A 72,089-nucleotide genomic window follows, 5' to 3' on the forward strand; every position below is an offset into this window, starting at 1 on the left:
CAGTTGTTTGAATATGATAAAGGAGAAAGACGGAAATGAATTAGGGGATCATTTGGGAATATTAAGCCTAAGGTTTCCTCAAGAATTAAAGGCAGATAGCTTAGTCCAATTGACATTGTCTAGCTCTGTACTGATAGTTCTCGAAACGTGTTAGCCAGATGACTAGCTTCAGCACAACTGAGAACCTGGTAGAACCTGATGGAGAAATTCCCAGAACCCACCCCAAAACTAACTACTGAATAACAAATTCTGCAGGTAGAGCCCAGAAATCTGCCCTCTAGAGATCCTGATGGATATTAAAGACTGAGAACCTATAAACAAGCAGGATCTATTTCATTTGGGGCAAAGAGTAGCTAAATTAAACAGTGATAGGCCACCTCCTCCATGAAGCATTTTTTATTTCCCCAAATGGAAATAACATTTCCTGCCTCTGAATTCCCAGAGCCTTTATATATACACATCTTTTCTTTGCATTTTTAAAACAAGGACAACTTTTGGGGGACAATTTGATAAAATATTCATGACATGTTTGAGTAGTCATTGTGAATCCTAACCTATCAGTTCCCAAAAGGAACCTGGGCAAATAAAGACATCCTTCATAATGGTCACCTGGCAAAGAATAGAAAAACAGGCAAGATCACAGAGTGCTGTTTTAGAAAAAAAGGCAATCTAATTTCTGTAAGGAAAAATATGTCTAAATAATATTGGAAAATTATACAGTGGGACACATGGAGACTAAAGGGTAGGTTTAACTTACTCTGACGTTTAAAATGCCTTAGACAGGGTTCTACATAAAAGGCTATTGATCAGACTGAGTCAATAAGGGATAGAGGGGATGTTTGGTTATAGGTAGGAAACAAACATTAAAACCATCAGCCCTCCATTAGGTATAAGTGGGTTTCCCTGTCTGTTGGTCATGTATATGGAAGTATCAACTCTGGACTACTTATTCTAGTTTTAATTGATGGATCTCCAAGGAATTAAATTAGGTATCAATATTCACTAAACCAAAGGTTTTTAAATCTTTTTAAGCAGGGGAACAACTTTTCCTCTACCTTGATATTTTTCTTAAAATGAAAATTTACCCATAATTGCCCTACATAAAAATTAAAGAATTGTTTTCGCCTCTGCCTTTAATTACCAGCAAAGATCTCTTCTCTTTCAGTAATTTTAGGGTTAGCAGGATGAGAAAACATACCATGCAGCCACTAACTTTAATTCTGGGCAGCCTCTGAGTAGAATTCGAGCAGCCTTTCTTTGAATAATTTTATGAGTATATTAAAACTTGAGCATTATCATTTTGTAAATATCTTAGATATTATCCTTGCATAATTCAAATAACATGTTACAAAATAAAGCAAACGCAACGTTCTCTGGTTTGTGTTGGATAAATAGCCGTTAATACTGTGCTGTGGTTAGTCACACAATGTAGTGGTATAAAACCGGTTTTCAAATTACATATAATATTTTTTCATACAATTTATTGAAATATTTCACCATGTCAGACCTCTTACACTATCAGAGCTAACAGACAGTAGAGTTGGTCCTCTGCATCCGTGGGTTCCACATTCGCAGATTCAGGCAACCAGGAATCAAATTTTGATTCAACCTGCAAAGCAGATCCCCCCGGATACGGAGAGCCGACTCTACTACCCCATTTATATAAAGGACTCGAACATATATGGACTTTAATATCTGATTGGGCTCCTGGAACGAATCCCCCGTGAATAAAAAGGGACGTTGGTATACGAGTTCATTCTTGTGAATTGCATGCCCTCTTAAATGACTCAGAAGCTGTTTCAATTTTCCAGAGCGTAAAAATACTGTTGAGAGATAAGGTATGTGGTTCTTATATAGGTAAATAAGACATACACAAAACTAGGAGTTCTAGATAATGCATCTCAAAAGAAGAAATTAACTGAACTATGAAATACCTGAATATAGAATATGAAGGATTTTAATAGGGAGAGGAACAGACTAAATTGTATATTCTTCCAAATACCTATTCCACGTACCTTTAGAGAAAAAATAGTTAATGTATAATAAGAGCAGTGCAAAGAGATCAACAGCTAGCACTAAAATATTATTGTCTTTATACAAGATAAACGAAAGGTAAAGATACTAAAGTTCAGTGCCACTAAAATCTTTGAATCTCTCAGAATCAATAAGTTCACAAAAATTACACACCTCATTAAATTCTACACAGATTGCAAAGCTAGCTATAATGTAAAAACAGGCAGACAGTCTGTCTCAATATTATTACAGGAAGGGTTGGTTAAATTAATAGCTCCTCATTGATTAAAAAATCTTGCATTTTACATGTTCTTAAGTTGGTTCCCACCATTACCTTTCAATAACAGAATGAGTCTTTGGAGAAATGTGGTTATATTGAACTACTGAAATACAAAGGTAGGCAAAAGAAGATGTTTACAATATCCTATCATTGTTTCCTGTTACGAAATGCTCTCTACGTGAAAAGCATATCTGCATGCTTCCATATAGTCTTAGTGAATTTTTTTATGCTTAAAATTTCCTGCTAAGAGTACAATTAGTAATGATAACTAAGCACACAATATTAGTACTCCATCATAATATTCCTAGGTAAGACGTCATTTTGTCCAGGTAATATAGTATCTGACATTGCAAGTGATAATGCCACTGGGACTTTGTCCATTTGTAATCACTATACGTTAGAAAACCATTTCTTACCACGTTACAAATCAACTGCGTTTTTCAAATATTGATTCAGCTCCTTTCCACTTTTGCTCATTTAACAAAACGTATTAGTTACATGACTTACTTAGAAAGTTTTTATTACAAATGTTAAATTCTTATTCAACTTACATGTTGACTTGTGTCCAGTAGAAACCCAAACTCTTTTTTTAATGCACATAAGCCTTTATTCTTAATGCAATCTGCTTCTTCCCTTGAAGGCTTCAATAGATAATTTACCTTGGGTATTGTCAAGGGAATAGAAACATATATTTATTATGTACAGCTAAGTTCATTTATGTTTCTGAAGGTCTCTTCAATCAAAACTTAGTTGATGACCTTGTTATTAGTGCCTTTGGTCTCATCATTTAATCCCTTTCACTGGTCTCTTCAGTTATGTATGTGGCCATCTCAAAATCCATTAGTTGGCTCTGAAGCAACATCAAATTATGCTTTCATTTACTAGCCCGATGTAATTTTTAAGTATCTTTTAATATGTATCATAAATTATAATACATAATTAATCTAACACTCATATAATTCTATATTTTATATTTGTGTGTGTACATATATTTAAACTCTTAGTAAGAGTAATTGAAAACACAAACACTTAAGTTGAGACACATTTGAAATAAAATAATCTGTTCCTTAGTAAGGAAATTTAGTTGTGAAAGATATATATGTATACATATATATGTGTATGTATATATATTTATGCATAAAGCTATGCAGTGCTACACTACATGATATCCCATTACAAATTTGAGAGATTTAAATGCAGCAAAGTCAGTAAACAGAAAATATTTAGGTGTTTTTGAGGTTAGCTTGCTTATTCTTACATATAATTATGCTGTACATTTTAAAACGTATTTTATAAACTATATTTTTAAGCATTTGAGAAACTTTAGATTTTCAAAATATTTACGTGCACAGTGTCTGCACACTTATCCATAATCAATTATGATGATATTAAGTTTTCACATTTGGTGATTTTTGAAAAAAATCAACATCACTCCCTCTTTTTTCCTTAGCTAAAGAGAAAAAGATGCTTTATGTAACAGGATGACCTATAACCTATGACATCAGTGCTTTACTGAGGTTGTTTATCATCTAATATGCTGTTGTTTTGTTTCATGTTTTGAATAACGTTCACTCAAATTGATATAAGATTTGAGGATTTCTTAAGAATAGTCATACAGCAATCCAATAACATTTGGGTTTAATGACAATTATCACTGCTAACTGGTTAGAGCATATGTCGAATTCTTAATAACAACTAAAGACCATCGAGTTCATGGTGACCATGCTTTTCATAATATAAATAGCTCTATGCATACTTGACATTGTTGTTACGGCAAATAAAAATGAAAATCCGGCAAGGTCACAGTGAGGTGAGGATGATTATTCCATCATGAAATTCAAGCCTATTTTGTGTTTGCTTACTTGGATATATCTGAACCTAAACTTTAAGCTTGTGATCCCAGTGGTATGCTATTAAATGATGACATTTTTCTCTTTTGTTTTTTTGGCGGTACGTGGGCCTCTCACTGTTGTGGCCTCTCCCGTCGCGGAGCACAGGCTCCGGACGCGCAGGCTCAGCGGCCATGGCTCACGGGCCCAGCCGCTCCGCGGCATGTGGGATCTTCCCGGACCGGGGCACAAACCCGTGTCCCCTGCATCGGCAGGCGGACTGTCAACCACTGTGCCACCAGGGAAGCCCTGATGACATTTTTTTTTACCTCTTAGTGGAAATTCAGAAACACTCCTGAAATCTCAAAATATTTGAATCATTAACGAGATTAATTTGGCAGACAATATTTGTAAACTTAGTTCACCTAATAAAGATATAGTTAGACATTTTTGTTTGTTTTAATAGAAATAGAATAAAAAGTGAACCAAAGGTAAAAAGGCACAATTTTTAGGAATTATTTAATTTTTCCGCTTCCACTGAGGTCATCACTGAAAATACCTACAAAAGATAAGAATCCAAGAGCTAAATAGAAAAAAAAAAAACACCAGTGCCAAATACATACATTTGTGTATAGTTTTTTCTCTTCAAAACACTACATATAGTTTATGTTAGAAAGCTTTAGTGAATAGATTTAATTGGCAAATTAATTAGCAAAAACATACAAGATAAAATTATCTAATTGTCACCATTTGGGACAGATTTCTATTTCTTTGTAGTAAATAATCCTGTTTTGTGCTCTAGTGCTCAAGACAACTTGTGTGTATTGCTGTACAAGAAATAATTCCATTAATTTGTAATGAAAATGACAAGTAAGAAAACAGTAAATGAGAAAAATGCTTGTCAAAGATTCTGCTGTGTATGCCATTACTGAGGCATCACAAATATTACTTTGGCATATTGTTTGTGTTGGAATAATTTTTTAAAACTGTCACACATTCAATATTTGCTATGTTCAGACACTGGCTAAACACTTAAATACCGTCAGTGTTAACCCCAACAAAACATATAACATGATATTCTGGTACCCAGTCTATATGGAGAAGGGGGCATTGAGACTCAGAGACTATATAACAATCCCCCACATCACACAGCTAGTAAGTATAGGATCTGGGATTTGAATGCTGTTTTTACTCCAGATCAGTTTTTTAACGTTGGGAGACAAAAATAATTTTGAAATGAGATTCCATGGTTCCACTGACATCACATCCATATTGTGACTAGTCCATTTTACAGTAAGGCTGAGCACAGATTTAGGTGTTATCAATAATAGAACTGATAACATCATAGTGTGAAGAAGAAAATACACAGGGCAAGAATTTAGCTCTGATTTCTCCTATTGATGGGAATTAGTCAAAGCCTACCCAGTGCTGAAGGCTTTGAATTCATTTTTCAAAACAAAGTAGAAGAGATTATTACCATCAATATATGAATAAGAAAGAATGAGAATAATAACTATGATGTGTTAAGCATATATTGTGAGGTTTTATGCTAACTGCTTTACGTAAATTATCACATTAAATTTTGAGAGAACTCTATGGGACATTTCAAGTAATTTATCCATTTTTGGATGAGGAAACTGCAACTTAGAACAGTTAAATATGTTGCCAAAGAATATGCATCTGTTGAAGAGTAAAGTCATAGAAGAAACTCAGGTCAGCTGATTCCAGAATCTGTGCTCTTAACAACAATAGCTTATTTCTTATGTAATAAAGTGTTCTCATTAGAATTTTGGCATTATCACAGTGAATAGAAAGAGAGCCATGGAATGGAAAAAGAGATATCTTCTCAGCCTTTTTAGGCAAGTAGAGCACCAAACTACTTGGAATCAGAGATAGGTTTGCTCAGGAGCTGATGTGTTTATCAGGGTAGTCAGCAGCCCCACCTTTGCCACACCTTTTCTACCACTGATTCCACTTGAACTACAACTCCTATGGCACAGAACAAAACCATTTATCGTATGACTAGAACCACTATTATATAACATTGCTTTAAATTCAAGAGCCCCCAATATGTCTAACACATTGAATTACCTATCCTTTTTTTATGAATGGCAGGAGGGCTACTTTCCAGAGAGGAGATTATATGGATAATGAAGAACATAAAGTGGACAGAGAGAGAGAGAAGGCTGTACTTCACAGCAGGAGAGCTAGAATGAGAATTGGGGAACCCAGGTGTGCCCCAAATAAACTCAATATTGTTTGTAATTGAGCTCAGGGACAATCCAGTAAAGAGCAATTCCATTGTAAGAATCACATTCAAAGGCCAAGTCAGTAAAACTACATGTGCATTTTTTGGAATCATGATTATAAAGACCTTGGGAATAGATGTGTTGAATAGTTATTCAGGCATGAGCAACAAAAGAATACTCTGTGAGCTTTTAGATATGCAGTCACTTGGTCATTTATTTCAAAAGAACTTGCCAGAGAAAATTGTGATATTCTCTGGCTGTTTTTTGCAGTTATACCAGTCAGCAGGCCAAGGATAAAAACCATTTAAGTATTATTTGGAAATGAAGTGCCTATCTAAAAGGATATAGTCTTATGTTAAAGAGATACTAAGCCATTTGGAGTCAACTAAGTTAGCTCTAGGGCCAAGAATAGATGAATATAAATGTGAAACAGTATTCTGATAGATATAGTACTTTCACAGAGTCTTGTATCTGAGAGTATGGAAAGGCCACTGAGGAGATAGTGAGCTGTCAAATCCCTGTGATAAATGTATATCTAAGTAGTATTTAAGTTGCTTGATACTTGAATACATCAAGTGAAAGATACCATCTTAGGGTCAGAAAAAAGCATGTGGAGTCTAATTGCTCAACACAAAGGAGAATGAAAAGAGAAAGAAAACAGTCAAAGCAGCAGGCTTAATCAAAATAGGGTCTTCAATTTTGCAGAGAGATGAAGACAGAGTTCAGAAAAATGAATGGGTTTGCCTATCCAAGTTAGAAAAATAAATTAGAGAAGGTGAAAGAAGGGGAAAAAATAATACAGAAATCTATGACATTGGTACATGAAAAGTGGCATGTACAATGGAAAAAAACAAGGCAATAAAACACAATTGATTACTAAAAATTTTCTTGCAGGAACAGCAATAAAATTTTAAAGAGCTTTTAGTAAATATTCTCTTAAAATTAATTTTCAGTTACTGAAATCACATCTTTGTAATCTGAGGGAACTTATTCTTTGACTCACCATGCAATGGGACATGGTTACCCATCTTATGTCTGCTACATACTGATACCATGAGATTTCCCATTATATAGATAATGTTCCCCGGTTAAATAGGTGTGAAAATAATGCATTCTGCAGACTCACTTTGGAGATTTAACCTAAAAAGAATTAATTAGAAAGGAATTTTAAAAGCTGGCTTAATCCAGGGTTTCCCAAATGTACTTGGTCAGAGTTCCCATTGTGAAACATCTACTAAATCTCAAGAATCATTAGGATATTTCAATAATGCTAGGTTGGAAAAGTTCATTAAAAATTCTAATTGATCTATTCTTTTGAGGAAGCAGTTTTTAAAAAGTCAAAACCTTACTCCCAGGTAATGAGGGATAACAAGTTTCCTGCCATAAACATCTAGAAAGCTATAAAAAGTTTTCAACACTTCAGAGTGTACAAAGGGTAGCATAGTGTATGATCGCTAAGAAAAGGTAAACAAATGATGCAAGCCATATGCTCACCCCGGCTTTATGCATGGTGGCAGTTCCTAAACTCCTGCTTAAAGATTGGAACCCAATCAGAGAAGAACACTCTTGAGTAGTTCAGGAAACATACTGTAATTTGGACAGGGTGGGCTAGATTTTGGGACTAGAATTTTAAGAGTGGAATACCAAAGAGAGCACAACTAAACAGAGAAAAGTTCTAGAAACCTTTATGGGGCCTCATTAAATTTTCAATCAAATACCAAAGTGAACAAGCATAGGGTAAAATTCCATGATGCTAATTGATCAAACAATTTCTGTGGAAAGAACAATTACTGATGAGTCTTAGGCAACCAATTCCCAGAGTTAGTTATGTGTCATTTAAATTTTCATCATCCAATATCAAGGGACTTAGTTGAATACGAGGGACAATTAACACGTGCATTTATGTGGATTAGTATATATATGAATACATATCTCCCTCATCTGTCAGCTGAAAGGACCTAGAAGCAATGACACCCAGTAGCAAGAAGCACACCTAGTGCCCAGATTTTAATTTCTATTGCTATTCTCCAATTTAAAAACATAGAACTTACTAGAAAAATAACTGATTCTAGGATTAGGATAGGAAATATGCAACATAAGCCAGAAAATAAGAAAGTGCTAAAAAATAAAAAAATCAGAACCACAATTATGGGGATGTATCAAAGGGATACAGGAGCCAACTGAAAGAGCTATGAGTGGTCAAAAGTGGAACCATTTATCAACAAAATATATAAAGTAGTATTAGATTATAGCCCAAAGTATGAAATATCTATAAGTCTGTACTGATATAAATTATTGGATAAATAGTAAATGTAGAACAAGTATATGGGTGAGGCAAATTTTCCAGCAGAAGAATTTCATATAATCACCTTCAAGGAGGTGAAGCATAATTCCCCACTGCTGAAGTTTGGGTTGCGCATAGTGTTTTCCTTCTAAAGAGCACAGTATGGAGAGGAAGGAAAAAAGGTAGCTTTACAGTGGAGACACCTGAAAAACACATCTCAAGTGTGGCAATGAAGGTTAACATCAACAGAAGTAAGTTATATTGATGCGATGAACTCTTGATATTATGTAATAAGAATGACACTTTGTCTCTGGGGACTTTTCCCAAAAACATATTACCTCTTTCTAATTATTATAAAAATATTAGAAACATCCCATTTAAAGCACATTGTGACAAAAGTACCATACTAATATATTAATAACAGGGTAATTAGATTTGAGTTATATGGGAACTCTATCATCACAATACTTTTGTAAATCTAAAACTGTTCTAAAATTAAAAGTTTATTTAAAAGTATGACAACGTCTTGTTGGGTTTATAAATACGAAGAAATAAAATGTATGACAGCAATAGCACTAAGTATAGGAAGAAGGAAAAGGAAGTATGCTATAGTAATGTCCCTGTATTAAAAGTGAAGTTGTATATCATTTAAAAAAATAACTCATCCAACAGACAATGACAAACATGAAAAGTAAAACAGACCATATGGTTCCAAAAGTAAATAATAGCAAGATGGTAGTTTTAACCCAGGTATATCAGTAATTACATTAAGTTAAAAGGATCTAAATGATTTAATAAAAGATAAAGATTTTCTTCTTAAAAATTTTTTCCACGTTTATTGAGATATAACTGACATGACATTGTATAAGTTCAAGTTCTATAATGTAGTGATTTGATATCTGTATATACAGTGAATTGATTACCACAGTAAGTTTAGCTAACATCCATCACCTCACACAGTTACAAAAATTTTTTATCTTATGAGAATTTTTCAGATCTACTCTCATAGCACTGCCTTCAAATGTCCAAAAAAAGTATTGTTAGCTATAGTCATCATGCTGTACATTACAAGCTTAGAACTTATTATATTATGTACCTTTTAACCACCTTCACTGAATCCCCCCTCCCGGCCCTCCATCACCCCCACTGCCTCTGGTGGCCACAAATTTGATCTCTGTTTCTGAGTTTGGTTTGTGTAGATTTCACATGTAAATGAGATCATGCCGTATTTGTGTTTCTCTGCTTGACTTAGCATAGCATAATGCCCTTAAGGTCCATCCTTGTCCTTGCAAATGGCAGGATTTCCTTATTTTTTTATGGCTAACTAGTATTTGTGTGTGTCTGTGTGTATGAGATTTTCTTTCTTTATGCGTCCAACGATGGACATTTAGGTTGTTTCCATGTCTTGGCTATTGTAAATAATGCCAGAATGAAAATGAAAGTGCAGATACCTCTTTGGTGTATTGATTTTGTTTCCTTCAGATATATACTCACAAGTGGAACTTCTGGATCATATGGTAGTTCCATTTTTAATTTTTTGAGAAAACTCCATACATCATATTTCCATAGAGGCTGTACCAATATACATACCCACTAACGGTGCACAAGGGTTCCCTTTTCTCCACAACCTCACCAGCATTTGTTATTTCTTATCTTTTTAGTGATAGCAATTCTAAAGGTTGTGAGGCGATATCTCATTGCGCTTTTGGTTTGCTTTTCCCTGATGATTAGTGATGTTGAACATCTTTACATGTATCTGTTGCCCATTTGAATGTTTTCTTTGGAAAAATATCTATTCAGTTCCTCTAAACATTTTTCATTGGATTGTGTGGTTTTCTGATATTGAATTACATGAGTTTGTTTTATATTTTGGATATTAACCCCTTATCTGATATGTGGTTTGCAAATAATTTCTCCTATTTCACTGCTTGTCTTTTCATTTTGTTGACTTTATTCCTGTAAAGAAGCTTTTTAGTTTGACCCAACCCACATTTTTATTTTTGATTTTGTTGCTTTTGCTTTTGGTGTCATATCCAAGAATCATTTCTAAGACCCATATCAAGGAACATTTTCTTCTAGGAGTTTTAAGTCTTTAATCCATTTCAAGCTAGTTTTTGTGAGTGGTGTAAGACAGGGCTGTCCAGTTTTCCCAACACCATTTATTGAAAATACTGTCCTTTCCACATTATATGTTCTTTGCTTTTGGGCATAAATTAATTGTCCATATATGTGTGGGTTTATTTCTGGGCTCTCCATCCTGTTCCATTGATCTGTGTGTCTGTTTTTCTGCCAATAACTTGTTGTTTTGATTACTATAGCTTTGTGGTATAAGTTGAAATCAGGTAGTGTTCTTTTATTTCAGGATTGCTTTGGCTATCCTTCTATTTCAGGATTTTATTTCTGGATTCCTTTTATTTCTGGATTCCTGGTTTTATTTCAGGATTCCTTTGTGGTTCCATAAAAATTTTAGAATTATTTGTTCTATTTCTGTGGAAAATGTCATTGGCATTTTGAGAGGGATTGCATTACATCTGTGGATTGTTTTAGGTAATATGTACTTTTTAACAATGTTAGTTTTTATAATCAATAAGCATGAAACATCTTTCTGTTTCTTTGTGTCTTCTTCAATTTCTTTCAACAATGTCTTATAACTTTCAGTATACAGGCTATTCACCTCTTTCATTAAATGTACTCCTAGGTAGTTTATTCACTTTGTTCCAATTGAAAATGGGATGGTTTTCTTAATTTCTCTTTCTGCTTTTGTTGTTAGTGTATAGAAATGCAAAAGAGTTTTGTATATCAATTTTTTACCCTGAAACTTTACTGTATTCACTTATTATTTCTAAGAGTTTTGAGTAAAGTCTTTAGGATTTTCTATGTATAATATCATGTCATGCACAAATCGTGACAGTTTTATTTCTTCCTTTCCAATTTGGATGCCTTTTATGTTTTTCTTGCCTAATTGCTCTGGCTAGGACTTCCAATACTATGTTGAATAGTCGTGAGAGTGGGCATCCTTGTCTTGCTCCTGATCTTAGAGGGATAGCTTTCTTTTTTTCACTGTTGAGTATAATGTTAGCTGTGGATTTGTCATATATGGCCATGATATTCCCTCTATATACATTTCATTGAAAGTTTTTATCATAAATGTGTATTGACTCTTGTCAAATGCTTTTTCTGCATCTTTTGAAATGATTATATGATTTTTATCTTTTATCTTATTAAGGTGGTGTATTATGTTGATTTTCAGATGAACCATACTTGCATCCCTGGATTAATCCCACTTGATCATGATTTATGGTGCTTATAATATATTGTTATATTTGGTCTGCTAAAATTTTGTTGCAGATTTTTGTATCTATTTTCATCAGAGATATTGGCCTGTAATTTCCTTTTGTGTGTTTTCATTGTCTGGTTTTGGTATCATGGTAATGTTGGCCTTGTAAAATGAGTTAGGAACGATTCCATCCTCTTCAGTTTTTAGAAGGGTCTGAGAAGGGTAGGTAGTAAATCTTATTTGAATGTTTGGTAGAATTCACCTGTGAAGTTTTCTGGTCCTGAACTTCAGTTTTTGGAATATTTTTGATTACTGTTTTTAATTTTCCTTACTAGTGAACAGTCTGTTCAGATTTTCTATTTCTTCACAATTCAGTCTTGAAAGGTTGTATTATTCTAAGAATTTCCCATTTCTTGTAGATTGTCCAGTTTATTGGTACATAGCTGTTCATAGCATTCTCTTATAATTCCTTATAAGAAATTACATTTAAAAAAAAAAAAAAAAAGAAATTACATTTTAATTTCCTTATTTCCTTTCTGATTTTACCTGAGCCTTCTCTCTTTTTTTTCTTAGTGAGTCTAACTAAAGGTTTGTCAATTTTTTTTTTCAAAGAATGAGTTCTTAGTTTCATTGATCTTTTACTTTTTTTTCTTTAGTCTCTATTTCATTTATTTCAACTCTGATTGTTTTTTCTTTCTTACCCTCTACTGACTTTGGGCTTTGTTTGTTCTTCCTTTTCTAGTTCCTTGAGGTGTGAGATTAGATTGTTTATCTGAGATTTTTCTTGTTTTTTGAGGTGGGCCTGTACTGCTATAAACTTCTCTCTTAGTACTGCTTTGCTGCATCCCATAGATTTTGGTATGTCATATTTCATTTTTGTTTTTCTTCAGGTATTTTGGATTTCTCGTTTGATTTCTTTGTTGACCCAGTATTCAGTGACATATGTTTTAGTCTTCAGATATTTCTGATTTTTCTAGCTTTCTTCTTATAGCTGATTTCTATTTTCATACTATTATGATCAGAAAAGATGCTTGATATGATTTCAATTTCCTTAAATTTATTGAGACTTATTTTGTACCCCAACATATGGTCTATCCTTAAAAATGTTCCATGCACATTTGAGAAGAATGTGGATTCTGTGTTCAGATGGAATGTTCTATTTAAGTCTATTACGTCCATTTGATCTAATGTTTCATTTAAGGCCAGTGTTTCCTTGTTGACTTTCTGTCTGGACGACCTATTCATTGATGTAAGTGGGGGTTAAAGTCCCCTACTATTACTGTATTGCTGTCAGCTTCTCCCTTCAGATCTATTAATAATTGTTTTATATGTTTTGGTACTCCTAAGATAGGTGTATATATATTAATAAATGTTATGTCTTCCTGATGGATTTTCCCCTTTATCATTACATACTGTCTATCTTTGCTCCTTACCTTTATTGGCTTGAAGTCTCTTCTGTCTGATATGACTGTAGCTACACCAGATTTCTTTTGGCTTCTATTTGCTTGGAGTATCATTTTCCATCTCTTTACTTTTAGCCTATGTTTCTCTTTGGAGCTGAGTCTCCTGGAGGTAGCATATAAGTAGGTCTTATCTTTTAATCCATCCAACCACTCTGTCCTTTGATTGGTGAATCCACTCCATTTATATTTAGGATGATTACGGATAAATGAAGACTTAGTACTGCCATTGTGGTTGCTCTATATCTCTTTTGTTTCTTTTTCCTTGTGTTTCTGTCTGCCATTTTCGTTTATTGGTTTTCTCTGATGTTTTTCTTAATTTACTCTGTTATGTTTTTAGTCTCTGCTCTAGATTTATGTTTTGTGTATAAAACGTCTCACAGATAAAATTATCCTTTTTCTGCAGATAGCATCTTATCTTCGTTTGCTTATATGGGTTCTTATTCCTCTTCCCCTTTTATGTTTTTGTTGTCTCAAATTATCCCTATTTATGTTGTGAGTTTGTTACCAAATTAAAATATCAATAGCTATAGTTATTTTTACTGCTTTTTCTCCTCTTCAACCTTTATGCTATAACTAAGTGTTTAACAACCTATTCTGACATAGACTTGCAATTTTCTGATTCTTTTTGTCTATTTGTCATCTTAAAGTTTTGTGTGTTTTTGCCTTTTCATTTCAGGTAGAAGAGCTTCTTTTAGTATTTCTTGTAAGGGAGATCTAGTGTTGATGAACTCCCTCAGCTTTTGTTTGTCTGGGAAAGCCTTTATTTCTCCTTCATATCTGCAAGATAACATTGCCGAACAGCGTGTTCTTGGCTGACATTTTTTATCTTTCAATATTTTGAGTATGTCATTTTACTCTCTCCTAACCTATAGAGTTTCTCCTGAGAAACCTGCTGATAGCCTAATGGGAGTTCCTTTGCAGGTTACTGTCTTTTTTTCCTCGGCCTGCCTTTAAAACAAAAATTTTTTTGATAAAATTATTTATTTTTACTTATTCATTTTTGGCTGCATTGGGTGTTCACTGCTGAGCATGGGCTTTCTCTAGCTGCAGTGAGCAGGGACTACTCTTTGCTGGGGTGCTCGGGCTTCTCATTGCGGTGGCTTCTCTTGTTGCGGAGCACAGGCTCTAGGTGAGCAGGCTTCAACAGTTGTGGTGCATGGGCTTAGTTGCTCCGCGGCATGTGGGATCTTCCCGGACCAGGGCTCGAACCCATGTCCCCTGCATTGGCAGGCAAATTCTTAACCACTGCCCCACTAGGGAAGTTCCATTTGTATTACTTCTTAAAATTAGATTCTGCATATGAGTGATATCATATAATATTTTTCTTTCTCCATCTGACTTACTTGACTTAGTATGATAATCTCCAGGTCCATCCATGTTGTTACAGATGGCATTATTTCATTCGTTTTAATGGCCGAGTAATATTCCATTGTATATATGTACCACATCTTCTTTATTCATTCGTCTGTCGATGGACAATTAGGTTGCTTCCATGTCTTGGCCATTGTAAACAACACTTCAGTGAACACTGGGGTGCATGTATCCTTTTGAATCATGTTTTCCTCTAGATATACGCCCAGGAGTGGGATTGCTGGATCATATGGTAGCTCTATTTTTATTTTTTTAAGGAACCTCCATAGTGTCCTCCATAGTGGCTGCACCAATTTACATTCCCACCAACAGTGTAGGAGGGTTTCCTTTTCTCCACACCCTCTCCGGCATTTATTGTTTGAAGATTTTTTGATGTTAGCCATTCTGACCAGTCTGAAGTGATACCTCATTGTCATTTTGATTTGCATTTCTCTAATAATTAGTGATGTTAAGCATGTTTTCATGTGCTTTTTGGCCATCTGTATGTCTTCTTTGGAGAAATGTCTATTCACTTCTATCCATTTTTTAATTGGGTTGTTTGAGCACGGGCTCTAGGTGCCTGGGCTTCAGTAGTTGTGGCTCACGGGCTTAGTTGCTCCGCAGCATGTGGGATCTTCCTGGACCAGGGCTCAAGCCCGTGTCCCCTACATTGGCAGGAGGATTCTTAACCACTGCGCCACCAGGGAAGCCCCTAAAATTTTTTGGACACATAATATATCTTGGAGAAGGTATTTTATGTTGAGATAATTAGCTGTTCTCTTAGCTTTGTTGAATTGTGTATCCAATTCCTTCCCCTGGGAAGTTCTCAGCTATCATTTCTTTAAATAAACTCTCTGCTCCTTTTTCCTTCTCTTCTCCTTCTGGGATACCCATTGTCCCTGTATTGCCTTTCCTAATGGAGTTGAAGAGTTCTTATACATTCATTTTTTAAAAAATTTTAGTTCTCTTTTATCTGAATCATTTCTAGATTTATATCTTAGAGCTCACTAATTCTCTCTTCCATTTGGTCTGCTCTATTTCCAACATTTTCCAGTGTATTCTTCATCTCATTTATTGAGTTCTTCAGCTCCAGAATTTGTTTGTAGTTTTTTAGAGTTTTAATCTCTTTGGTAAAGTATTCTTTCTGCTCATTAATTTTATTCCTGAGCATATTGAACTGCCTTTCTGAGTTTTCTTATAGCTCAGTGAATTCCTTCATGACAGCTATTTTGAATTCTCTATCACTTAGATCATAATCTTCCATGACTTTAAGTTTGGTTTCTGGAGAATTGCCATTTTCTTTTTGTGACACCATGTTATCATTGTTTTTCATGGTTCTTGGTGTGTCATTCCTCTACTGGCTCATTTGAAGTAGTGAACATCTTTCTTATTTAGATTTTTTTTTTTTTTTTTACTTTCTTCTGACAATATAACAAGTTAGTAATTAGAGGCCTTTCTTTTGTTTTGCAGTAGGTGATGCTAGCTCTCATTGTCCCTGCTTGAACCTCTGGGGTCACTGTGATTTGCTGTTGCCAGTGTTGCTGGCATCATTGTCAGGAGCACCAAGATGGCAGCACCTTCCAGTGTTGCCTGAATCACAGGCACAACCACCACGATAGGCAGTGCAGGGTGGAGCTAAGGTCACAGGCATTTCTGTTGCATCCAGGGTTATTAGATTTGCAGGTGTCGCCACAGGCTGGGGTGGCCAGAGTTGCAGGCCCTGCTGCTACTGCTGCCTGGTTTCCTGAGGCTGCAGGCACCACTGTGGTTAAGAGACCAGAGCTGTGTGCACTTCCTCCCCTGTTGCTACTAGGTTATCTGGGGGTACAGGCTCAGGTACCACAGACAGGAGGCCGAGATCATGGGCACCACCTCTGCTGTCCCCCAGTTAGGCCTCCTTTATGTATTCCAATACACCCACCTTCTGATGTACAGGTGTGGATTTCTGCAGCATCCTGGTGTGTCTGACAGAGGAACTTTTCTTAGGTTATGGCTGTTTTACTAGTAGTTGTTTGAAAGGGGGAGGTAGAGGAAGCATCTCACACTGCCTTGATGCTGATGTCAGTCTCTTTGCATACTGATTTTTTTTTTTTTATTGTGCAACTTTACAGAATTTGTTGATTAGATCTAACAGCTTTTTGGTGGAGTCTTTGGGATCTTCTATACATAAAAGTGTAACAGCTGTAAACAGAGAAAATTTTACTTCTTCTTTCCAATACTGATGCCTTTTCTTTACTTTCTCACCTGATTGCTCTGGCTAGGATTTTCAGTGCTCCGTTGAACAGGAGTGGCAAGAGTAGACACCCTTGTCCAGCTCCTTTTCTTTGAGGGAAATCTTTCAATATTTTACAGTTTAGCATGATGTCAGCTGTGGGCTTATCATAGATGGTCTTTGCTTATGTTGAGGCACATTCCTATACACCCAATTTGTTCAGAGTTTTTATCATAAATGTTTTATCATGATGTTAAACTTTTCAAATGCTTTTTCTGCATCTGTTGAGATGATCATATGATTTCTGTCTTTCATTCTCTTACTGTGATATGTTTATTGATTTGCATAAGTTGAACCATTCTTGTATCCCAGGGATGCTTTTAATGTACACAATATTATATATAAAAAACCCTAAAGATTCCACTCCAAAACTGTTAGAGATAATAAATGAATACAGTAAAATTGCAGGGTACAAAATCAATATACAAAAACCTGTTTCATTTCTATACACTGACAACAAACTAGCAGAAAGAGAAATTAAGGAAACCATCCCATTTTCAATTGCAACAAGATGAGTAAAATATCTAGGAATAAATTTAATGTTATCATTTCAGTGTACTGGAGAATTCAGTTTGCTTCTATTTTCTTGAGAGTTTTTGTATCTGTATGCATCAGGGATATTGGCCTGTCGTTTTCCTGTAGTATCCTTATCTGGCTTTGGTATCAGGGTAATGTTGGCCTCATAAAATAAGTTTGGGAGTGATCCCTCCTCTTCAGTTTTTGAAAGAGTTTGAGAGGTATTTGTGTTAATTCTCTAAACACTTGGCAGAATTCACCACTGAAAACTTCCAATCCTGAGCTCTTTTTCATTGGGAGGATTCTGATTACTGATTCAATCTCCTTACTCATTACTGCTCTGCATAGATTTTCTATTTCTCTCTGATTCATCCTTGGTAGGTTATGTTGCTAGGAATTTGTTTCTTCTAGATTGTCCAGTTTGTTGGCATATAGTTGTTTATAGTAGTCTCTTTTGATCCTTTGTATTTCTGTGGTATCAGTTGTAATGTCTCCTCTTTAATTTACAATTTTACTGATTTTAGTCTTCTTTCTTTTTTTGGTTAGTCTGTCTAAAGGTCTGTCAATTTTGTTTATCTTTTCAGAAAACCAAGTCTTAGCTTTGTGAATCTTTTCTATTGTTTTCCTATTCTCTAGTTTATTTCTGCTCTAATCTTTATTATGTTATCTCTTCTGTTAACTTTGGGCTTAGTTTCTTTTTCTTTTTCTAGTTCCTTTAGGTGTAAAGTTAGTTTATTTAAGATCTTTCTTTTTTTTTAATTGAAGTATATTTTATTTACAATGTATTAGTTTTAGGTATACAGCGTACTGATTCAATGTTTTATAGATTATACTCAATTTATAGTTATTGTAAAATATGGGCTCCATTCCCTGTGCTGTACATTGCATCCTTGTATCTTATTTTATACCTAGTAGTTTGTACCTCTAATCCCTTTCCCATATCTTGCCATGCTCCCCACCCTTCTTCCCACTGGTAACCACTAGTTTGTTCTCTGTATCTATGAGTCTGTTTCTTTTTTGTTAGTTTATCACTTATTTTTTTATGTCTATTAGGTTAATTTGTTCTATATTGTTGAAATTTGACGTTTCCTTATTGTCTGGATGATATATCCATGGTTAAGAGTGAATTAAGTCTTCAACTATTATTGCATTGGTATATATTTTCTCTTTTGGTTTTATTTGTATTTGCTTTACCTATTTAGTTGCTCCAATGTTGAGTGCATTTACAGTTGTTAATATCTTCTTTATGGATTGAGCCCTCTATCATTATATAGTGACTTTTTTGAGCAATTTTAGTTTAAAGACTATTTTGTATGATATAAGTGTAGCTGCTACTGCTTCCTCTTCTTTTCTTAGAATAATCTTTTTCCATCCCTTCATTCTCAGTCCGTGTGTGTCTTTAAAGCTAAAGTAATTATCTTATAGGCAGCATATCATTGGATCATGTTTTTTTTTTTTATAATCCATTCAGACATTCTGTGTCTTTTGATTGGAGAATTTAATCAATGTACATTTAAAGTAATTACTGATAATTAAGGATTTGCTATTGTCATTTTAATTGTTTCTGATTATTTTGTAGGTTCATTGTTCCTTGCTTCTCATCTTCTGCCTTCCTCTGTGATTTTATGACATTTTGTATTTGCAGGCTTTGACTTCTCTATTACAGGTTTTTCCTTTGTTACCAAAGGCTTACGTAAAATATGTTATATTTATAGCACCCTCTTTTACTTCAATAGCATTAAGTTCTATAGCATTTTTAAACTTTACACTTTTATTTCTCTTCCTTCATATTTTAGGTTATTGATATCACAAATTACGTATTTTTTATACTGTGTATCCAACAATGAACCACTTTTGTACGGTTATGGTTACTTTTAATTCATTTGTTATCTTTTAACCTAGAATTGTAGATAAGTTATACAGCACCAGTACAATATTAGAGAATTTAACTTTGACATATTTACCATTACCAGTATGTTTTATACCAACCTTCAGATGCTTTTACAGTATTAATTACCATCTTTTTGTTTCCACTTGAAGAAATCTCTTTAGCATTTTTGGTAAGGCAGGTCTGATGATGATAAACTCTCTCAGCTTTTGCTTATTTGAGAAAGTCTTTATCTCTCCTTCATTTCTGAAAGGCAGTTTTGTCAGGTATAGTATTCTTGCTTGACAGTGTTTTTTCTTTCAGTATTTTGAATATATCATCATATTGTCTCCTGACCTGAAAAGTTTTTCTGAGAACTCAACAAATAATAAATGGCCTGTAAAAAAAAAAAAAAAAAAGCATAGTCAAAGCAGCAACAAAAGAAGAGAGCTCCTTGGCAGCCAAAATGATGTTGTACTGAGTAATGTTCTACGACAGCTCCATGAAGTTGTAGGAACAACACTACCCTCTACAGACAGAAAAGCATGCATCAGTGGAGAGCCTCAACTGTGTGTAGTCTTTAGGGTGTTGATGTTACACTTGGTTTGTCAACATCAGATGATGGATTGGTATAGCCTTGAGATTGGATCATGTCAACTAGGGACCACAGATCATCAAACCAGTGGGAAATGGGGAGATGGGACACAAAATTTTTTTTCTTATAATAACATGGTAGCACTTATCCCAAATACTGGAAAGGAAGAAATTGAGCACGTTTGGTCACTGGAGGCAGCAGAAAGGGGAAATTTTGGCCTCTCTTCTCTCTCCACCCCCACAAGGGAAATACAGTTCTCTGTATTTACTTTCATCATCATAAGCTAGAAAACTCAGATTCCTTTTTGATTCTGCCTTTTTGATTAATCCCCATATCCAAACAGTTATTAGATACTAAGCTTTCTACAAAATGTCCTATCTTTATTACTCTTGTCTTTGTTCAGGTCTTTATAATCTCTAACCTATATGAATATATTCCTTCATGCAATCACCCAGTATTTTTTGATAACCTATCTCGTTTGGACCCATGGTAGCCATGAGAGAAGCACTATGATGAAAAAAGATAGACGTGGTCTTTTCCCCGTGATGATTGTGCACTGTGGTTAATAGTGTCAAATGTTTAGGCAATGATGAGTGCAGTGGTGAGAAAGAACCGAGACTTACAGCAGTCCCTAGAAGAGTCATCTATTCTAAATTTAGGATATCAGGCTTCTTAGGAGAACCGGTTCTACATTAAAATCAAAAGGATACAGCATGAGTAAATTAGTCAGATAGAATGAAAATACCTGGATGTAAAAAACTGAAAAAGAGCAGCAAACTGAAAATTATTTTTTAGTATATGTCAGAATAAAACGCTTAAAAATGAAATACAAAAAAAATTAAATGGTATTTTTTTCTTCTAGGCTTGTGTGTATGCACACAATACATATCACATATGTGTGTATGTATATCTCCACACACATATACATGATCAAATATATGTGTATATATGACTATATATAATTATAGTTATCTACTTCTTTAGAAACATATATATTTAGATGACTACTTACTGAATTTTACATAGCTGAAACATTCCTTTATATCTAGAAAGAATTTTGGAGGAAAATGAGGGCAAATTATCCACTTGCAGGGACAATTCAGAAGCATATGGAAAGTCAACAAGGTAACTATGGCATAGTTCTTCCTGTGTTTGCTGACCAGTAACAGGGCAGCACCATATGCTTCCATGTACATTACCCCCGGAGGGCAGTGCCATATGTTCACATGTATGTCACCCTCGTTTGGCCTTCTGTATAAGGCAGTGTCCCAAGGGGTATGCTGAAAGGGGAAAGAGAGAGCAGCCACAACGTGAGTATGAGGATGTGGTGTGTTTCCTCTGCTGACAGATTTTGTTAGACCATCATTCAGTTGGCAAGCACCCAGAACAGCTGCTTTACCCTGGAGCAAAGGTCTTTGTGATATTACAAAATCTCCCCAATGAGTGAGACAGTGGAGTGAAGGTGATGCGCCCTTTGGGAGTGGACTTTTCCTCCCTAGTGTGACATGCGGAAAAGGCAATTACTACCATCTAAGACTTAACACTCACAGAATTTTGATCTCACTCTCTCTCCTTTGCTAGTAAGTTTTTATAAAATGGATGAACATCTATTTGCACATAAGTGAAATCCTTCATATTTAAAAGGGGCAGACTAAGAGAATGAGGAATCTAAGGAACTCTGTTGTTGACAGTTTGTTTTATTACAATTTAGTAATTAAATATCTGTGTTGTTTAACTATCAAAATTGATGTCTGACTTTTTAGGAATATATATCAAGTCTGTATTATGTTATAGTTTGGGCCAGATTTATGTTCTGTCTTACCAGAAAGTGGCAAAAATGAGGGAAAGCATTTCACAAACTCCTAAGTGACTCATAATGATTCATAGGCTCTGTAGAGCCTGCTGAAAAGTTACATGGTTTTATTTATATTGTATACAGTCATCAGGAATAGATGGAGAGCTTATTGTAAAGCCAATCTCAAAATGCCTTGGCCTCTTAGCTATATTTCCTTTATAGAATTTATAGATATATTAATTTATCTATATTTAATACTATATTTGGCTTTCTAAAATTAAGTCATTCAAATATATTTAAATAATTAATGAAATACTATTGAAGTTTATATTTACCAGTCGATATACATGGAGAAGATGTTAAAAGGTTCATAAATCCAGTTCGTACTATTACAATTAATGAAATATAATTAGTATCATTTTTTCAATGCTTTCTTCTACATTCCTGCTTCCATCAAAACAATGTAAGGTTAAACCAGTAATAAAGTTAATAGCTCTGTTCAGTAATCGAGTTCAAGTTTTGTGTCACAAGAGAAAAGTCTGAATCTCAAAGTAGAAGATTTTCCTCTTTGTTATTTTTAGGGAAACATAATTTGAGATCTACATTTGGAAGAATCTTTCATTGTTGGAAAACTCTGAAGTAGCTATCTGGGTTTTACCAGAAAAAAAAATAGGTATTGTTATCCCTTATTTTAAATATGTAAGTTAAAACTCTAACTATTCTGTATAGCTAGTAAGCAGGCAGTGCCGAGCTATAAACCCAGGTCCATTTCACTACAAAAGAGATTTATTTTCCCGCCACACTCTGTGTTATGTAAATGGATCAATGCTTCTTCGTTTTCTCACGTAGACAGAGGGACAGTTGTGAGATGCATCTAAGAAGACCCCTTAGAAGGTCCTGAGATATTGAGCCCAGTCATCCATCCACCTTAATAATAAATTCTTGTGTTTCTTCCTCCTTCCTGTTTCACTCCCACCGTTCTTCACTACTATTATTTGTGATTACTTCTCACAGTACCTTCAAGGAAGCTGTAGTCTCTGGCTCTCCTGTCTTAGATACCTTCTCTTTCCTTTTTTACTCCTTATTTTCTTTCTGGAGCCTCTGAAATTATTTCCTTCCAAATCAACTACTTGCACATGAATCTTTTTCTCAGAGTCTTTCTGGAGAAAGCTTAAATAAAGTAAGTACTTTTTAAAAAATCCCTTTCTTTCATTTTTCTCCTTCTCTTCTAATCCCATTTTTTATTGGAAGCCTTTCTCTTCTTAATAGACACTCAGGGTCCTCATGGTCTCTCTGTATTTGCTTTCTATTAAAATGTGCCCTCATAAAAGGATATATTAATCTGGTTTACTCTGGAGAGTAAATTATCAGTACTAATAAGACTTAGGTTCTTATGCCTCTTTGCAGCACTTGAACTTTAGCATAGGGACCAGATTGTACCCAGTGTTTCAAAACTCTGATCACAGAATTTGTTATCTTTAATATTGGGGATAGAAGCTTTTAAAAGGTTGGTGATGAGGGACTTCCCTGGCAGTCCAGTGGTTAAGACTCCATGCTTCCACTGCAGGGGGCGTCGATCCCTGGTTGGGGAACTGGGATCCCGCATGCCCTGTAGCTTGGCCAAAAAACAAAAACACAAACAAAAAAAGTTGGTGATGTGAGTAGGAGCTTGTCTAAAATCATAGCTAATAAATAGTCATCTATCTTCCTTCTTACAAAATTCTATGAAGTAGCTGAAAATAATATATATTCATATAGCTTTCATCAATATATATATTCCTACAGTTTCATCTTTTTTACATTCAAAAACAATTTATGAACTCAAAACATTATAAAATATATTTTTTCTTAAGCCCCAAAGCCATCTTTTCTCAGCCTACATGGTAATTTTGTTCTGAATGGTTATAGTTTTCACTAGGTAAAGTTAGTTTTTTCATGATACCTGACCAACTGTCTATCGTAGCATTCTTTCTGAAAAGAATAATAAAAGTACCACAAAAAGAAAGGCAACTCACTCAGGTGGACAAAAGAACAGACTCCCTGGCATACTCAATATGATTAAATAGCAATAAAAAAGATCATTGCAATACACATGAAGAAGCTCAGATGGCCAATCTGATGCCACAATTTGCATGGTGTGTCACAACTCAAACTCTGAGTGGTAAACATGGCATCAGTTTAGCTATTGGCAAGAGTATGAGAACATGGGAGAAGCTGTTAGATCACACAGCCTGTGATGTTTCCCCACTGCAGTCTGACTCACTCAGATATCACTGTGCCAGAGTAAACAGGAAATCACTCCAGACAAATATCATCAGAGCATCCTGTTCCTAAAATGCCTAGCAGAGTTTAGTACATAGAAACAATACTTTGATAGGCTCCACCCATTGTAAGTCAAAAGGCTTTGACAGTCCCTCACTAATCTCTATCCGGTCTCTCAATAAGCCAAATGGAAATCAATTTTCTAAGTTAGAATTTGGTCTCAGAGTTCAAGGAAATATGACACAGATGCTTAGAAAACAAGTTCAAAAGAGGAAAAGAGGATTTTAAATACCTTGAAGATCAACAGGTTCAATGCTTAAAGTTATCTGCTGTAGCAAATGTAAGTTTTTATAAAATTAAACCCACATATGGCAAATTTTAGAACATCTCCTGTATCCTTGCTCTGACTCTGACAAAGAAAGGAGACTTAAGAGGGCCAACGATATTTTCTCAGTAATTCTTACAGCTTCTATTCTTAAAATCAAGTGTAGAAATTGATGTAAAAGAGTTGAATTCATCAACTTTAATTTGAGAATTCCTTAGTTTAAAAGAAAACTCCACCCAAAAAAGTTAAAAACTTACGTCAACACAAAAACCTGCCTTCCAGGTGAATGCATAAATGAACTGAGATGCATCCCGACAATGGAATGCTATTCAGTGCTAAAAACAAATGAGCCATCAAGCCATGAAAAGATATGCAGGCAACTTAAATATATAGCACTAAGTGAAAGAAGCCAATCTAAAAAGGTTAAACTGTGATTCCAACAGCATGATATGGAAATGACAAAGCTATGGAGACTTAAAAAGATCAGTGGTTGCCAGAGTGGAGGGAAGAGATGCATAGAATGAGCACAGAGGATTTTTAGGGCAGTGAAAATTCTTTGTACAGTGTTATAATGATGGATATATGCCATTATACATTGTCCAAACCCATAGCATATGTAACACCAAGAGTGAACACTAAGGTAAACTGTTGACTTTGGTTGATGATGATGGGTCAATGAAGGTTCAACCTACTGAAAATGTACCATTCTACTGATTGATTTGATAATGGAGATGCTATGCATATGAGCGGGCAGGAAGTATATTGGAAATCTTTTTTCCCCCTCTCAGTTTTGTTGTAAACCTCAATCTGCTCTAATAAAATCTTTTTAAAATATTGAAAACTACTTGAATATTCAAAATATGCGAGGTGGATCAAAAAAGATCTTGCTGCAATTTATGTCAGAGTGTTCTGCCTGTGTTTTCCTCTAAGAGTTTTATAGTGTCTGCCCTTACATTTACGTCTTTAATCCATTTTGAGTTTATTTTTGTGTATGGTGTTAGGGAGTGTTCTAATTTCATACTTGTACATGTAGCTGTCCAGTTTCCCCAAGCACCATTTATTGAAGAGACTGTCTTTTCTCCATTGTGTATGCTTGCCTCCTTTGTTGTAGATTAATTGACCATAGATGTGTGGGTTTATTTTGGGGCTTTCTATCCTGTTCCATTGATCTATATTTCTCTTTTTGTGCCAGTACCATACTGTTTTGATTACTGTAGCTTTGTAGTATAGTCTGAAGTCAGGGAGCCTGATTCCTCCAGCTCGGTTTTTCTTTCTCAAGATTGCTTTGGCTATTCGGGGTCTTCTGTGTTTCCCTACAAATTGTAAAATTTTTTGTTCTAATTCTGTGAAAATGCCCTTGGTAATTTGATAGGGATTGCATTGAATCTGTAGATTGCTTTGGGTAGTACAGTCATTTTCACAATGTTGATTCTTCCAATCCAAGAACACGGTATATCTCTTCCTATGTTTGTGTCATCTTTGATTTCTTTCATCAGTATCAGTTTGATAAATTAATTACACTATTATCCACATAATGCAGTGTAAATTTTGGCATTATCATTAAAATGATAATGAAGATGTACATTTGCTGGCCTAAAAATATGTTCTCTTAATAGTATAAAGGAAAAACTTATACAAAAACCATGCAGTACACAGTCGCATTTTTGTTTAAAATATGTGTGTGTGTGTCTAGGGAAAAAAATATATATATGGTATTTCTATACAGTACGGTTATAGGTTTTTTCAAATTTTTCAATAATATATACTTTTTGTGTTATCTGGATTTGTTATAATGCCATATTTATATTAGAAAAGGTTATGTTTTTCTAGAATGACTGTAATTGGAAAAATAAACCTACTTTGATTTTTAATTTAATTCTTAAAATTAGTCATTCATGAGAGGGAAAAGAAAGAAAATGCCAGTTTTTGAACATTTGGAATAAATGCTTTTTATTTATAAATTTTCTCTCTTTTTTTTCTGATTCTTGAGATAAAAATCAACTAATCAATACACAGTCACTGGGCTGCTATGAGTGGCTGTCTTGAGCGCCTGGATTCATTTACAACCATTTCCGAGGTCTGTAAAGAGCCTGATCTTTTGGTGATCTCAACTAATGTCCTTAGAGAAGGATGCTGATAAGTACAGTTTGGGTTATATATCCTCCTCTGGACCCATCAGTTGTAGCCAGGGGGGAACTGTACCATGAAAGAAACAAGACTGCTAAGAAATGAACACTTTATGGAGAGGCAGGATGTCTTCAGAGTAAATGGTAGCAATTCACTTGTTGCCCAGGACAGTTATTAACTGCTTTTTTCTTGGCCCTGTATTTGTTACAACGGGGGATAAAGAATAGAACATAGTCTCTATTTTACAGAAGCTTGTAATCCTGTTAGGGAGAGAATAACTTTAATATTATGAGAATTTTCACCTAAATAATCAGATTTTTATAAAGAGCTCTAAAAACAAACTGTTATGCAATAATTACCTGGTATTTTATCATGTGTAACAACTTCATTAGAATATTGAACTAGCAGATCTTACCATTTCCCTTATCAATAGTATTCAAGAAAATGTAGAAGGTTTTCCAAGTATAACTTTCTGCTTTTAGTGGGATCTGCATAAAGAAGTAATTAGCTGTCTAATGAAATGAAATGGTTCTGATATTTGAAACTATAAAACTGCAAATATGTAAAGAGGGATTTAGTTTATGGCCTTCATATAAAATATGCTAAAGACTGAAGTAGTATGACCGCTTATTAATCAATTTCTTAGTGAAATAAAAATTTAGCAACAGTATACATCCTTTAACGTTTTCTTTGGTTTTGAGTTGGTAATCATTAGCCCTGACTACACATGTAATAAAAACTCCTGTATAATGTTGCTTTGCAAATAATTTCAACTCTACTACAGCTTGTGATATCTGTCCTGTCAAAGGAAGAAAGGTGTCTGAAAGTGACTTCTAAAATTTCTGTCCTAAAGCTCAGTCATCATCTTATAGGATGGAAGTGTCTGACGTAGTTTAGGACTAGGCTAATCTAGGTTTTCCATACAGAACTGATTGTCTCTTACCACAATGAACTGTACATCAGTATCAATACACAAAGAAAGGCATCACCCTTCTCTCATAGTAGACTGGGAATATCTTGCCAGTTGGGTCTTTTTTTCCCTGTTAACCCCTGTGTCTGGCACACTAGCTGCTCACTATAGGTTAAAGAAATGATTGTTGAGTTTTTGATAAAGTGGTGAGCATACACTCAATGAATGTCAATAACTTCTATTGGTGATTTTGTGAAATACCACCTTTAGTTACGCATTGATTCCATATTTACTTATCTCCTTCCTTAGGATAAAAACATGAAGGAGGTGATAGCACATACTAGACAAAAAAATAAAAGCTATCATATTTACTTACTGCCTTTGCTTAGTAAAATTATAGCTCTGCAGATTAGAAATTAATACTGGGGAAAAATGAAAGAGAAACTAAGAAGGCATTGATTACTGGTGTTCAAAGACGTTTAGACGCAGGCAAAGAACATGGCTGGTGAATTGGATTCACAATATGTGTTTTACTTTATAATAATCTGAAGAAGTTTTAATGTTTACCTACAAAATAAATAATACTAGATTAATTTGTGTTGATATATTCAAAATTGGTGAGGTACTTTAGGAATGAGTAGGCTGTTTCATTGGTCACCTGTAGTATCATAATAATACTTTGTATATTCTAAGATTTTCTTCCATGAAGTTGAGACTCTTTTTTAAAAAACCAAAATTTCCCAGGCGTAGTAAATAAGAACCATAAACCTATGTTCAGCTTGCTAATACTGAATTATTCAATTTCAAATTGAATCACATTCAACTTAGTTCTAGCTTTTTTCTCCAATATCAGTGGATTGATATTGGATCAACTAATGGATTGATTACCTGTGCTAATTAAATATGAAAATTTGATTGTGATCTTAATTGTAATAAACCAGTGGTTTTTTGAAGCATAGCAGGTACATATTCTACTGCCATTTAAAGAATACTATGTTATCACTTTCCTGAAGCATCAAGAAATGAACTATTTCATTGAATCATACAAATCTGTCTGTTCCCCAAAGAGGTAGTAATCATTTAAGATTAGTTGAGTTGAGAAAATAGGCAAATGAATTCTTAAGGACCTGAGATTCTAATAATGACCTAGTGATAATCTAATGAAATTCTAGTTATGAAATATGTTGAGGATGGTAAGTAGACTTTCCAGGTGCAATTTCCAGCTGGAAACAGGAAGAGCAAAGGAAACAGTCTTTTCTTGTAACTGCATCTGTTGCTAAATCCTCTGTTTCCCTTTTATAAATGCCCCCAAATCCCTTCCTCAAAATTCTTTGTTCATATTTTAATCCAGGCCATGATAATCTTTTAGTTTAAATATTTAAATAGACTATCAGCAAAGTGAATCTTTGCTGTCAACCTGTCAAAGCAATTTTTGTGTCACTGTCAAAAGCCTGAAATAATGTATGATGAGAGTATACATCACACTTAGGTACCCTCCTCTTTTTTAAGGCAAAGTTCAGGTCCATGAAATTTAGTGAGAGTAGTGATACCAACTGCCATCATTTTAACCTGCACTTTTACTGCCCCTGGTAGTACTGGTGATAAAATCCAATATGATTAACATAGCCTGGGGGTAAGAACCAGACTCTGGCATGAGGCCCTCTGGGTTAGAAGCTTCTCCGTCACTTATTAGCTATGCAAACTTGGACACATTTCCTAGGCTCTCAATTACTCAGTTTCTTTATAGGGATTAGATTATGTACTTTATAAAGTTTCATTAGATTTAATAAATTAATCTACCTAAAGCACTTAAAACAGTACCAGTTATAGAGTTAAGTGTTACATAACTAAATGTTCAATAAAATAATTAGGATGTTATTTCTTCCCTAAAGTGTTAATATTTCTTAATATAATTTCTATAAACGAGCTGTAAAGTTCATTGATCATATAACTCTTAAATCAGTTTTTAGTCTTACAACTTGAAGTTTACATAATGAGCATTTCATCTGTGTTTCTAGATATTTCTGAATTTTCAAAAAATTGTTTTTGAAGTTATAATTATGGCTCTGACGAACCCCAACAATAGTGTACTTTCTTGGATTTTTACTAAATTCAGTCATCACCTGAATTTGAATATCAGTATTCCTCACAATTTATTTGGGTAATTCTTTACTTACTATTTCAGTTATCTGTTACTAATTATATCTGAGTAACAAACCTCAAAACAACCATTTCATATGTCTCACGTTTAGATCTTGGCCGTTCTTCTGCTAGTCTCTTCTGGAATCATTCATAAAGCTGTAGGCATTTGACAGCTCAACTATGGTGGGTATATCCCAGACGATCTCACTCACATGTCCAGGGCTGCAAATGGGATTTCTAAAACGGCTGGAAGCTGCCAGCTTTTCTTTTCCTCTCTCTTTCTCTCTGTCTCTCTGTTTTACTTGCGTCCTCCAGTTCTTCTCTTCCATGTGGCCTCTCATGTTCAAAGAACTTGACATCCAAGGTAGTCTCAGTCACTTCTGCAACACTCTCTCCATTAAAACCAGTCACAAGTCCAGCCCTAATTCAAGAGCAGGGGAAATAGGCTCTAGCTTTTGATAAGAATGGTAAAGTCATTTTTCAAAGGGGCATGGTAGGAATTATTACAGCTATTTTTTAAAAATCTACCAATCTGCCTTTTGGGCACAGCAACTTACTTCTTTCCCACTTGCAAAATACACTTTTTCCTTCCAACACACTGTCTCCAATCACTTTGTATTCAATTATGACACCAGGCTGGACATTCTAGTCTCATGTTCTGAATCGGGTCTGAATGTGGATGAGAATCCTCAGGTACAGTTGCTCACTGTGGTTGCTCTTGATCTAGAGACCTGTGGGGTTAAAAGACAAGTGAGCTGACTCTCACGCACCCAACATACAATGAGAGACAAAGAGTACAGTCTCAGTAACACTGCATTCCAAAGAGGAAGGAATAAGGAACACATAGCAACCAGAGGTCCATAGCAATTCCGGTATCCAGACAGGCGCATGCTTTCAGGTTTCTATACTTAAAGGCCACATTTTCTTTGTGACCCAGGAAGCCTTTTCCAGCCACTAGGACACTCCACTTGTAGGTCCTTGTGCCTGGAGATCTCTTTGTCAAGATCTTCATGTGAGTGGCTGCTATCCTTCCAATCTTGGGACAAAAGTCAGCTCTGCTTAGAGTTTGATGTTGACAACCCTACTGGTTGTCAAGATACAGTTGTATCTCTCCCTCTCATATTTCCTTCACGGAATTTACAGCATTCTGTAATTATCTTCAATATTGATGTATCTGCTCAAATACCATATAAATTATAGTTTACACTTAACTATATATTAAATAGTAAATTCCATCCATAACAAAAACTCGTAAGAGCACAAACTCTGTTTCTTTCCTATTTACTAAATTATTCCCAGAGTTTAACACAGAGCCTAGTACTTCAGAGATGATGAATAAATATCTAGTAAATGAGCAAATGAGATCTTACAACCACCCTACAAGACAGATGTTTCACTGTTTTAATGATAAGGAAACTGAGTGAGGCCTGCACAAGTTAAATAACTTGCCAAAGGTCACACACATCTGGTCGAGAGCAGAAGCCAGCTTCACGTCAGCAACAGGTTATTCCTACAATTTCCCAGTCTTTATAAATGGATAAGAAGTGCATGTCCTTCTGAAGGTTGACATTGTTTCAGAATCTTCCCTTCTTACATCACTTCACCATTTCATGTAACATCAGGTCATACTATATCAGACAGCTCAAGAAGAATGCCAGTGACTTTCACCTTGTTCTCCCTTTCTGTCTATAACCTTTTTACAGACACTGTATATTATTTAGTAAGTGAGAAAATGGGAACTGGTAGATGAACCCACCCTACAGTGAAGGAAGAGACAGTGAGCACATGTTGTCTGCCTAATTTCCAATGGACTGGAGTCAGCCTGTGTCCCCCTCTTGGAAAGAGTATATGTTTCTTTATTCTTTTTCCTTATCCTTAGATAATGCTCACTCATCTCACATCTCAATTTTGATTTCTAACCCTACAATGTGTGAGAAATTTCAAATGTGAAAACCAAATTTTTATATTAGTCTTTCCTTAGAGATGCATCACTGTTTAAAAAAGCAGCCAGTACCGAAACACCATTAGTACCTCTGCAAAGAGATTTTAGAAACGTTAGAAACTAAAATCCCATCTTTCAAGGATGAGCTGAAGTTTCAAAGGCAATAATAATCTCACCTGAACACACACAGACACACATTCCTGTGGATGCAAAAGGGAAGTGCAGATCTATTCAAATCTGTTGTCATCATTAGTAAGTATAATGATCCCAGTACTGTTTTTGGTCATTCTTATTGTTTACTGAGCTTTGCAACAAATCTGTCAGATAGTTACCTGCATTCCTGTTTTAGAGGTGAGGACCCTGTGTCTCAAGGGCTAATAGATGTTAGTGACTCAAGTATGTTCTAAAGTTTTATCACACCATCCTAGGAAGTCTTGCTTTCATCCTATGATATGAAAACTAATGAGATTAATACAATTTAAGGCAATAAAGGAAGATCAGAGTGCTGGTGTGCACCAGCTCTAGTTAATGAAGGAGATCAAAGCTTTGTTCTTTGCAGTATGTTTGGTTTCTTTTCTTCTTCTTTTTCTGAAGAAGGGAGTGACAAAGTCCACTCTCCTAAGGGCATTTTTAGGGTAATTACTCATTAGATAATAAAATTATTTAATTAATGCTTACTGTAAATACCACTACCTAATTTTTATTAGATCCACTAAACATATAAATTAACAAAAATAACAATATATTTTTCCCATTCAATCCAAGTAGGCATTTCCACCATTAACATCAACTGGGTAGTACCAGTTAGGATACTTTTAGCAGCAATTCACAGAATCATCAACACAAATTGCCTTTTTAAATGAAGGGAAATTCCCTATCACATAGCAGAATGTCCAGAGGTTAGTCTGGTGATGAAGCCATAGGTATTGTATAAGCAGCTACTTTAAAATTTTATTAAAAACAACCAACAAATTATTTTGCTTTGACCTCCACTGAAATGTTATAATTTAGTTTGAATAACTTCTATGCGCCGTGACCATATATTTAGGAAGGACATATATTCTTAGTGGCATCACTGAGCATTTGTGTCATATTGGGTAACATGCATAAGCTTTCTGCCTATTAATTTCCTCATCTAGAAATACTAATGGTACATACCTTATAGATCCTTGTGAGTAATTAATAAGAAAATCCATGAAGAGTGTTTACCACAGATCCTGGCAAGTGGTAAGCAGTATATAAATGTGAGATACTATTAAAATTGCTTCCAACTTGATTTTTTAAAGCAACTCTATTGAGGTATATTTTACACAAATAAAATTCAACCATTTCAAGTGTGCGATTCACTGATTTTAGTAAGTTTACTGAGTGGGTGCAACCGTCATCACAACCCATTCATTTTTAATACTCTTATCTGATTCACATTAAAAATCTATAAAATGGAAAAATAGGATGGTTGCCACTATTAAATAAGGTTTAGTATAGAGATATGTGTATGCATATGTATATACAGTTAGCTCGATAGAAAACGTACTTAAATATTACCTAGAACTTAGAAGAATTAGGCAAAATTTAGTCTTTCTCTACTGTATCTAAATTGAATTTGTGAAATAATTAATAGTTTCTTCAATGATTTAAGAATTTCCTTATTCCATGAAATTATAAATATACTTTTCACTAAGATATGTTCAAAATTGTGTGTGTGTGTGTGTTTGTATGCATGCATGTATGGCAGCAACAACCAACATTTCTTTCCAAAGTGAATGAATATATTTCATACAGGAGAAGCCAGAGTTTAGGTTGTCTCCCTTGCAGAAGATCCTGAATATATGTCTGTTACTCCATCCTGTTCCCCTCTCTTCACTTTCTATTAGTCAAAAAACCATAAAGAATTTTGAGAAGTAGGCATGGAAAAAACAGAGGAAGTTTAGGTGTTAAGTTTAATATACATACTTAGGATATATGTAGTCATCAATTATATATTATATGTTAGTATTATTCTATATATTGTTTTATATGTAATATATAATAATTATTTGGAAAATGAAGCAAATAAGGTTGGAAAAGTATCTATTCAGGACCCAAAATTTACAAAAAAACTTTTAAAAATATAGCTGTTTACTTAGTTTTTCAAGGTTAATAATTCTCACTATTTTATGAGACATAGTTTATACTGTTATTACTGCTTTATTGGTACAAGAATATTGAAAAAAGAATATTCAGTGCCTTCTTTCCAAGAAATAATACAAAATATAAGACCTGAAAAATACAAAATACAATAGTAAAACAAGTGAAGAATCTCACACACCACCCCCTCCTCCACCAGATCCCATTACAGTTCAATTTCACTGCCTGTTTAAAGTTTTCTTTGCATTTTCTTTTGCTCTAAGTTTCTTCTGCTGCTGTGGTCAAAGTCACTAGTTATATTTAAGATTATCTTGCTTAGGCAGGGATTCTAATTATAACTTTGAGTGTGTTAAGTAAATACCAACTACATATTAAGGGCCAAATTCTGGCCTTGAATTTAAACAAAGAATTTATACTTTCTTCAATTAAACCTGAACATTTAACACATTTATTACAAAAAGTCATTAATGTTGAGGTTCGTACACACACATAATGATAAAGCTGTCTAGAGAAATGAAATGAAACATTTTGTTAAGTATGATTTAAACTGAGCACTGGGTGTGACCAAAATATAGTCCATGAGCATCTTTCTATTTTACACTGAGCCTCTCAATACTAAAATTCCAAGGCTAATGGGATTGACTTATAGAGACCTAAATATCATAAGTGTCAAAACTTTTGGTTTTGGAATATTTTTCCCTTTTTTTCATGTCTCGGGATTCCTCTAGAAAGGGTGGAAGATTAATCTCATAGACAGAAAGGATAGGAAGCTTTTACCAAGAGAAGTTGGCCTTGTCATTGGGAATACTAGCAAACCATATGGGGCTTAGGAGGGAACATCAGTAACAACAAATATCTTGAAACTCTAGCAAATAAAGTTTAAATATCTACCCATTGGTAATAATCTTCTAGTAGGATATTTATATAAGATGACATCATTTTGGGGTTTTTTTTAACAAATTTATTGGAGTATAATTGCTTTACAATGGTGTTAGTTTCTGCTGTATAACAAAGTGAATCAGTTATACATATACATATATCCCCATATCTCTTCCCTCTTGCGTCTCCCTCCTTCCCACCCTCCCTATCCCACCCCTCTAGGTGGTCACAAAGCACTGAGCTGATCTCCCTATGCTATGCGGCTGCTTCCCACTAGCTATCTGTTTTACATTTGGTAGTGTATATATGTCCATGCCACTGTCTCACTTTGTCCCAGTTTACCCTTCCCCCTTCCTGTGTCCTCAAGTCCATTCTCTAGTAGGTCTGTGTCTTTATTCCCGTCTTGCTCCTAGGCTCTTCATGACCTTTTTTTTTTTTTTTTTTTTTTAGATTCCATATATATGTGTTAGCATACAGTATTTATTTTTCTCTTTCTGACTTACTTCACTCTGTATGACAGACTCTAGGTCCATCCACCTCACTACAAGTAACAATTTCGTTTCTTTTTATGGCTGAGTAATATTCCATTGTATATATGTGTCACATCTTCTTTATCTATTCATCTATTGATGGACACTTAGGTTGCTTCCATGTCCTGGCTATTGTAAATAGAGCTGCAATGAACATTTTGGTACATGACTCTTTTTGAATTATGGTATTCTCAGGGTATATGCCTGGTAGTGGGATTGCTGGGTCATATGGTAGTTCTATTTGTAGTTTTTTAAGGAACCTCCATACTGTTCTCCATAGTGACTGTATCAATTTACATTCCCACCCACAGTGCAAGAGGGTTCCCTTTCCACAGTATTAGTTTTCATACACAAACGTTTCAAATAGAATGAGAGATTCTCTTTTCTCTTCACAAAGCTTAGACTTTAAGAGGAGAATGAGGCCCAAGAGAAGTGAAAACTTGTGTTCACACACACAAAAAAACCGTACACTAATGCTCATCACCACACTATCATAATAGTCAAAAGTTAGGGGAAAAAATATTTATGAAACAATAAATGGATAAACAAAATGTGGCAGATCCATAAAATGAAATGCTATTCAGCCCTAAAAAGAAATGAAGTACTGATACATGCTACAGCATGGGTGAACCTTGAAAACATTATGCTATGTGAAAAAAGCCAGTCACAAAAGACTACATATCATATTATTCCATTTATATGGAAGTTCGAATTGGGAAAAGCATATAGAAACATTAAGTAGGTTAGCAGATGCTTAGGACTGGTGGATGAGGTAGAAGATAATGTGGGATAACTAACAGGTGTAGGGGTTTTTTTCAAGGTAATGAAAATACTCTGAACTTGGCCATGGTGACAATTGCATGTATTTGTGTATATACAAAAAATCATTGAATTGCATACTTTAAAGAGGTGAATTGCACATTATGTGAAATATATCCCAACAAAGCTTTTACAAAATAAAGAGAAATAAAGAAAGAGAAAGTTACCAAATAACAGTCTAATCTAAGTCTGATTTATAGGAATATCCCAGGACAATAAATGTAGCTCTAGAGTGTGTGTGTGTGTGTGTGTGTTGTTATTTATGTTTTCCAGAAGTCGAATATGTTGAATTATTTTAATATAGAGTCTCCATGTTATAGTCTTCTATTTTTAGACTAGAATCCACTGGGAAAAAAATGACTTTAGACGTTGAATTGCATAGAAATGACCTAAAATGCTTTTCATACATAAATATTTGTCAACATGTGCTTCATTCTATGTAGTAAATTATCAGAATTTAATGTTCTGATCAGTTACACCACAACAGGCTATTTAAAGATTGAAGCCCAGCGGGGTTTTTTTTTTTTTTAATTTAGGATAATTTTAAACATTACAAAAATAGCTCTCTTCCAGCTCCCCTGCTGTGTCTTAGATTGTTGCCAAGGCTTTTTGTAATACCTTATCAGTAGAGTAACATCCTTCTATAAATACTGCATCCTTGATTCTAATGTCACCCTAAATAGCAGTGTGGTATAAAAGGATACAGAGAAAAGAAACTGAATTAATTTTATTTTTCTTTATTTTCTAATCCTTACAACTTCCATATCACCATGCCTTCCCACTTTTCTGCATACCTTCTAAATGTGGAAGTCTCCCATGGGTTTTAGGTTATTTTTTTTTCAAGGCCCAAAGACTTTTTCTTAGAAAATTAAGCTCAGTTGGATATCTGATGTGTCAATTGAAAAAAATGCCACTGAACTTTGTGGAGCACTTAAAACCCTACTAACCAAGTCTCAGATGCGTGCAGATTTCTCATTTCAATGACCCATTCCACAAAGCAATTTCTTCACTGTACAAGTTTTAAAGACATAAACCACGAATGTTTTGGATATAGTCTGAATCTTTACATGAATTCCATAGAGAACGGGACTGACATAGTTTGCCTTCCTTTTTTTTTTTTACTCTGAAATTTTAATCCTTTATGTATTATGACAAAAATGTACTATCCACATGTGACTAATTGTCAATCATGCTTTATTCATCAAACTGTATTCTAAAAGTGCTACTTAAGGCTCTAACTCAAATAACTTTTAAAATCGACTTTGGAAATTGTTTTTTAATACGCTATTAAAATTTTGCTCTTGAAAAATAGAAAGTCGTTATTCTGAGCCCAGAGTAACAAAAAGACTCACTCAAGTTCAACTTGAAATATTAAACCCAAAATGTTAATAATTCCTACATTTAATAAAACCAATTTGAGTTCCCATTCTAACTGTCTGCCTCTTTGGAACATCCCTAAACAAACACATATGGTGGCCATGTTTTTTCTTTCTTTAATTAATTAATTAATTTATTGGCTGCATTGGGTTTTAGTTGTGGCATGCCGGATCTTCATCGAGGCATGCGGGATCTTTCGTTGTGACGTGTGGGTTTTTCTCTTCTCTAGTTGTGGTGTGCGGGTTCCAGAGCTCCTGGGCTCTGTAGTTTGCGGCACGCAGGCTTCTCTAGTTGAGGAGTGCGGGGTCAGTAGTTGTGGCGTGTGGGCGTAGTTGCCCCGGGGCATGTGGGGTCTTAGTTCTCTGATCAGGGATCAAACTCAGGTCCCCTGCATTGGAAGGCAGATTCTTTACCACTGGACTACCAGTGAAGTCCCCAGATGGCCATGTTAACTGCCAACTGTTGTATGACAAGAAGAAAGTGTTTCATGGAAACTACAGACTGAGTTTTAATCCTTGGGTAATAACCTACTGATTATGTCAGCTTGATTAGGCAGCTATATAGGACAGAAGTATTTTTCTCAAGATCTCATGGAGCCCCTAAGAACTCTTTTTGTGGGAGCCTGTAACAATTCATTAGCCAAGGTAACCCAAAAACTTCAGCCAGATAATTCATTCTTAGATGACACCATCATTCATTCATAACATTGTACTGAATCCTAGGAGCAACTGTATGCTTACTGGAAGCCCCATCACCACCATCCTCCTACATTTCCTGAAGAATAGTAATTTTGAAAGTACAGGAAATGAAGGCACAGTAGGCAGGGGAAAGTTAGGGGAGAAAAAGGAGAGTGCTGAAAATAACTTTGAGATTTAAAAAAAACACTTCAACTGCAGGAATAAAAAGAATCTAGACCTGCGAATTGTAGATACATTACACACTGGAGAATTTTTGAGAATTAATAACTTGCTTATAAATAGTAAGGAAGGATGTTTCTTGGTTATAGATATAACTGTCATCGCTGAAGGGTCTAATCTAGTTCATAAAAGCAGCAAACCCAGTTTCCTATACTTGCTTGTACCACACTCCCACTTTCTTGCCCAAGAGACAATTCCACGTACATCCTTAAGGATCTTAAGTCCCATGACACTGAAGTCGTTTTTTGGCTTATTTTTTCCCCTTACTTTTGGGCCCTTATTGTTTTTACAACTCATCTTCTACCATTTACTAACTTTAGCAACCTGGAACTCTCATCTCTGAATGTTTCTTGGTTTCTCTGCATAGCTGCACTCCAGGGAGCCCTCACTGCAGAAGCACCTTGGTAACCCCACTGTATATGCAAGAGTGGATGTGATTTCTAAAATGCCTTGACCTTTCTATATTAGTATCAGTATCTCCAGGCTACACCTCATTTCCAATACCTACCTTCAGCTCTTACTTTTGGAATTCTTTTTTTTAACTTTTGGAATATTGAAATGAATGTTCAAAGTATGGTGAAACATATATACAATGGAATATTACTCAGCCATAAAAAGAAACGAAATTGAGTTATTTGTAGTGAGGTGGACGGACCTAGAGTCTGTCATATGGAGTGAAGCAAGTCAGAAAGAGAAAGACAAATACCGTATGCTAACAAATATATGGAATCTAAAAAAAAAAAAAAAGGCCAGGAAGAGCCTAGGGGCAAGATGGGAATAAAGACACAGACCTACTAGAGAATGGACTTGAGGACACGGGGAGGGGGACGGGTAAGCTGGGACAAAGTGAGAGAGTGGCATGGACATATATACACTACCAAATGTAAAATAGATAGCTAGTGGGAAGCAGCCGCATAGCACAGGGAGATCAGCTTGGTGCTTTGTGACCAGCTAGAAGGGTGGGGGAGGGAGGGTGGGAGGGAGGGAGACGCAAGAGGGAAGAGATATGGGGATATATGTATTACGCATAACTGATTCACTTTGTCATAAAGCAGAAACTAATACACCATTTTAAAGCAATTATACTCCAATAAAAATGTTAAAAAAAAAGTATGGGGAAAAGAATAATGCTATTGAAATGAGGTTTCTGTTTCTTTACGTTCTTTGTGAAGAGGGACACTTGAGAAAAATATTTTGTACTTAAGGAAACCATACCTCTCAGAGTTATTTTTTTATAGATGTGAAAGTGCTTGAAACTGCAAAATATGTTACAGAAATACATTTTGCGTATGACTGTTCTTGTCTTCACGATATATGCAATTAGTGTCTTAGCTCAGGTTCCCCTCAAAAACTGAGCCTGACACAAAATTCACATGCTGATATCTTATTGGGAAGTTGTAATCTCAGGGACACAAGGATGAAAAGGGCAATGAGGTAAAGCAAAACCAAAATGAGGTCTTATGGAGCTGACCAAAGTTTCCAGAGTGGGTTGCTGCATCACACTGATGTCTGTGGTGAAGTGGTATGGAAAGGCTGTTTCTCAGAATGTTCTGTTAGGGAAGGGAGTTGGGAGTATTGATTCCAGGCACATTTCCATACTGGTCTTTCATTGGTCAAAATCATCACAGGGCTGTTAACTCCCCCCACCCTTCACCACTGTGTTACATGGCCCCTTTGGGCTATGGAGACAACATCCCCTGAAAGCAGAGGTGCCATCTTCTTTACTGTGAGTCATAAAGATGCTGAGTGAGCCAGCAAGTGGCCCTGAGCCAGTAACATTACTAACCTACCTGAAGCCTGCAGTTTGATGCAACAGAAAAGCACTGAGCCTAGAGGCAAGATGCTATGAGGTCATGACCTAGATGCCTAGAACAGCGGCTGTGGCAGGCCCAACAGACTGATCGGGTAGAAAACTGCAATATATGATGTCCTCCTTGAAGACAGAGATGTCTCTCAATGAACTTCTCTAACAAAGACCCGTACCTTCTGAGAATTGTAAGAAGCTGGCTTGTCCCAGGTAACCTTCCTAGGCGGCCAAAAGTAGAATTAACAGAAAGAGATGGCCATGACAAATCTAGAAGGTGTTTGCGGAAAGATTTTAGGAATAAAATGTGAGGAAAAATATTTCTAGAAGTTATTTTAAAAAGACTTTCAAATAATAAAAAAAATTCTCTTGACCATCCTATAAAACTGTAGCTTGATGACTTGCTACCCTCCACTGTCATCTGGCATTCCTAATCTTTATTTTCTTAGCCTCTCTGTTTGCCCTGACACTTATTACTTGTTACTGTATTATAAGATTGACTTTGTATCATGTGTGTTGTTTATTGACTGCCTACCCCAGTATACTATACAGTTCCCAAAGGCATGGAATTCTGTTTTGTCCACTCAATAATCCAGGAAACTAAAATAGTCCCTTTAACAAAGCAAACATTCAATAAGTAATTATTGATAAGTTAATTAATGTGGAGAAGGAAAAAAATGTTCTGTTACAATCAGACATTTTCTGCTGAATATAGAAGAAAACCCTACCTAGAATGCTTAAAGAAAATAGGTATTAATTTGCTCATATAGCTGAAAAATCCAAAATAGGCCTGGTTTCATGTATAGCTTAAGGAGGACTTGCAAAGCTGTCACCAGGCTCTGTTTCTATTAGAGTCTTGATTCTGCCTTTCCTCGATCTTCCATGGTCTGATGCCTGCAATAGCCCTTCACAACTTCCCAGATCCAACTCCACCATGAAAGAAAAAATGCTTTTTTGGTAATACTCAAAAGTCCTAGGATTAGCTGCGATTCAGGCTTACTCTAGCCTTGACCTTGCCTCTAGCTTTGATCTCTTGGGGCCAGGACAGTGTAGTCAGGTCGACTGGCAGAGGCCTTGGACACATGCCCCACGTGCCAGGGAGAGGCAGCATCGCCAGAAATGCATGGGTTAAGAGTGGTGCAGTGTATATTTGAAGTGTTTTAAATAAAATCATGATCAAGAACATAATAGTATAGGAAATGCCTCCCTAGTTAAAACAAGCTACAGTGTATTTCAGAGACTGAGGAGAAATACCACGGACAACACTGTACAAACAGCAAGGCCTCAACCCGCCCAACCTCCCATGTCCTGGAAGCCTCACATTTAATAAGTAGTGTTATCTCATATATGTGTCTACAACGGTATTACGCAAAAGTATGACTATCAAAATGCAAAAGAAGTTGTAGAAGAACATAGGATTAGCAATTATAAATCAAAAAGGAAAAATTCTATTCAGCCCAGTATTCTGCCTGAGTATAAATATTTACTCCCAAATATGCTGACTAATACTTATTGACATCAAGCTCTAAGGCCTTCTGATAATTTGTCAATCTAGTGTTTATAAAAAAGAACTCCCAATTTAATTTTAAAATGATAAATTCTTAATAAAAATATATAAATGATACATTTAATCCATTTACTATATTTACCTTTTCCTAATAAACACTTTAAAACATCTTTGAACAAAGCAAGATTAAACAAATAGCATAGATAATGCTTAATTTCCTGATATGACTCACTATTCCTTCTGTTTTACCCCTTCTGAACATTGTAAGTGTGCATGCAAAGTTAGAATTTCACCCTATGGTATTCTATTTTAAGGCAACATAACCAGGAACAGATTGCATCTAAATATACAGAACAGTTCTATTATATTATCTTTAGTTTAGCTTTAAAACAATCAAATCAGAATTATCAATCAATTAATTTACCTGAAAGTAACATCACATGTCAGCTAAAGAGTTTTTCCTATATAATTATCACATTATAATCAGTCTAATGAGTATTAATTATTTTGGTATTATCTTCCACAGTGAATACTTAAATATAAACCTGTGTTTAAACTCACTGCCCTTGTTAAAGGGTGGTTCTCTGTATATCTCACTCAGCACGCGAGCCCTGGAATGGACCCACAGATTATCTCACTGGAAATTATTCATTTGACATATAGATAAGTTGTACTCACCTCTAACAGAACTAGAGCTAGAAGCCAATTCTTATAATCCAATGCTATTTCCAACAAACAGTATTTCCTTCTATTCTTACATTCTATCACTATATAAATAAGTGTAAAACCTGTAGAGTATGTTCAACACTATCCTTTTTATTGAAGTATAGTTAATTTACAATGTTGTGTTAGTTTCAGTTGTACAGCAAAGTGATTCGATTACATATATATATATATATATATATATATCTGAAAAAGATTCTTTTCCATTATAGATTATTACAAGATATTGAGTATAGTTCCCTGTGTTATACAGTGGGTGGGTCCTTTTGTTTACCTATTTTAGATATAATAGTTTGTATATGTTAATCCCAAACTCATAATTTCTCTCTCCCCTCCACTCCCTGCTTTCCCCTTTGGTAACCATGTTTGTTTTCTATGTCTGTGAGTTTCTGTTTTGTAAGTAAGTTCATTTGTATCATTTTTTTAGAGTCCACATATAAGCGATATCATATGATATCTGTCTTTCTTTGACTGACTTCACTTATTAATATGATAATCTCTCGGTCCATCCATGTTGCTGCAAATGGCATTATTTCACTCTTTAAATTTGGTTAGGAGTTTCAAAACAAGAGTACCTACTTACTGAGCTGCATGAGCTGCTTGTAAATTTTGGAGATTAATCCTTTGTCAGTTGCTTCGTTTGCAAATATTTTCTCCCATTCTGAGGGTTGTCTTTTGGTCTTGTTTATGGTTTCCTTTGCTGTGCAAAAGCTTTAAAGTTTCATTAGGTCCCATTTGTTTATTTTTGTTTTTATTTCCATTTCTCTAGGAGGTGGGTCAAAAAGGATTTTGCTGTGATTTATGTCATAGAGTGTTCTGCCTATGTTTTCCTCTAAGAGTTTGATAGTGTCTGGCCTTACATTTAGATCTTTAATCCATTTTGAGCTTATTTTTGTGTATGGTGTTAGGGAGTGTTCTAATCTCATACTTTTACATGTACCTGTCCAGTTTTCCCAGTACCACTTATTGAAGAGGCTGTCTTTTCTCCACTGTATATTCTTGCCTCCTTTATCAAAGATAAGGTGACCATATGTGTGTGGGTTTATCTCTGGGCTTTCTATCCTGTTCCACTCATCTATATTTCTGTTCTTGTGCCAGTACCATACTGTCTTGATTACTGTAGCTTTGTAGTATAGTCTCAATAACAAAAAAACAACCCAATCCAAAAATGGACAGAAGACCGAAATAGACATTTCTCCAAAGAAGATATACAGATTGCCAACAAACACATGAAGGAATGCTCAACATCATTAATCATTAGAGAAATGCAAATCAAAACTACAATGAGATATCATCTCACACTGGTCAGAATGGCCATCATCAAAAAATCTATAAACAATAAATGCTGGAGAGGGTGTGGAGAAAAGGGAACACTCTTGCACTGCTGGTGGGAACGTAAATTGATACAGCCACTATGGAAAACAGTATGGAGGTTCCTTAAAAAGCTACAAATAGAACTACCATATGACCCAGCAATCCCACTACTGGGCATATACCCTGAGAAAACCATAATTCAAATAGAGTCAGGTACCAAAATGTTCATTGCAGCTCTATTTACAATAGCCAGGACATGGAAGCAACCAAAGTGTCCAAACAGTTTTTAAGTGGCTGCGCCAATTTAAACTCCATTTAGCAATGTATGAAGAGTCTTAATTTCTCCATACCTTCACCAACTACTGTTGGTGTCTTCCTGGCTTCTTTTTTAAAATATTTTAATAATTTTTATTGGCACAGACCTCTGCCATCCTGCTTTCCTGAGCTGCCTAGCACAGAGCCAATAGTGTCTTTTTCCTCATTTTGATTAGTTCAAAGAGTGGTTACCCTATGAAACTAACATCTCCGATTTAAACAAACACACCATTATACCCATGATAATAATGCCATTTATGTCTTTGCATCACCTATCAGGAAAATACCCTTATTTTGCACTAATTTTTCCTTTCCCATACTGCTTAAGGATTAATCGAAACAATGGCTTATATTTGTGTAGTGACCTACAGCTTTTGATACACATTTGTGTGTATCATCTCACTTTCACAACAAATGTGTCTTTTTTTTTTAAATTTTCATTGGAGTATAGTTGATTTACAATGTTGTGTTAGTTTCAGGTGTACAGCAAAGTGAATCAGTTATACATATAGACAGACCTTTTTTTTTTTTTTTTTTAAGATACCTTTCCCATATAACTGGCTTCTTAATTTTATACATTCTGGTACATTTATATCTGTGTCTAATTGTGGTGTTTTTTTTAATTGAAGTACAGTGGATGCATAATATAAGTTACAGGTGTATATGAAATAGTGATTCACAATTTTTAAAGGTTATGTTCTATTTATAGTTTTTATAGAATATTGGCTGTATTCACCGTGTTGTACAATATATCCTTGCAGCTTTTTTATACATAATAGTTTGTACCTCTTAGTCCCCTACCCCTATATTGCCCCTCCCCCTTCCCTCTCCCCACTGGTATCCACTAGTTTGATCTCTATTATCTGTGAGTCTGCTTCTTTTTTGTTATATTCACTAGTTTGTTGTATTTTTAGATTCCACATACAAGTGATATCATACAGTATTTGTCTTTCTCTGACTTGTTTCACTTAGCGTAATACCCTCCAGTCCATCCATGTTGTTACAAATGGCAACATTTCATTCTTTTTTTATGACTGAATGGTATTCCAATGTGTGTGTGTGTGTGTGTGTGTGTGTGTGTATATACATACACACACACATCTTCTTTATCCACTCATCTGTTGATGGACACTTAGGTGGCTTCTGTATCTTGGCAATTATAATTAATGCTACTATGAACATTCAGGAGTATGTACATTCTTGAATTAGTGGGGTTGTTTTGTTTTGTTTTTTCAGATACATACCCCAAAGTGGAATTGCTGAGTCATATGGTAGTTCTATTTTTAGTTTTTTGAGAAGACTCCATACTGTTTTCCACAGTAGCTGCACAAATTTACATTCCCGCTAAGAATATACTAGGGTTCCCTTTTTTCCACATCTTTGCCAACATCCGTTATTTGTGTTCTTTTTGATGATAGCCATTATGACAGGGCTGAGGTGAAATCTCATTGTGGTTTTGATTTACATTTCCCTGATGATTAACAATGTCGAACAACTTTTCATGTGCCTGTTGGCCATCTGAATGTCCTCTTTGGAAAAAATGTCTATCCAGGTCTTCTGCACATTTTTAAATGGCATTTTTTTGTTTTCTGGATTTTGAGTTGTATGAGCTGTTTATATATTTTGGATATTAATCCCTTATCAGTCTTAGCATTTGCAAACATTTTCTCCCATTCAGTTGGTTGTCTTTTCATTTCGTCAGTGGTTTTCTTTGTTGTGCAGAAGTTTTTAAGTTTAATTAAGTCCCATTTATTTTTGCTTTTATTTCCTTTGCTTTAGGAGACAGATCCAAAAAAATACTGCTAAGAGTGTTCTGCCTATGCTTCTCCTAGGAGGTTTATGGCTTCCGGTCTTATGCTAAGGTCTTTAGTCCACTTGGAGTTTATTTCTGTGTATGGTATTAGAGAATGTTCTTATTCTTTTACAGGCAGCTGTCCAGTTTTCCCACCACTGCTTATTGGAGAGACTAATTTTCTCCACTGTATATCCTTGCCTCCTTTGTCATGTCATAGATTAATTGACCATAAGTACCTGGATTTATTTCTGGGCTCCCCGTTCTGTTCATTTGATCTATGTGTCTGTTTGTGTTCCAATATCATACTGTTTTGATGACTACTGCTTTGTAGTATAGTATGAAGTCAAGGAGCATGATTCCTCCAGCTCTACTCTTTCTCAAGATTCTTTTGGCTATTTGAGGTCTTTTGTGTTTCCACACACGTTTTAAGATTATTTGTTCTAGTTCTGTGAAAGATGCCATTGGTATTTTGATAGGGATTGCACTGAATCTGTAGATTGCCTTGGGTATTACGGTCAATTAATTCTTCCAGTCCAAGAACATGGTATATCTTCCTATCTGCTTGTACTGTCTTCAATTTCTTTCACCAGTGTCTTACAGTTTTCTGAGTACAGGTCTTTTACCTCCTTAGGTAGATTTTTTTTCTATGTGTTTTATTCTTTTTGATGCAATGGTAAATGGGATTGTTTCCTTAATTTCTCTCTCTGATAGTTTATTAGTGTATAGAAATGCAACAGATTTCTGCATATTAATTTTGTGTCCTGCAACTTTATCAAATTCGTTGATGAGCTCGAATAGTTTTCTGGTGGCATCTTTAGGATTTCCTCTGTATAGTGTCATGTCATCTGCAAACAATGACAGTTACCAGTAATAAAATTGAATCGGTAATTTAAAAACTCCCAACAAACAAAAGTCCAGGACCAGACGCTTTCACAAGTGAATTCTACCAAACATTTAGAGAAGATTTAACACCTGTCCTTCTTAAGCTATTCCCAAAAATTGCAGAGGGAGGAACACTTCTGAATTCATTCTATGAGGCCAGCATCACCCTGATAGCAAAACCAGGCAAAGATATCACAGTAAAAGAAAATTACAGAAAATCAGTATCACTGATGAACATAGATGCAAAACTCCTCAACAAAATATTAGCAAACTGAATCCAACAATACATTAAAAGGATCACACACTATGGGGATTTATCCCAGGGATGCAAGGATTTTTCAATATCTGCAAATCCGTCAGTGTGATACACCACATTAACAACTGAAGAATAAAAACCATATGATTATCTCAATAGATGCAGAAAAAGCTTTTGACAAATTCAACATACACTTATGATTTAAAAAAACTGCCTGGAAGGTGGACATAGGGAGAATATACCTCAACATAATAAAGGCCATACATGACAGACCCATAGCTAACATCATACTCAACAGTGAAAAGCTGAAAGCATTTCCTCGAAGATCAGGAATAAGACAGGGATGCTCACTCTTGCCACTTTTATTCAACACAGTATTGGAAGTCCTAGTCACAGCAATCAGACAAGAAAAAGAAACAAAAGGAATCTAAAGTGGAAAGAAGATGTAATTGTGGTTGTTTTTTTTTTCATGGAGCACTACGTTTTATTTATTTCAAACAATAGAATACAACACACCAAGGCAAATGTTTGTATGTCCTACAAAAATCAAGAACCTGAAACTACACACTAATGCTGAAAACAAGTGTTCTAAATATAATGCCTATATAAGCTGTTCAAACAGGGGGGAAAGGCCGTAAACAAAGGTTATCCTTGATATTTATTATTCATACCCCCAAATGAGATCTTTTCTTACAACATAGTTATTACTATGTATTTAGAAAAATATAATATGTAAGGCAACCTTGAAAATTTATAAAATTTCCTTAGAAAGCACTGCAGTTAATTCTAGAAGCAGCAGTTCTGCCTATTGAATCAACAGTAGAGAAATTTTAAAAAACCAAAAACCTATTATTTTTCAGATAAGTATACTCCAATTGTGATTTTAATGTGCATTGCCATGATGACAAAGTTGAACACCTTTTCATGTTTATTTGTGATTTGGATATCGCCTTTTATGGAATGCCAGTTCAAGTCCTTTGGATTTGAACAGGCAAAATCTAATGAATTTTCTCTTTCTTTATTGACGTATAAAAGTTCCTTATATTTTCTATGTATGAGTTGTTAAACTATATGTATGGCAAATACCCCCCTCACTCTGAAGCATGTCGTTTTGCTCTTTCAGTAGTGTCTTGATAAACAAAAGTTCATATTTTAATTCAGTCCAATTTGTCAGGTTTTTTCTTTACGGTTCTTGCTATTGGTTTCTGATTTGAAAAGATGTTTCCTTATTCAAAGTTCAGGTATCTTATGTTTTCTTCTAAACAGTTTATTGTTTTACCTTTTAACTTTACATTTCCATGTAAAATTGATTTTTCTTCATGGTATGAGATAGTAATTAGGAATTCTTCTTTGTCTACGCCTATCTAATTAATATAGCAGTATTTATTAAACAGACCAGTTTTTCTCTCTTTTCTCAATCAAGAGATGATTTAAGTATGGCTCTACTTCTGTTTCATTGGTTTATCTGTGTAATCTGCTGTTCTGCATTTTCTTCATCATTATAGCTTCATAATAAGTTTTGACAGCTGACATTATATATCCTCCACCTTTCTTTTTCTTCTTCATGATTTTATTTATGCTTTTCATCTGTTTACAACTTTAAATCACCTTGTTAACTTCAAAAAGAAAGCCTTCTAAAATTTTTATCAGGATCGTACTGAAGCTAAGGATTGGTTTACATATTGACATCTTTTCAGTACTGAGCTGGCAATCCATGAATATGGTATATTCTGACATTTATTTGTATAATCTTTAATTTCACTCAGTATGTTTTATAGAGTTCTTGTGAATCTTCTAAATTTTTGAAGGTTTTAATATTTTTGTTGTTACTTGAATATTTTCTACCTGTTTGTAGCTGGGATATAAATATAAACATGATTTATACTGGTCTTCTAAATTAGCTTTAGTTTTAACAGTTTGTGCATAGGTTCTTTTGTACTTTATATAATCACATTCATCTGTGAATAATGATGATTGCATTGGTTCCTTCTCGTCTCTTACGCTTTTTCATTGTTTTTCGTTTCTAGTGCCAGCAATGACAGCAGTACAGTGCTGAATAAAAGTGGCAAGAAAGGTCATCCATTTATTGCTCCCAGCATCACGGGAAATTTTTTCAAAATTTTACTGGTAAGTGTGGTGTTTTCTATAGGATTTTGTAGCTACATTTTCAGATTTAAAGTATTTCCTTCTTTTCTAGTTTGCTGAGAATTTTCATCTTTAATGACAGTTGAAATTTATCAAGTGATCTTCTGTTTATATTGCTGTATGATTTTTCTCCTTTGTTCTGTAAGTGTAGTGAATTACACTGATTTATTTTCAGATGTTAAACCAACCTTACATTCCTGAAATAGACTCAGTCTGTTGTGATGTATTACCCTTTTTATGTATTACTGGATTCGAATAATTATTTTGGCATAGGGTGTCATGAGAGAAATTGTCAAGCTCCACATTTTTCATAATAAGCTAATTTAACATAAAATGCGTATTTTTAAAACTTTTATTGATTCTGTAAGAAAGCCCTACCAGTCACGTGGTTTGCTTCTGTGATAAAAATCCTGTCTTAAAAGAACACAAAGGACTTTTAGCAATCCCAAAGTTACTTTTGCAAGCATAAGAAGATTGTAAAGATGAAAACTCTTATCAGTTTTAAGAACTTATCTCTTCTAACTAAGATCATAAGTTATTTTAACTCTAGGACACATCTGTTTTCGTTTGCAGTTGGTAAAACTAAGTATATTGAGGCATATATTGAGGCATAATATAAGGTAGAATTCTTGTAAGATTCTTTTGCAAGAAATTTGGTATAAAAATTTTTTTAAGCTAAATTATGAACAGGAAGAGCTCCAAAAGCTAAAACCTTATAGGAAAGATTGATATTTAGTTTTTCACTAGTAATTGTTTTAAATGTTCCTGTGATAAAAAACAAAAAAAAATACCAGAATAAGTGTCAAAGACAAATTACACACTGGAATATTTCCAGTGTATGTGACAGAGAAAAGGAAAATATCACTCCTAAGGGATAAACAGCTTTACAAATACATTCTAAAAATTAATCACATAAGTAGAAAAATGAACAGCTGAAATAAATTCGTTAAGACACAAAATAAGAAATTACATAGTTTATATATGTAGAAAAAATATTTTTAACAAAGAAATATAAACCAAGGAAAAGGAACACCATTTTCAGCTATCAGATTGAAAAAATTATGTGTCAAACTGTTGACAAGTAGAAAATAGAAATGAACATCTTCACATTCTTCTGATAGAGATATAACGTGTATGAACGTTTTTTTTGACCAATTGTGTAAATCTCCCTAGAAAACCCTAAATTTTTATGCATATACCTCTATGCAGTAATTTCAGTTAGAAAAACTGATCATAAGAAAAAACCTCATTGAAACTTATAAAAGATGTTATAAAACCATTAACATAACATAGCAAAAGTATAGGTATTAAAGTAAAAAAATACAAATGCTGTATTATTGTGTTAAAAAATAAGATGCTATTTTTGTTTCCTATTGCTATGTAACAAATAGCACAAACTCAGCAGCTTAAAACAACGTCCATTTATTAGCTCACAGTTCTGTAGGTCACAAGTCTGGTATGGCAAGACTAGATTCTCTGCTCAAAGTTATCACAGGATGGCTATCAAAGTATTCGATGGAGGCTTTGGGGAAATAACTTCCAAGGCTCATTTCTGTAGCTAACAGTTCTTTGTGACAGGAGTACTGAGTCCCTTGTTTCCTTGTTGTCTGTCAGCTGAGGAGTAGGGGACACTCCTGGCTCCCAGAAGGCACCTCCTCCAACTTCTAGACAACAATGGTGTATCAACTTATTCTCATGCTTTGAATCTCTGACTTCCCCCACCTCTGATCTCTATATTCAGGTCTTAATCCCAAAGGATTATGATAAACTCCCTATTTTAACTTCAACTGATTTGGAACCTTAATTACATCTGCAAATTCCCTTCACAGCAGTAGACAGACTAGTGTTTGATTTAACAGCTGAGAAGTATGTCTACCACTGGCAGAAATCTTGAGGGCTATCCTAGGATTCTGCCTACCACAGATCCAAAATAGAATGTATTATGACCTTACTTATATGTAAATGAAGGAATATATATAAATTTCCACATATATGCATACCTTTAATAAAGACAGTTTTAACACTGTTAACAGTATTAAATATATATACATAATTTACATATTTTAACATACATATAAAATATACCATAATACATACATATATGATATTTTAAACTGTGGTTTTAATGTTCACCTTCTAACTACCAGTTTGGGAATTTTAACATAATGGACAGTATTTTTAAGAAGTAAACATACTTTTGCACCCTGTCCAGAAGTTTATATTTCTAGAAATGAGAGAATGTTTTGTTAACATATCTACCTATCAAATGGTGTTACCAGTGTTAGGCTTCCAAAACAGAGACCATATTGACAGTATCAGAACAGGCTTATATGGAGGCACAAAAATACACTTACAAATTTTGCAGTTTGAGCAGTTAAAATCCCATTTTGATGCATGCTCAATTGAGAATTAAAAGTTCAAATATTGATTTGCATAGGAAATTAGCAATTAAGTACCCATATAATTAACTTGCACCTGCCAATTGATGCACCAATTAAGTCTGCAGGTACCGTAAAAGAAAATTCTTGAAAATAAAATTTCTGACAGTTTTTGACAACAATCTGTTGTAGACATTTGAAAGTATACAATTCTACAGAAAAGTGTATGTGGTAGCCATGAGAATGTTACCAACTACTGGGAGTGTACGTAAGTGACCAAAAGCCCAGCTGCTGTGGTCTGAAACTCATCAGCAGGTTGGCTCAGAGGTCAGGTTTCCCACGGGCAGCTCACTGCCAATGACTAAATGCAATAGGGACACAAAGGCAGATCTGTGCTTGGGAGACCCAGGACTTCAACTGATGGCTTTGGCTCAAGGACTACGCAGAGGCACCTACACTTGGCAGAACTGTGTCCCCCCTAAAAAAAAATATGTTGAAGTCCTAACCTCCAGCACCTGTGACTATGACCTGCTTTAGAAACAGGGTCTTTGCCGATGTACTCAGTTTAAAATGAGGTCATACCAGATTAGAGTGAGCCCTAAATGCAGTGACTGGTGTCCTTACAAGGAGAGAGATGTTCAGACACACACACAGGAAAGATGGCCATGTAACAGAAATTACAGACAGATTAGAGTGATGCAGTTACAAACCAAAGAATGCCAAGGACTGCCAGCAACCCCCAGAAGCTAGGAAGAGGCAAGGAAGGATTCCCCCCTGCAGCCTTCAGAGAGACCAGGACCCTGCTGACACCTTCATTTTGAACTTCAAGCCTACAGAACTGTAACAGAATAAATTTCTGTTTAATTGGGTGTTCACACCCAGTTTGTGGTAATTTGTTATAGCTAACCTAGGAAACTAGTACACCCTTTAAGCTTCCTTTCTTCTCTGTGTGACTCAGAATCAAATTTATATAGCAGTTTGACAACACTCCCAGCCTCAATCAGCCCCTGCCCCACTTTCTCTTACACAGGTATTTCCCCTTACACCATCCTTATGTGTTTAATCTCACGGCATCCGTTTCTCAGAGATCCTAGACAGTCAGTGCACTACACAGAAAATGAAGCAAACAGTATTCAAATGTGTATTAAATAACATTTAATAACATGAATGTAGGACTACCCAATTGGATTTTAAAATTTTATTGGCATTTTCCTAATTCATACTGAGGTTAGGGACATCTACCTAAGCTGGTGGGCCAGGAGTATGTGTATTAGTTGTATATAGAAGCGAGGGGCTTAAATCATGGTGGGGACTACCTGGAATGAGGAGTGGAGACACACCTACTAATAGAAAACACTGCAGAAACAGATAAAGAAAGAGAAATATCCTGAATTCTTCCTCTCTTCCCATCCTCAGTCTTCTGTCAGTGCCTGCAGTTGGCCAGTCTACCCAGAGCCTGATATAAAGGAGCAACTTACATAGTTTGCAAGAATGGACCTGGTACAGAAAGGAAATAATCAGCAACTAGACCCTTTACACATTTTTGTATGGAGTTACTGGTCTTTTTTTTCCTAACAGTTTGCATGAAATTCGTACACATTTTGCTAATGTTATACTACAAAGTTGCAAACGTCCTAGTCTCCATGATTGTCTTTTTGTTTTTAGTTTTATTGAGATAGAATTGATGTCTAGCACTGTATAAGTTTAAGTTGTACAGCACAATGACTTGACTTACACATATGATGAAATAATTATCACAATAAGTTTAGTTAACATCCATTACCTTATAAACTTAAAAAAAAAGAAAAATGGGATTTTGGTTTTTTTTTTTTTTTTTGCTTGAGATGAGAACTTTTAGGTTCTTCTCTCTTAGCAGCTTTCAAATATACCATACAACAGTGTTACCTGTCGTCATCACAGTCATCATGTTATACTTTATATCCCCGGTAATTATATATCGTATTACTGAAAGTTTGTGCCTTTTGACCACCTTCATCCAGTTTCTCCAACCTCTACCTCTCGTAACCACAAATCCGATGGCTTCTTAGGAGTTCGGGTTGTTTGTTTATTTTAGATTTCATATATAAGTGAGGTCATACAGTACTTGTGTTTCTCGAACTTACTTAACTTAGCATCCTGCCCTCAAGGTCTATTCATGTTATTACAAATGGCAGCATTTCCTTCTTTTCATGGCTGAATAATATTTCATTATATTATATTCATTATTTCATTATATATGATATATATGTACACATATACACATATATATAAATCGTGCAATTAACAATGAACACAGGGATACATATGTCTCTTCCACATAGTGGTTTTATTTCTTTTGGATATATATTCAGAAGTGGAAGTGCTGGATCATATAGTAGTTCTGTTTTCAATTTTTTGAGAAACCTCCATACTATTTTCCACAGTGGCTTTACTATTTCACAATCCCACCAACAGTGCACAAAGGACCTCTTTTATCCACATCCTCTCCAGATTTTATGTCTTATCTTTTTGATGATAGCCACTCTAACAGGCATACGGTGATATCTTGTTTTGATTTGCATCTCCCGAATGATTAGTGAGGTTGAGCACCTTTTAATGTAACTGTTGGCCATCTGTACATCTTCTTTGGAAAAATGTCTATTCAGGTCCTTTGCCAAATTTCTTACTGGATTGTTTGTTTTTTTTACTACTGAGTTGTATGAGTTCTTTATATGTTTTAGGTATCAGTCCCTTATCAGATACATGATTTGCAAATAGTTTTACCATTCCATAGGTCATCTTTTCACGTTGATCATTTCTTTTGTTGTGCAGAAGACTTTTTAGTTTGATGGTAGTCCCACTTGTGAATTTTTTATTTTGTTGCTTGTGCTTTAGATGCCATATCCAAAAAATCATTGCCAAGGCCCATGTCAAAGAGCTTTTTCCCCCGTTTTCTTCTAGAACTTTTATGATTTCAGGTCTTACATATAAGTCTTTTTTTTTTAATCAGAATTTTCTTTTTAATCTGTTATGATTGCTTATAAGGTTTTGAATGAAAAAACTGTTTCAGCACTAAACTAGATAAATAAACAAATAATGAGTTTGAAAATTACAACTATAAAGCAGAATGAGATTAACAAGACCATGGTGGAGTTCTCCATTAAGGAGGAGTTACCCTTTTAGTGTTCATGGGACTTGAGGATACAAAAGTCAGGCCAGAACATGCCCCTCATTTTCCAAGATGGGAAAGAGTACTGTAGATCAATGTCCAAATAACTTACTCTACAGATTAACAGACAAGATAAGATATACTGACTTGGTAAACACATTTGGCTAGGGGGCTAATCTCTGCTATGCTGTGCTCTATTGCTTTTGAATCATATGCTTACCGAGAATTAATTGCACTTTTCCCAGGACCTATTACATCACTGCAACGGTCATCATAATTATGTAAGTTAAATATTGCATAAACAAATGAGTGAGTATATAGTGTCTTTTCTATTAATGCTTTATACACATAAGTCTTTAATCCATTTTGAGTTAGCTTTTGTGAGTGGTCTAAGATAGGGGTCTAGCTTCATTCTTTTACATGTGAATATCCAATTTTCCCACCACCATTTATTAAAGAGCCTATCTTATCTCCATTGACTTATCTTGGCTCCCTTGTCAAATATTAGTTGACCATATATGCATGCATTTATTTCTGAGCTCTGGATTCTATTTCATTAGTTTGTGTGTCTGGTATTTTTTTGTTTTTTGTTTTTTTTGCAGTATGCGGGCCTCTCACTGTTGTGGCCTCTCCCGTTGCGGAGCACAGGCTCCGGAGACGCAGGCCCAGCGGCCATGGCTCACGGGCCCAGCCGCTGCGCGGCATGTGGGATCTTCCCAGACCGGGGCACGAACCCGTGTCCCCTGCATTGGCAGGTGGACTCTCAACCACTGCGCCACCAGGAAAGCCCTGTGTGTCTGTTTTTATGCCAGTACCCTACCGGGTTTTTTTCCTTCAGTTTTATTGAGGTATAATTGACATACAGCACTGTGTAAGTTCTAAGGTATATAACATATTGATTTGATTTACATACATCAAGAAGTGATTATCACAAAAAGTTTAGGTAACATCCATCATCTCATGTACTTACCAAAAAAATGTTTTTGCTTGTGATGAGAACTTCTAGGATTTTCCCTCTAAGCAATTTTCAAATATATCATACAGCAGTGTTAATTATATTTATGATGTTTTACATTATACTTCTAGTACTTGTTTATGTTATAACTGAAAGTTTGTACCTGTTGACCACTTTCATCCAATTCCCCCCCTCCCCTCACACCCCCCAGCCTCCAGTAACCACAAATCTGATCTCTTTTTCTGTGAGTCTGTTTGCTTTTGAACTATAATTGACCTATAATACTGTTAGTTCCCATTACACAATATAGTGATTCAATATTTCTATACATTTCAAACTGATCACCATGGTAAGTCCAGTTAAGATACGTCACCATACAAAGATATCTCATAGTTATTGACTATACTCCCCATACTGCACATCTCATCCTTGTGACATTTATTTTCCACTGGAAATATGGACCTCTTAAGCTCCCTCACCTATTTCCTTCCTCCCTGTATCCCCCAGCTATTTGTTCTCTGTATCTATAACTGCTTATATTTTGTTATGTTTATTCATGTATTTTGTTTTCTTAGATTCCATATATAAGTGAAATCATACTGTATTTGTCTTTTTCTGTCTGACTTATTTCACTTAATACCATCTAGTCCATCCATGTTGTGGCAAATGGCAAGATTTCATTTTTTATGGCTGAGTAATATTCTATTGAACATATATATCACATCTTCTTTATGCATTTATTCACCAATGGGCACTTAAGTTGTTTCTGTATCTTGGTTATTGCAAATAATGCTGAAATGAACATAGTGTACATATATCTTTTCTAATTTGTGTTTTTATTTTCTTCAGAAAAATATTCAGGAATGGTATTGCTGTATCATACGGTAGCTCTATCTTTATCTTTTAGGAATGTCAGTACTATTTTCCGTATTGGCTGCACAAATTTACATTCCCACCAACAATGCACAAGGTTCTCATCTCTCCACATTCTTGTCAATGCTTGTTATTTGTGGTCTTTTTGATACTAGTCATTCTGACCAGTGTGATATCTCATTATGGTTTTGATTTGCACATCCCTGGTAAGTGATATTGAGCGTCTTTTCATGTGTCTGTTGGCCATCTGTATGTCCTCTTTGGAAAAATGTCTACTCAGATCCTCTGCCCATTTTTCAATAGGCTTGCTTTTCTGATCTTGAATTGTATGAATTCTTCGTATATTTTGTATAGTAACCTCTTATCAGATACACCTTTTGCAAATATCTCCTCCCATTCAGTAGGTGGCCTTTTCATTTTGTCGATAGTTTCCTTTGCTTTGCAAAAGTGTTTTAGTTTGATTTACTCCCATTTGTTTATTTTCGCTTTTGTTTCCCTTGCCCAAGGAGACATACATACCCCCCAAAATATTATGGAGACCAGTGTGAAAGAATGTACTGCCTATGTATTCTTCTACAAGCTTTATGGCTTCGGTTCTTACATTTAAGTCTTCAGTCCATTTTTGAATTTGTTTTTGTGCATGGTGTGAGAGAGTAGTCCAGTTTGATTGTTTTCCACGTATCTGTCCAGTTTTCCCAACACCATTTGTTGAAGAGGCTGTTTTTTTCCCATTGTATATTCTTGCCTCCTTTGTCAACAATTAATTGACCACAGATGTGTGGTTTTATTTCTGGGCTCTCCATTTCCTGTTCATTGATCTATATGTCTGTTTTTGTGCCAGTGTCACACTGTTTTGATTACTTTAGCTTTGTAGTATCGTCTGAAGTCTGCACGTCTTAGGCCTCCAGCTTTGTTCTTTTCCCTCAGGATTGCTTTGGCAATTCTGGGTCTTTTGTCGTTCAATAAAAGTTTTAGGATTATTTCTTCTAGTTCTATAAAAAATATCATGGGTAATTTGATAGGGATCCCATTAAGTTTGTAGATTGCTTTGGGTAATGTGGCCATTTTAACTATATTAAGTTCTCTAGTCCAAGAGCATGGGCTATCTTTCCAAATCAGTTTCTCTTTCTGATAGTTCCTTTTTAGTGTACAGAAGTGCAACAGATTTCTGTATATTAGTTTTGTATCCTGCAAACTTTGCTGAATTCATTGATGAGCTCTAGTAGGTTTCTGGTGGTACCTTTAGGATTTTCTGTGTACAGTATCACAGCATCTGCAAACAGTGACAGTTTTGCTTCTTCCTTTACAACTTAGAATCCTGTTACTTCTTTTTCTTCTGTGATTGCTATGACTAGGCTTCCAGTACCATGTTGAATAAAAGTGGTGAGATTGGGCACCCTGATACCAAAACCAGACAAAGATATCACCAAAAAAAAAAAGAAAAGGAAATTATGGGCCAACATCAATGGTGAGCATAGATGCAAAACTCCTCAACAGAATATTAGCAAACCAAATTCAACAATATATTAAAAGGATCATATACCATGATCAAGTGGATTTATCCCAGGGATGCAAGGATTTGTCAACATCTGCAAGTCAGTCAATGTGATACACCACATTAACAAAGTGAAGAATAAAAATCATATGACGATCTCAAGAGATGCAGAAAAAACTTTTGACAAAATTCAACTCCCATTTATGATAAAAACTCTCCAGAAAGGGTCTCAACATCATGAAGGCCGTATATGACAAACCCACAGCTAACATCATTCAAACAGTATGGAACAAGTACCATACTATTTGATTGCTGTAGCTTTATACTACAGCTTGAAATCAGGAAGTGTGATTCCTCCAGGCTTGTTCTTTCTCAAGGTTGAATTGGCTATTCAGGTTCTTTTGTGCTTACACATACATTTTAGGATTGTTTTTTCATGTTTCTGTTAAGAAATGCGATTGGAATCTTGATATGGATTGCAGTAAGTCTGTAAATGGCTTTAGGTAGGATGGATATTTTAAGAATCTTAATTATTCCAATCCACGAACATGGGATAACTTTTCATCTCTGATTGTCTTTCATATAAACATTTTCATGAAATCCAAATTTCTACTTTACCTGACAATTTCCAGAGTTCATGTTTTACTTAAGAATGTTGTCCTGACATAAACAAGTTTTAAACTATTCTCCTCTGTTTACATACAGTTACTTCAATAGTTGATAGGTTTTGGTCTACTTGTATTTTAGTACCCACATGCATATTAGTAACCACATCCTACATACACACCAAGTTATTTTAAAGTTTAAAATAATTTGAACTTATTTCTTAAGAAGGACTGCTATGGCAGAGACAGTACAGCCGTTAACTATTTCCTGTGTTCTCCTACACTTTCCATTCCCCACAAATTGAGTGTTGGCCAATGGACGATGATCAGAAGTGACCTGTATCATTGCTGGTCCCTGTGAGTTAGGACTAGGTACAATTCCTCTGTGCAGTTTTTTTTTTTCCCCCTGTACAGGAACTTGTAACTCATATGCTGAGAGAGTATCATCACAAGTTGGTGGAAGCCTGAATCCCAGAGGCAACAAGTCGAATTGAACTTCTGTCAAATCACATGGTACTTTATATAAATGAGAAATAATCTTTTGCTTTATTAGGTCATGTTAGGTCAGGTTCTTGAGAATCAGAGCCCATAAAGGGGATTCTTTTACAAGTGATTATTGAGTGAGTACTCTTGTGCAAAGCCTGTAAGGAAGTGAAGGAAGAGAAGTACCAGAGAAGAAGGTAAAACAAGGTGCAGTTACTTGACATCTAACTTCAGCCTAATCCATTAATGGCACCAAAGGGTTTTACCACCCAAGTGCCCTCCATCTTCAGTTGAGAGTTGTTAGAAGCCAATACTAACGACAGCTGGGGATGAGTGCACCATTAGTAAAGCAGAGCTATGCTACGTCTCTACAGAGTTTATTACAATCTCTAAAATATTGGGGTTAATTTTCTTATCCTCTCCCGTGCTGGGCAATGAAATTGCTAGCTGTCCTCAAGGCATTAATCTGACTTGAAATAGCACCATCAGTATATACGAAATCTCACCTGTAAGTAACTGCTTCTCTGGGCTACCAATTTTTTGGTTATTGACCTTTTGCTTCTTTATTTGTCAAAATACATTGTTTGAATTACTGTATGAGTAGAATAAGTTTTTATATCTAGTGAGATTTTACAAAATCATTAATCTTTCTCAAAAATTTATTGGGGATTAGTAGGCATTTTAATTTTTAAATAAATTTACTCAGACTGTGAAGTTGTATCAAAAATACCCATTGACATTGTATTGAATTTGTAAGTTAATCTGTACAGAAATCACATTCTTACCGTACTGAGTATCCCTATCCAGGAATGTATTCTATTTATTTAGGTCTTCCTTGTAACTTAAAGTTGTGTTATTAGTTCCATATGGATCTATCAATTTCTGTTAACTTTCCCTTATTTTCTAGTGCTTATTACTATTCTTTATGGGACCAGTTGCCCAATTCTATTTTTAATTGGTTTTTTGCTAGGTAAAGGTAGCTCTCCAGCTTGTATAGTGACAGATCATAATCATGTGAAGTCCATAGTTTAAGGTAGGGTTAACTCTTGGTGTTATACAGTCTGTGGCTTTGGACAAATGTATAATGACATGTTCCACTAGTCTAGTGTCATACGGAGGACTTTTCACTGCCCTAAAATTCCTCTGTCCTCCACCTATTCAACCCCTGGAAACTACTGATCTTTTAACTCTCTCCATAGTTCATCCATAGATTTCATCACATACTTGGAATCATACAGTATGTAGCCTTTTCACATTGGCTTCTTTCACTTAGTAATACGCAGTTACACTTCCTCCATGTTGTTTCATGTCTTATTTGATAGCTTATTTCTATTTAGTATAGAATAATATTTCATGGTCTGGATGTACCACAGTTTATGTATCCATTCACCTACTACTGAAGGATATCTTGGTTGCTTCCAAGTCTTAGCAATGATGAATAAAGCCACTAGAAACATCCACATGCTTTGTGTAGACATAAGTTTTCAGTTCCTTTGTGTCAACACCACGAAGCATAACTGCCAGATCATATGGTAAAAGTATGTTTAGCTCTGTAAGAAACTACTGTCTTCCAGAGTGGCTACACCATTTTGCATTCCCACTAGCAATGGAGAGTTTCAGTTACTCCACATTCTTGCCAGCATTCAGTGTTGTCAGTATCCTGAATTTTGGCCATTCTAATAGAAGTGAAGGGATATCTCATTGTTGCTTTACAGAGCATCTTTTCATACGCTCGTCATCTATATATCTTCTTTGGTAAGGTGTCCATTAAGGTCTTTGACTCATTTTAAAATTTTTCTTTTTCTTGTTGAGTTTTAAGAGTTGTATGTGTATTTTGGATAACAGTCCTTTATCAGATGTACGTTTTGCAAATATTATCTCCCAGTCTGTCACTTTTCTTATTCATTTGACAGTGTCTTTTTTAGAACAGGAGTTTTTAATTTTAATGAAGCCCAGCTTATCAATTATTTCTCTCATGGCTTGTGTCCTTGGTGTTGTATCTAAAAAGACATTGCAAAACGTAGCTACTTAGATGTTCTCCTATGTTATCGCTTCTAGGAGTTTTGTAGTTTTACATTGTACATTTAGGCCTGTGATCCATTTTGAGTTAATTTTTGTGAAGGGTAAAACAAAGTGCGGTTACTTGATTCATTTTTTTGCACGTGATTCCAGTGTGTTCCAGCATCTTTTGTTTAAAAGACTATCTTTGCTCCGCTGTATTGCCTCTTCCCCTTTGTCATAGATTTGTTGACTATATTTATGTGGGTCTATTTCAGGGCTCTGTACTGTTCCATTGATCTACTTGTCTGTTCTTTCACCAATACCACACTGTCTTGAATACTATAGTTTTATAGTAAGTCTTGAAGCTGGGTAGTGTCTGCCTTCCACCTTTGTTCTCCTTCAGTTTTCTGTTGCGATACTGGGTCATTTGTCTTTCCACACAAACTTTAGAATCAGTTTGTCAATATACACAAAATAAATTACTGGTATTTTGATTGGGATTTCCTCAGATCACTGGATGTTGAGGAATCCAGATCACAACTGAATTCCTCAACATCCAGTTGCGAAGTACTGACATGTTGACAACTGATTGCATCTTCCTATTTATGAATATGGAATCTCTCTCCATTGATGTTGTTTGGGTTTGATTTCTGTCATCAGAGTTCTGTAATCTTCCTCATACAGATCTTGTACATATTTTGTTAGACTTATACTTAAGTATTACATTTTGGGGGTGCTGATGAAAATGGTGTTGTTTTTAATTTCACTTATTCATTGCTGGTATACAGAAAATGACTGACTTTTGCATATTAGTCTTCTATCCTGCAACCTTGCTATAATTGCTTATTAGTTCCAGGGTTTTGTCACTGGTGTTGATTCTTTGGGGTTTTCTACATAAATGATCATGTCATCTGTGAACAAAGACAGTTTTGCTTTTATATTACCAATCTGTATACCTTTTATTCCCTTTATTTGTCTTATTGTATTAGCTAGGCCTTCCAGTATAATGTTCAAAAGAAGTTGAGGGGGACATCCTTCTCTTGTACCTGATCTGAGTGGTAAAGCTTTGAGGATCTCACCATTAAATATAATGTTAGCTATAAGTTTTTTGTAGGTATCTGTTACCAAGTTCAGGATGTTCCCCTCTATTTCTACCTTACTGAGAGGTTCTTTCATTTGTTTAGTTTTTTTATCATAATGCCTGACGGATTCTGTAAATTCTTTTTCTGCATCTATTCATATGATCATGTGGTTTTCTTTCTGGTCTGTTGATGTGATGGATTACATTAAGGGGTTTTCAAATGTTAAACCCCAGCCTTGCATGCCTGGGATAAATTCTATTTGGTATGTGGTATATAATTCTTTTTGTATATTGTTGGACTTGATTAGCTAATATTTTGTTGAGGATTTTTGCATCTATGTTAATGAGAGATATTGGTCTGTAACTTGTTTTTTTTTTGTCTTAGCCTGGTTTGGGTATTAGTGTAATGCTGGGCTCATAGAATGAGTTTTGAAGTATTCCCTCTGCTTCTGTCCTCTAAAAGAGAATTGGTATAATATCTTACTTAAATATTTAATAGGATTCACCACTGAATATATCTGGGCCTGGTGCTCTCTGTTGTGCAAGGTTATTAATTATTGATTCAAAGTCTTTAATAGATATAGACCTATTCAGATTGCCTATTCATCTTGTACAAAGTTTGGCAGATTATTTTTTCAAGGAACTGGTCCATTTCTGTCAATTTTGTGGCACAGAGTTGTTCAGAACATTTCTTTATTATCCATTTATTGTCTTTGGGATCTGTAGTTATGTCCTCCCTTCCATTTCTGTATGAGTAATTTGTGTCCTCTCTCTTTTTTTCATACTTAGCCTGGGTAGAGGATTATAAATTGTATTGCCCTTTTCAAAGAACAAGGTTTTGCTTTTGTTCACTTTCTCTACGGATTTCCCGGTTTCAATTTTATCCCCCTTTAAATCTTATTTCTTTTCTTCTGCTTATTTTGGATTTAATTTGCTCTTTTCTAGTTTCCAAAGTTGGATACTTTAGATTATTGATTTTTAGATCTTTTTCTTTCCTAGTAAATAGATACACTTAGTGCTACAAATTTCACCTCTAGTCACTGCTTTCACATCACTTCCACACATTTCTAAAAATTGTATTTTCATTTAGTTCAAAATATTTTTTAGTTTTTCTTGAGACTTTGCTTTTGACCCATGTTGTATAGAAAGTGTTATTTAACCTCCGCATACGTTGTTATTTTCCAGCTATCTGTTACTGATTTCTAGTTTAATTCCATTGTGGTCTCAAAGCAAACATCATACAATTTCTACTATTTTAAATTTGTTAAAATGTTTTGTGGCCCAGAATGTAGTCTGTTTTGGTGAGAGAAGAGTGTATATTCTGTGGTCAGATGAAGTAGTCTATAGATGTAGATTATATCCAGGTGATTGTAATTGTTGTTGAGTTCAGCTGTGTCCATACGGATTTTCTGCCTGCTGCATCTGTCCATTTCTGATAGAGATGTGTTGAAGCCTCTAACGAGGTAGTGAAAACATCTATTTCTCCTTGCAGCTCTCTCATTTTTTTTTTCTGTATTTTGATGTTCTCTTGTTAGGCATATACATGTTGAGGATTATTATGTCTCCTTGGAGAACTGACCCCTTTTATCATTATGTGATGCTCTTGTTTATCTGTAATAACTTTCTTTGCTTTCAAGTCTGCCTGTCTGCAATTAATATAGCTACTCTTGCTTTCTTTTGATAAGGTGTCCACATGGTATTTTTTATCAGTTTACTTTTTTGATTCAGAATACATTTTTTTGAATGACTTCTTTTTAGGTGGCATAGGAGACACAATGGTGAATATGATTGACATAACTATTGTTTTCATGAGGCTAAGGACATAGCAGGAGAAAGCAACGATTTCGGGATTTGTATTGGCTTTTGAAGGAGCCCTGCAGTCAAGACAGCAAAATTTAGGAAAAATCTAGACTGAGAGAGACCTACGCCCACTTACATTTTATAAGTGATATACACAAAACATCCGAGAGGAGATTTGAGACTGCTGTGATATTTTAACTTCATATGGAAACTGGAGTAGACCCCAAGATGAGAACGTAAGAGTTTGCGTAAAGGAAGTTCATACGGATTAGTGAGACGAATAAAACTAAAATCTATGGAAGACGCTATTGCTCAGAGAAAGAATTTACATGTTACATAATTTTTTGCATGTTTTCTATCCAAATATAGAAAAGTGCTTATGCACATTTTTGTGAATTATTTTCAACTCATCTGCCTTGTCCCTTAGGTATATGGTCCCTTACATTTTCCAGATGAATGCTGGCGGTGTCTTATGATAGCTAGAATATAGGACAAGAAATTATTTATAATGCAGTACATTTCAACAGCAGCAAGAACAGTAAATTTTCCTTTTAAATTTGAAAACTTTAGGTTTTAGTACATTTGCAAATTGTTGGAATCAATAATTTATTCTGCTTACATATGTTGATGGGCCAAGGGACGATTTTCCTCCTATAAGAAGAGAAATATGACTTTGATCATTGTTTATACAGCAGTAGTAAAAGATCGTCATGTGATAGAGGGCGTACTTTAGTTTTCCCATTTTCTATTTCAATAACATTTTCAGAATCACTGAAAACATAGTTCTTTAATTTTAGTTTCTCTTTTTTCTTAACTGAGGCATAATTGACGTAACGTATCTTAGTTTCAGGTGTACAACATAATGATTTGATATTTGTATATACTGCAAAATGATCACCACAATAAGTCCAGTTAATATCCATCACCATGCAGAGTTACAATTTTTTTTCCTTAGGATGGGAACTTTCAAAATTAACTCTCTTGGGTACTTTCAATTTTGCAATACAGTATTATTAATTGTAGTCACCATGCTGTACATTAAACCCCTACAACTTACTTTATAACTAGAAATTTGTACCTTTTGACCTTCTTCCCCCATTTCTCCCATCCACCACCTCTGTTCTCTAAATCTGTGAGCTCTAAGTGGGGGGTTTTGTTTCTTTGTTACGTTTCACATATAAATGAGATCACAGGGTATGTCTTTTTCCTGTCTGACTGACTTCACTTAGCTTAATGCCCTCAAGGTCCATCTCTGTTATTGCAAATGGCAAGATTCCATTCTCTTTTTATGGCTAAATAATACTGCGCCGTATATATACCACAGCTTTTTTAACCCATTTATCTATCAGCGGACATTTAGGTTGTTTCCATGTCTTGACTGACTGTTGTAAGTAACACTGCAATGAATATGGGACGTATATATCTTTTCAGATTAGTGTTTTTGTTTTCTTGGGATAAAGACCCAGAAGCTGGATTATATGGTAATTCTGTTGTTAATTTTTTGAGAAACCTCCAAGCTGTTTTCCATAAGGGCTGTAACAGTTCCTTTTTTTTTTTTTTGGTAATAACAGCCCTTCCAGAAGGTATGAGGGGATATCTCACTGTGGTTTCATTTGCACATTGTGTACTGGGTTAATGGAACTGCTATACATACGCCTTTAGCAATGTAATGGTAAGGTGTGAGGGGAGGGAAATCACAGCCCTGTGATGATTTGTGAGAAGTCGTTTAGTGAACCTACACCTCTGGACTGTGAACTTCACGAGAATTTCTCAGTTTTTCTCCTCCCCATCTCAGTGGGATAGGATAGCTAGAGTAGGCTGGAGTTGGCTACCTCCCTTCTCTCAGGTGGAAGGCTAGAGCTGACTAGAGTTGGGTATTCCCTTTCTGCCAGGTCCACTAGAGTCTGAAAATCCCCAAGAAGGACAAGCTCTGGTTAACTAGTTTCTCTGGTGGGCAGGCCTTGTTAAGAGCAGAGTGCTCTGGCATATTCCAAATGGTTCTTTTTTCCGTCCACCTGCTGGAAGCACGCAGGTTTTATCTCCGATGTTTATTATGAGCAGCCTCCTATGGCTGGGTCCCCCTGGAGTTTTTAACTCTCGTACTTGTCTACGCCGAGCCTCAAGCAGTGTGTCACAGTTCAGGTTTTCCTACACTTGCACTGGTTCCCAGGGAGGTTTCCACTTGTTAGTATCTGTTCTGTGTTAGTATCTGTTCTGTAAGCCTCAACTGCAGTATTACCTTCGTCTTCCATCTTGGGGGCAGCAGTTTGCCCTGTGTCCTCCCCTCTCTTATGGATCCAAAAAGAGTTGATTTCTTCAGTCTGTTTACCTTTTTCCTTACTGTTAGGATGAAGTGCAGACTTCCAAGCTCCTGACATGTGGAACTAGAAACTGCAAGTCGTAATGCTTGTTTAGCAATTTACAATGTGCAAAGCTCCAATGCAGTGAACTTCAATGTTGGCTTGCCGGCCCACCTCCACAGTCTATCAATCACTTGCTACTTAAAAAATCTCTTCACTGCCCTCAAGGTAAAGTCCACTCCCTTTTAGAGGCTTTCTTATGCCATCATAAGCTTATCACAGATGATCTTACAGCTTTATCTCCTACCATAAGCCTCCCTTCTATATACATTATAATCCAAGTTCTGTGAAGGAACTGTGTGTTTGAATACCTCCGGTTTTCTCGTTGGCTGCTTTGTATGCCTAGAATTCTCTTTCCATTCCTCATTGTTAATATCTTCCCATCTTTAAAGACCCAGTTAGACTATTTTCTCTTCAGAGCCCTTTGTAAATGTCTGCACCAAGAGAGATTTTGAAATGCATTATTATCCTTTATGCGTCTATCTGTTCTGCTAGGCTATGATCGTCTTATGGTGAGTCACTGTGTTTTCTCATCTTTTGGATCACCATTCTGACATTCTTAGTGAATACTTGAGTAGAAGATGCTTACTCTTATGATCTGGGTTTTGAAGTATAAGAAGGAAGTGTGATTTGGCTTCTCAAACCATTACCACACCGTGAAGTCAAAGAACAGAGGCTACCTGAGTGTGTGCCCATTACCTGCCTAGGAGAAGCCTTCTATAACACTGATAACTTGGATGTTCCTGACATGCGAAGTACAACAGAAGGAAGGATAATGATTGATTGATTGATTGATTGGCATCAGCTATGACTTCCTAAATGGTTCAGGCGTCCTAGGGTCAGGAGGGAAGCAAATGTTCTTTATTAATTTTATCTTTGGCTGCGTTGGGTCTTCGTTGCTGGGCGTGGGCTTTCTCTAGTTGCGGTGAGTGGGGCTACTCTTTGTTGTGGTACACAGGCTTCTCATTACAGTGGCTTCTCTCGTTGCGGAGCACAGGCTTCAGTAGTTGGGGCGCACAGGCTTAGCTGCGCCGCGGCACGTGGGATCTTCCCGGACCAGGGCTTGAACCGTGTCCCCTGCACTGGCGGGCAGATTCTTAACCACTGTGCCACCAGGGAAGGCCACACATGTTCTTTAGAAACAGAAGTTCCTAGTGAATTATTGGAGCTAGCCAAGATTACCAATATTATTTGAATACTTAGAAGAACACTGGTTCTCAAGTATTATTCTTACAATCCCCTTATTCTTGGAGAAGGAGAGAGTAGAACAGGCCATCTGCTTTTACTCATGTGCCTTCCAAATTGTGACTGACAGAACCCCAAGGGAAAGCTTCCTCTGCCTACCCTGGGCTGAGTTAAGTGATCTCACGTCCCTGTGTAACCATGGTATTCCATTCACATTGCTGGAACTGGACTTACTACCTTGTATTTTGCCTATTGTTCACACACTGTAGATTTCTCAAAAGACATTGCGTTTCAGTCATCATGCATTCCTTCCTAACACAGTTCCAGGCGAATTATCAGCATTCACTAATATGTGTTAGATGAAAGCATCAACCAATTAACCAATATTATAAAATTTAAGATCACAGACCAAGGATTATAAAACCTACCTCGGTGCTTAAACAGTCATGAAAACTGTGCTGTATTCCTTTCTTATGTCTAGGATAAAATAGCAACATTAAAAAATTAGAATCCTCAATGTAGAAGTTAACTTTTCTACCCTTACACAAGCCTGTTGTTTATCATTGGCTAAACAGGGTTAAGATATTCTGCTGTTGGGAAACTAAATATTAAAAATAACGTACAGAGAGAATACACGGAGGAAAACAACAAATACTGTATAAGCCACACTCTTTCTTTTTCCTCAAAAGCTGACACAAAGTCACCAACTCGGAAATATTTTTTACAGCTTGCTACATCTTTGAATATCTGGTGCACAGTTTAGTTTCTATTTTTCTCAGTTTTTGTTTGTTTGCTTATAGTATGTGTTTGTTTGTTTGTTGTTCACACTCTGGCCAGGTTGCCAAGCTCTCTGAGGAAACGTGGATGCAGCCCAGTGGTTGTGTGAAGAAGCCTTATCCAGCAATCAGCCCCACCCACGTGAAGAGCACAGCAGCGACGGGTGAGTTTGAGGCCTGCCGGAGCCTCCACTCCCAGACTGGCTCCTCTTGGGAGCAGTAGCTAGCTCATGACCCTCAGACCCTGTTCTGGTTCCAAAGGCCTGATGCAATTGGCCTGTCATAGTGCACAAAGCCAGCGGGTGCTGGTCCAGTTGCAGTTTATGCAAACTAAGGCAGTGAGCAACCTCAGCGGCCCTCCCTGGCGGTCCTGATCGGCATGAGGGGAGAATGTTGAGTCAGTGTTCTCCAGGCCAGCAGTCCAAGCCACCCTGTGGCTCTGGGTTTAATAAAGACATTCTTGTGGCCCCGAGATAAGAAACAAACAGAGTCTAAAAGTATTTGGGGAGAACAAGTATCCTAGAACAGATATGCAGTTTCTCTGAATAAGACGATCTGCTTTTAAATCTTGAGTACCCTTGAAAGAAGAAAATGGCCATGGATTTGATACTGTTGCTTTCAGGCAGACCCCATAAACTAATAACTGTTGAAAGATATTTAAGAAGTAAGGATGTAGAATCCAAAGATGTGAGTGAAATACAATACCATGGAAATATTGTGAGGGCTATGAAAACAAGATGCATTACTCTCAACTTCTTGGTAGCTATGACTGGAATATACAGAGTAAGGAACTACTATCTATCTATCTATCTAAGAGGAACAAAAAACCTCTTCCAGGACATTTTTGAGCCAGCTGATGAGTTTGGCAGTACACCGAGGTACACCTGTTCTCTGTAGTTCTTTTCCCCTCAGGCTCTTACCTAGCAAAAACCAAAATTTTCTCTTTACGGGTTAGTGCAACGTGATATATTTTGTCATCCTCCCTCCAGAACCTAGTTAAGTGTCATGCTTTGCGTACAGGGAATGCACAACTTTGCTACCGAAGGGTATAAAAGGTTCAGGTTTAAAAGGATTTGAACTGGATGGACTGAAGCACCAGATCTAAAACTGCTGAGCAGTTACTTTCAGGGGGTTGGAATAAAAGCACATATATTGTTAGCAAGTTTAAAATGCTCGGAATGTTTATTTTTATAGACTTACTTACAAGGACGGTTAAATGGATTAATACATGTAAAAAGTCATGCACCTAATTACCAGCGGGAGATTCTTGTATTCTTGTTATCGTGGACGTTCTAGAGAAGGCCTGTGCTAGTCACTTGGAACTTAGAGCAGAAATACAATTCCCGCAGGAGAGTTCTCTAGAAATGGAGATGAGAAGGACAGGGCCAAGTTCTTTCCTTGCATACCTGAGAGGTACTTGGTTCGCATTTCTGTAGGGCCCAATAGTAGTCACTTGTGACTCTGATTTACTCTGACATCAATTTGGAAGCTGCCACTCTCAGCTTTCAAGTGGATGTGAAGTAGAGAGATGAATGGTTCTTTTAGTCGTGAACAGCTTTAAAGATACCTTTACACAGGATAAATTTAGCAGGAGTAGCAAGCGATAAAGGAGGGTTATAAAAATTTAGGAATCTTTTACTTACCCTAATTGATGGCTCTCACAAGAGGACTCGTAACTTTTTTCTTAGTTGCCTCTTTACTTTCTTCAGTGCCTGGAGTCTTAAAATGGCAGAGAGTTTGGAGGGGGGTTTTGTAAAGTTAATTAATTGTGCCCTGAATTACTTTAAGGAGTCTGCTGAGTGATGGACCCACTGAAGGGGGTCGATACCATTTAATGTTCACTAGGGGATAATGATCATAAAATGGTGCCAAAAGACCAGCATTAAGTCCGTGCAAGAACAGCTTGTCAAGATCAGTTGCTCGTGGCAATTAAAACAATTGAAAATGACCTGGTATTACATGCGGCAACACTGCTCCCAGTATGAACAAACTTTCTCTCCATTAGTGATTTTCAATCTCATACCAAGCACTGCCATTTATTTTTCTTAGTTACCTTACTATGGCTGTCTGTGTACTTCTAACAGGATATTATTAATATTTATCCTATTATTTTTCTTAGTTACCTTACTATGGCTGTCTGTGTACTTCTAACAGGATATTATTAATATTTATCCTATTATTATCTCATACATTTCATGCTTACAGCACTTTGCAATCTTAACTAATTAACCTTTATGTTCTGCCTAAAAGGTTTCCCTTTTAGAGTTAGACAAACTGAATTGGGAGTGGTTAAGAAATGGGCCATCAGGAAAACGATCTGATAAATCCCAGTCTGGGTTTAGGGCTTTTTTCCCCCTAGGAAGTAAAATTAATGGAACTTTGAAATCTAGATGACCCTCCCTCCACCCCCAGGAAAAAGGTAACTGGAATGTTTTTAATGGAATTTAATTTACTCTTTAGATTAGATTAGGCCCCAAGAAGGACTTCTTAAAAAATATATCATACTTGAGGAAAGAGAATAGAAAAAAGTTTAGTGGGGTTTTTTTTTTTAGTGTTAAAACTATTATCTAAAAACTATTATCTATTTAGAGAAACTAGTAAACTAAATTTTACTCAATGCACATATTTTTTGAAAAATGTGCACATAGTTTGTTTTAGAGCAGTAATTATAATATCAAGACTACCTGATAGCTACCAGACAAATGTCAGGTACTTTACAAACATGATCAACCTATAGCACTAGCATGGCAAATGTGGTATTTACCCACATTTACTGATAAAGCAACTGAAACGTAGAGAGTTAATTAGAGAGTTAAAGTGACTTGCTAATGACCAGAAAGTGAGTAAAAGACAATTGTAGAATTCAAACCCAAAATCTGTCTGTCCCCAGAGTGAGTCCTTAGATTTTACACTACAAAAATGCTAGTTCTCAGGTATAATAGAAAATCTCCAGTTAACAAAATCTGTACTTGACTCAACAATGAAACAATGATCTCCTCTTTCTAATCCACTGGAACTTGAGACAGTCCTGAAGGCCACACTACACATCTTAAATGTGCCTTCTTTAGAGTGGCCATTTCTACCCTGTAACAGAGATCCTACCCACCCCGGCCCCGACCCGGTCGGAACGCACACCTCCCGCCTCCCTACATTCCTTCCCCAGGAACCTCAACTCATTGCGGAGCCCTTGCTCCTGCAAATCTGATTTCATCACTGCCAAGGGAGGCCCACCCTAACCTCAATAGCTCTGTTACCTGCTGTCCCAATTTTAAACAGTGGACTTAAGATAGAAATGTTAAACTAACCTTATAACCGAATAATGAATAATGAACTGAGGATGATATACATACAGATCCAGTTATGACGTCACTGCCGTCCTCACTGTCCTCCTCCATCTCATCATTCCAAGCTTTTAATGCATGACACAATAATAGGAAATGTTATTTTATATATTCAGAGGGATTCGACTAATTCAATTTTGTCTGGGTGACTGGTATTTATTCTAAAATGATTACTCTCTGTATCCCCATTGGAAGTTTTAAATAATGCGAGGCCCTGCTGCTAGTAGGAGATTTGTCATGGGGAGACCATGTGTTGACGACACATACGCTTTACAGGGTAGACAGCTGACCCAGGTGCAAGTGGAGAACAAAATCCATGGTTAAGCTTACTGGTAAATGTCATGCTTGTCTCAATCAGCTCAGGCTGCCATAACAAAATACCATATACAGGAAGTAGATGGTACTCACAGGTCCGGACGCTGAGAAGTCCAAAGCCATGGTGCTGGCCAATACTGTTCCCAGATGAGGTCCGTTTTCCTGGCTTGCAGGCAGCCATCTCCTCACTGTGTCCTCACAGGGTGGAAAGGGAGAGGAATCAAGTTTTCTTATGTCTCTTCTAATTACGTCTCTTCTAATAGGGCACTGATCCCATCATAGCACACTAGCCCCACCCTCCTAATATTACTTACCTACGAAAGGCCCAGTAGGGAAGGAAAATATTTTTCCCTGTATCCTTCTGAGTTCTTCGATGAGGCCCTGGTAAGAAAAGCCAGATTAACA

Source organism: Delphinapterus leucas, chromosome 9 (genome assembly GCF_059928025.1).
Source record: "Delphinapterus leucas isolate spDelLeu-1000000601 "Yukka" chromosome 9, BTC_Dleu_Yukka2, whole genome shotgun sequence".
Classification (NCBI taxonomy): Eukaryota; Metazoa; Chordata; class Mammalia; order Artiodactyla; family Monodontidae; genus Delphinapterus; species Delphinapterus leucas.